This window comes from Amblyraja radiata, chromosome 15, assembly GCF_010909765.2.
Source record: "Amblyraja radiata isolate CabotCenter1 chromosome 15, sAmbRad1.1.pri, whole genome shotgun sequence".
In the NCBI taxonomy this organism is placed as follows: Eukaryota; Metazoa; Chordata; class Chondrichthyes; order Rajiformes; family Rajidae; genus Amblyraja; species Amblyraja radiata.
The window spans coordinates 59278579-59349911 of record NC_045970.1 but is presented as its reverse complement, the minus strand read 5'-3'; the positions used below and the strand labels follow the sequence as shown (position 1 = coordinate 59349911).

The following is a 71333-nucleotide window of genomic DNA, read 5'->3' as shown; positions in this document are numbered from 1 at the left end:
CCCTTGTCCTGGACTTCCCCAACATCGGGAGCAATCTTCCTGCATCTAGCCTGTCCAACCCCTTAAGAATTTTGTAAGTTTCTATAAGAGAAACCAATTTAGAACCAATAGACATTTTTTGCAAGATTTAGAACCAATAGACATTTTTTTGCAAGCTTTAGAAGCAATAGATATTTTTTGCAACCTTTGAACCAATAGATATTGTTTTGCAAGCATTAGAACCAATAGACACGTTTTTGCAAGCATTAGAACCAATAGACATTTTTTGCAAGCTTTAGAACCAATAGAGACACTTTGTGCAAGCTTTAGAACCAATAGAGACACTTTTATCTAGCTTTAGAACAAATAGACATTTTTTTTGCAAGCTTCAGAACCAATAGACATTTTTTTGCAACCTTTAGAACCAATAGACATTGTTTTGCAAGCATTAGAACCAATAGACACTTTTTTGCAAGCATTAGAACCAATATACATTTTTTGCAAGCTTTAGAACCAATAGAGACACTTTGTGCAAGCTTTAGAACCAATAGAGACTCTTTTATCTAGCTTTAGAACCAATAGACATTTTTTTGCAAGCTTCAGAACCAATAGACATTTTTTTGCAAGCTTCAGAACCAATAGACATTTTTTTGCAAGCTTTAGAACCAATAGAGACACTTTTTTGCAAGTTTTGAACCAATAGAGACACTTTTTGCAAGCAATAGAACCAATAGACATTTTTTTGCAAGCTTTAGAACCAATAGACATTTTTGTGCAAGCTTTAGAACCAATAGACTTTTTTTGCAAGCTTTGAAACCAATAGGCACATTCTGCAAGCATTTTAGAACCACTAAGGACACTTACATTTGAGTAGACATGTGTTCAGTGTTATTCACAGCTCAGACATACGTGACCCTCTGCCTTCCTCCATCTTGAAGAGACTGTGTGGCACACCACTTCCTGGTTTTTTAGTCCCTGCCGCCAGCGGGGGCAGCAGAGAGAATGGGGAATTTTGTAAAAACATTAATATATCAGTCATTTATAATCGACGGGAAAAATCCTCGGCACACGTGCGGCGGAGAGGGGCCCTGAGTGAGGTGGCCAAAAATGACGGCCGTAGGTGGCGGCGTTCTCTCGGAAATCGCAGCAATTATGGCCAAAACCGGTCAAGAACAGACTTTTAGTAATATAGATTGTGCTCTCTTTTATTCGTATGGGTGTTTGGTAACTCAAATCTCACTGTGCCTATTGGTGCATGTGACAATAAATGTAACTTGAACTTGAACTTGAACTTAATTTCTACTGTTTCTGCTTTCAAGGGCCCCACGTTTGCCTTTACTAATCTTATTCTCTTAACATACCTAAATAAGCTTTTACTGCCCTTTATATTCCTTCGAGCTTACCTTCGTACTTCGTCTTGTCACCCAGTATTGCCCTTTCTGTTATCTTCTGATGTCCTTTGAAAGTTTTCCCATCCTCTGGCTTCGCACCACTCTTTGCCAAGTTATACCTCTTTTCTTTTCGTTTTATACCGTCCCCAACTTCCTCTGTCAGCCACGGTTGCCTCTTACTCCCCTTAGAATATTTCTTCATCTTTCGAATGAAATCACCCTGCATCTTCTGCATTTTGCCCAGAAATTCCTGAAATTGCTGTTCCTCCGTCATTGCTGCTAGGATCATTTTCCAGTCGGCCTTGGCCAGCTCTTCTGGCATGCCGTCATAGACTTCTTTGTTCAACTGCAACATTGACACTTCTGATTTAACCTTCTCCCTCTCAAATTGCAGATTAAAACGTATCATATTATGGTCACTCACTCCTAGCGGTTCCTTTACCATATTACAATTACAGCACGGAAACAGGCCATCGCGACCCTTCTAGACCGTGCCGAACACGTATTCTCCCCTAGTCCCATATACCTGCGCTCAGACCATAACCCCCCATTCCTTTCCCGTCCATATAACTATCCAATTTATTTTTAAAGGATAAAAACGAACCTGCCTCCACCACCTTCACTGGATGCTCATTCCACACAGCCACCACTCTCTGAGTAAAGACGTTCCCCCTCATGTTACCCCTAAACTTCTGTCCCTTAATTCTCAAGTCATGTCCCCTTGTTTGAATCTTCCCTACTCTCAGTGGGAAAAGCTTATCCACGTCAACTCTGTCTATCCCTCTCATAATTTTAAAGACCTCTATCAAGTCCCCCCTTAACCTTCTGCGCTCCAAAGAATAAAGCCCTAACTTGTTCAACCTTTCTCTGTAACTTAGTTGCTGAAACCCAGGCAATATTCTAGTAAATCTCCTCTGTACTCTCTCTATTTTGTTGACATCCTTCCTATAATTAGGTGACCAAAATTGTACCCCATACTCCAGAGTTCCTTACCTTGAGTACCCTTACTAAATCTGGTTCATAGACACCACTTAATCCAGAATTGCCTTCTATCTGGTAGATTCCAATACAACCTGCATTAAGAATCCATCTCAGGGGCACTCTACAAACTCCCCTTCTTGGGTTCCAGAACCAACTTCATTTTCCCAGTCTACCTGCATTTTGAAATCTCCCTAAAAACAGTGGCATTACATGTGTTATGTGCCAATTTTAACTCCTGCTGCAACGTGCAACTTGCACCCTATATCCGGGCCACTGTTTGGTACTTATCATTGTCGTCTATCATTTACAATTGCAGAATTCAATCCACAGCGTCTTTACATCGTCAATCCCTCTGTCACCCCTTGCAAGGGATGCATTTCATCCCTCACTAACAGAGCTACCCCACCTCCTGTGCCCCATGCCTTGCTCATATTGATTGGCGGTGCTGGCTCGAAGGGAGAATGACTTAGACTTACATCTATTTTCCATGTTTCTGTGTTTCTGCATTCCTGCTGGTGACTGCATTAATTGCAATCTGCGTGTTCCCTTCCATTGACAGTCGGAATTATACCGGCACCCAGCCCGACTGTGGCCTCGCATTGATCTTTCGTCGATGTTGTAATCCGCGCTGCTGCAATTCCCACTACCTTTAGCCGTCCAGCCTCTCACGAAACAAACAAACAGGCCTTGCACTGGCCTTCCTGCAGTATTGGGGAGTTGCACAGGGGAGCGGCTGCCTCTGCTGACAAAACATCTCCGCCACCCGTTCAGTTTAGTTTACCAAGGTACAGAGAAAAACGTTTGGTGCATACTAACTAATCAGTGGAGAGAAAATACGTGGTGACAATCGAACCATTAACAGTGTACAGATACATGATAAGGGAATAATGTTAAGTGCAAGATAAAGCCACCAGAGTCCGATAAAGTTAATCAGAGGATAAAGTTAATCAGAGGGTCAGCGATGAGGTAGATAATAGTGCAGGATTGCTCTCTCGTTGTGGTAGGATGGTTCAGTTGCCTGATAACCGCTGGGAAGAAAATCTCCCTGAATCTGGAGATGTGAGTTTGCACACTTCTATATCTTCTGCCCGATTGAAGCGAGGACTGTGCGTTCACCCTATCTACTGCCCCCATATGTTCAGATGCCTGAATGATTCAAATGGTCGACTGAACGTCAGAGAAACGTCGGAGCCACATCAGAAGTTTCACATCAGATTCTAGTCCACCAAACAAATCAGGAAGTTTAACGATCCCCGTCTCAAACTCTCCCTCTCCTCGCACATCGATTTTCAAAAATTACCAGAACACCGCCCGCACCGGAACGAACAGACCAGCTGATGTTCCCGCTCAGTTCCCCGGGATAGGCTCCAGGATCTGTCGGGCGACCTGGTTTCCAGCCCCTCGTCACGTGAACCATTTATTCCCGGTGAAGGCGCGATGGGAATCCTCCTGTTTTTTGTGCTGTCACTCTGCTTACGCCGTGAGTACCGGTCCCCTACTCCCACACAGCGCGGGTTTAACATAAAACAAATCGAGTCCACTCTGACCTGAATTTCAAACACTGCCCGCGATGTATCCTTCTGCCGTGGTTCGCCTCGAATTCCCACTAACGTCTCCCTGTGTTTCATCTACAGACACCTTCAGTCAGTCAGTGACCCAGAGCCCGAATGCGGTGACTGGAAAAGAGTGTGAGTCCGTCACCATCACCTGCCTTTTCAAAGAAGGTTTCAGTGGCAGCTACGAATTTAATGTAGGACATTTCTTCAAGCAAGCACAGTCCGGTGCAGAGTGGCAACGGATCACAACAGGTGGACGGTTTGTTGTGTCGACCAGTAAAGCGGAAAATACATTTACGTTGAAAATTCTTGGTTTGAGAGTTGAGGACATGGCCACATATTACTGTCAAGCTGAGTACAAGTGGAGAATACACAGTGATGGGCCTGCGGTTCCAGCAATACAAAAACCCTGACGGCTGATTCTAGTAGCAACGTGAAGACGCGAAGTGAATCCACCGGTTAACCCACCGTCCCGCTTTGTCCCGCCTGCCCAGCATTCTGGGTTACACCGGATGAAATGCGTGCGATTCAAACAATGGGGTTTCTCTATTTGGCGAGTGCGGCTGGATAATGCCCCCTTTACCGAAAATGGTGGAAACGAACTGCCATCGAGAATGACTGACCACTCTTCTGATGCACAACTCCAGACGGGATCCAGTTACACAAACTGCAATCTGAAAAATGCATTCGGTGAACGTTAATCTCCTGCCCGCCCGTCTCACCGGGCGCCTGGGGATTTGAAAGTGACGTGAAACAACGTGTGGTTTTGGGATATCCACAGTGTAGGAGAGTCGAGTAAAAACTCACCCCAGTCAAGATATATATTCTTCGGTTCCGGAAGCAAAATCATACGATTATTGTTCGTGACGCTGTAGTCCAGATAAATTACACAGGGATTACCACATTCCGTTAACATTCCTTAATAATTGGTTCCGTGTTTGTCAAAGCACACCTGCCTGCGTGTGGGATCACTCTGCTCTTAGCTCTGTTTCTTAGCGGGAACCGGTCGACCCGCCGAGGTTTGGGGAACAAGGACAATTACTGGCTGGTCTGAAACTCCTGGAATAATTGGAGAGCGATTCGAATGGTTGCCGGGCAAATCGAGGTGAGCACTGTTCTTGTACTGCGAGCATCGACACACGGGGCACTGTGGATCCATGGGCCACTTACTATCAGGATGGGACGGGGACTACGGTGACTGTCACTGCCGGTAAGTACCCTAAACCTCTCGTATCCACTGCTGTTCTTGGAAATATTCTGTTCCCTTTAATATTGGATCATGAGGCATCAATTGCTTTCCAATTGAAACAGATTCTATTTATAAAGTGTTCCAGCAACTTGCTCCAGATATTACGGTACGCGTGAGTCCAATGAGAGGATATGCCGGGCTCCCCGGGAGCACAAAGTTAATCAGTTTGAAGAATAGCTACATCCCCAAAACCTTCAGGATCGGGAACACCACACCGTGCTAACCACAGCTATGAAATTCTATGCAAACACAAGTAAACGCGGTCGCTGAAATCGGATTCTGAAGTCTAGATTATAAATGTCGGCTATCAATGTTCTCCTGAAATGCTGCCTGATCCGCGCAGTTAATTTGGGAAGTGGTGAAATCATTGGACAAAGTCAGCATGGATTTACGAAAGGTAAATCATGTCTGACGATTCTTATAGAATTTTTCGAGGATGTAACTAGTAGCGTGGATAGGGGAGAACCAGTGGATGTGGTGTATCTGGACTTCCAGAAGGCTTTCGACAAGGTCCCACATAAGAGATTAGTATACAAACTTAAAGCACACGGCATTGGGGGTTCAGTATTGATGTGGATAGAGAACTGTCTGGCAAACAGGAAGCAAAGAGTAGGAGTAAACAGGTCATTTTCACGATGGCGGGCAGTGACTAGTGGGGTACCGCAAGGCTCAGTGCTGGGACCCCAGCTATTTACAATATATATTAATGATCTGGATGAGGGAATTGAAGACAAAATCTCCAAGTTTGCGGATGACACTAAGCTGGAGGGCAGTGTTAGCTGTGAGGAGGATGCTAGGAGACTGCAAGGTGACTTGGATAGGCTGGGTGAGTGGAAAATGTTTGGCAGATGCAGTATAATGTGGATAAATGTGAGGTTATCCATTTTGGAGGCAAAAACAGGAAAACAGACTGATATCTAAATTGCGGCCGATTAGCAAAAGGGGAGATGCAGCGAGACCTGGGTGTCATGGTACACCGGTCAATGAAAGTAGGCATGCAGGTGCAGCAGGCAGCGAAGAAAGCGAATGTTATGTTAGCTTTCATAGCAAAAGGATTTGAGTATAGGAGTAGGAGGTTCTACTGCAGTTGTACAGGGTCTTGGTGAGACCACACCTGGAGTATTGCGTACAGTTTTGGTCTCCAAATCTGAGGAAGGACATTATTGACATAGAGGGAGGGCAGAGAAGGTTCACCAGACTGATTCCTGGGATGTCAGGACTGTCTTATGAAGAAAGACTGGATAGACGTGGATTATACTCTCTAGAATTTAGGAGATTGAGAGGGGATCTTATAGAAACTTACAAAATTCTTAAGTGGTTGGACAGGCTAGATGCAGGAAGATTGTTCCCGATGTTGGGGAAGTCCAGGACAAGGGGTCACAGCTTAAGAATAAGGGGGAAATCCTTTAAAACCGAGATGAGAAAAACCTTTTTCACACAGAGAGTTGTGAATCTCTGGAACTCTCTGCCACAGAGGGTAGTTGAGGCCAGTTCATTTGCTATATTTAAGAGGGAGTTAGATGTGGTCCTTGTGGCTAAGGGGATCGGGGGGTATGGAGAGAAGGCAGGTACGGGATACTGAGTTGGATGATCAGCCATGATCATATTGAATAGCGGTGCAGGCTTGAACGGCAGAATGGCCTAATCCTGCACCTAATTTCTATGTTTCTATGTTTCTATGTTTCTATGTTAATGCTACCACCAAACCGCCGGCTTGCTCCAAAACACTATGCGAATTCGCCCTCTTGGTCTACAAGTTACTGCAGCACTTTGTGTTCATAAACGTTCTATAATTGTTTCTGGTTATACAAAGGATTTGTTTTTTTTTGTTGATCTGGGATTGTGGCCATTAATTGATTCAATTCGTTTTTGTATTATTATGAGAGGAATGGGGTGACCGTGCGGAATCATTGGAAGAATAGATCGGGTAGATACGCGGAGTCTCTTGTGCAGAGTAGCTGAGTCGAAGACCGGCGGACGCAGGTTTAAGCTGAAGGGGAAGATTTATTTGGATTTCAGGGGTAACGTTTGCACACGGAGGGTAGTGGGTGAACAGAACAAGTTGCCAGAGTACATAGTTGAAGCTGGCACTTTCCCACTGTTTAAAAATCAGTTAGACAAGTACATGGGAAGGACAGGTTTGTATGGATTTGGACCAAACGCGGGCACGTGACACTAATGTAGCTGTGACATGTTGGCCGGCTTGTGCAACGTGAGGCGAAGAGCCCGTTTCCGTGTTATATCGCTCCATGACTCTATGATTCTGTTATCTGATAAAGCATATTTTATTTCTAGGCCTGTGTACATCTACAAGTAAGAATGTCACTGTTCCGTTGTCGGAACAGAATACATTTGAACACCATGGAATCGTTACTTTTGATTCTAACGGGCAATGGCTGTTGGCCTTAACAGCTTTGCACACATCCAAAACAAAGACAAAGACCATAAGGTATAGAAGCAGCGTTACGCAATTGGCCGGTCGTAGCAATTGAAATCCGCCGTTGGAAGTGAAAACGAAAAGTGCGTGGGTGAAGACTGCGATATGTAGCAAGGCTCAATTCAGAGAAAATGGGGAAAGTATCCGAGTTTGGAGCGTGAGGACGAAATGCCGATGACAATGCTGCTCAGGGTGATCAGAATGATCAGAACTTCTCCTTCTAAAGTCCAGCGTGTGTTGGCTTGCAGTTAGCAAACGCTTCTTATGCGCGACCGAATGACCCCCCCCCCCCCAAATAATTATCGTAAACCTTCGCTTGGCAATCTCCAAAGGCACCATATCCTTCCTCAGATACGGGACCCAAATCCGCTCGCGATATTGCAAATGTGATTACGTTTGTGCACGTCAAGTTGATTGCTTTAATCGAAACAGGGCGGACCACGTGAAGGTTGCAACCTTCCACCCCAGCCTACCCTCTATCCACACTGATACCTCATCTCTAACACCAATACTCCAATCTTAATTAGCCGCTTCGCGTCCTGCACCGTTTAGTATGCATCAGAAAATTTAATTAAGGAGCATTTCTGACTTTCCTTTGTCCATCCAGCTTGTTACGTTCACACAGAATTTCAACAGATTTGTCAGGCAAGAGAGTTTATCATGTGCTTCAATGTAACTGGAACCTCATTTTTAATAGACTCTAAAATCGTACCAATTATTGAAGTCATGCTAACCGCCTTATCATTACAACGGGCTTATAAATGTATCCGATACAATTTATGGGATTGATCCACGCCCGCTGCTTGCGAAAGCCTGGGAAACAATCTTTCTTATTCCTAGGAAACAGAGGGAGATGGCAGGAGAGTAACCATATAATATAACCATATAACAATTACAGCACGGAAACAGGCCATCTCGACCCCTCTAGTCCGTGCCGAACACATAATCTCCCCTAGTCCCATATACCTGCGCTCAGACCATAACCCTCCATTCCTTTCCCATCCATATAACTATCCAATTTATTTTTAAATGATAAAAACGAACCTGCCTCCACCACCTTCACTGGAAGCTCATTCCACACAGCTACCACTCTCTGAGTAAATAAGTTCCCCCTCATGTTACCCCTAAACTTCAGTCCCTTAATTCTCAAGTCATGTCCCCTTGTTTGAATCTTCCCTACTCTCAGTGGGAAAAGCTTTTCCACGTCAACCCTGTCTATCCCTCTCATCATTTTAAAAACCTCTATCAAGTCCCCCCTTAACCTTCTGCGCTCCAAAGAATAAAGCCCTAACTTGTTCAACCTTTCTCTGTAACTTAGTTGCTGAAACCCAGGCAACATTCTAGTAAATCTCCTCTGTACTCTCTCTATTTTGTTGACATCCTTCCTATAATTAGGCGACCAAAATTGTACACCATACTCCGGAATTGGCCTCACCAATGCCTTGTACAATTTTAACATTACATCCCAACTTCTATACTCAATGCTCTGATTTATAAAGGCCAGCACACCAAAAGCTTTCTTTACCACCCTATCTACATGAGATTCCACTTTCATGGAACTGTGCACAGTTATTCCCAGATCCCTCTGTTCACCTACATTCTTCAATTCCCTACCATTTACCATGTACGTCCTATTTTGATTTGTCCTGCCAAGATGTAGCACCTCACACTTATCAGCATTAAACTCCATCTGCCATCTTTCAGCCCACTCTTCCAACTGGCATAAATCTCTCTGTAGACTTTGAAACTCTTCTTCATTACCCGCAACCCCACCTATCTTAGTATCATCTGCATACTTACTAATCCAATTTACCACACCATCGTCCAGATCATTGATGTACATGACAAACAACAGTGGACCCAACACAGATCCCTGTGGCACCCCACTCGTCACTGGCCTCCAACCTGACAAACAACCATCCACCATTACTCTCTGGCATCTCCCATTCAGCCACTGTTGAATCCATCTTGCTACTCCACCATTAATACCCAACCATTGAACCTTCTTAACCAACCTTCCATGAGGAACCTTGTCAAAGGCCTTACTGAAGTCCATATACACAACATCCACTGCTTTACCCTCATCAATTTCCCGAGTAACATCTTCTTGAATTTTTTGAAGATGTTACTCGGGAAATTGATGAGGGTAAAGCAGTAAAGTAGATGGGCTGTGAGTGAAACTGGGCCCTCTGCAAAACATTCCACAAACTGAAATCAAACGACAGCTGGCATAACTGTTGAAACGGTTGTCTGGAGGGGGGGGGATATGAACAGCAGCCAGCAAAAAGCGGGCAATCTGGATTAAAAAACAAAATTGTTCTTCAATGAAAGTGAAACGTAGAAGGACGTGGCCCGGTTAAGAAAAAAACAACTCTTAAGACATAAAGGGCAAAGAATTTATCCCGGGTTGTGTAAATTGCACATAAAATATGACCTTCCAGTTGTTGAACACAGAATGTTGTGGAGACCAAGTCAGGGGAAAAAATAAGGCAGCGATAGATAGATTTTTGATTAGTCGAGGCGTCAGACGTTATTGTTATTGCGGAGAAGGCAGGAGCATGGTGTTCGCAGGGTGAGATAGTTCAGCCATTATTGAATGGCGTAGTAGGCTTGATGGGCCGAATGGCCTAATTATACAACTATCACATGACCTTATGACCATATGCCTTAAATGCGAAAACATCACTGTTGAACCTTGACTATATCCATGAAGGGATACACTTCAGTCAAGCTGTGGGGAGAATGACCAGTTCTAATGTTTTATCGCCAAGAACCAATTACAAAATGTGAGAGAACCGACAAAGGTAATTTGGCTCAAACGCCGGATCGCGACTCTCTGCATCAGCTCCACTATTATCCTGTGCTCGCTTTGACTGTTCCCACAGCCTGGAATATTTCCAATTTCACTTTCATAATCAGAGTTTGACCTCGCGAATATTCGTCAGTGATTTTCACCACGGTGGCGCAACTGAACTATTTTAAACTAAACTAAATTAAAGTCAACGAACCTAAACGAAATTAAAACTCCACTCGTCGTAGGAACAATGACAAGATTCATAAATAACGTTTCCATACATTTTGGAAAAATGTGATGAACTACCGAACACGGTAACCAGTTTCTGTGTTTTCACAGTCTCCAACAGTCAATGTTAAAACAATAACTATTCCCCTGTTATTTTCTGCAGATTCCATTTCCCAGAGTCCGCCTCAACAATCCTCTCTTTCTGGTGACACTGCCACCCTTAACTGCGTATATTCCGGATTCTGCTCGTACACAGTACACTGGTACCGACTGTTCCCAGGGCAGGCTCTGGAATTCCTGCTCCGAAGACACACTTCAGGAAAGCAAGATAAGGAAGAGGCTGCGGAAGGTCGTATTTCTGGTTCTCTCGATCCAGGCCAGAAAATCAGTCTGTTAACGCTGTCTGAAGTACTGCCGAGCGACGAGGCTGTGTATTACTGTGGGATGAGTCCGCGCATCGCACAGTGGCACAGCGCAGTGAGATAGCTGTACCAAAACCTCAGCGTGGCGGAATACAGGCACACAGCACTGCAGAACATCTGGGGCGCTAACCGAGAACCTTAGTGTAGTATGGATTGATTACACGTTGCGAGGGAAGGAAAGAAAGAGAAAGATTTCAAAGATAAATTATATTGGAATTTACAGAATCACAATTAGTCTAGGAAGAGTGTGTGTGTGTGTGTGTGTGTGTGTGTGTGTGTGTGTGTGTGTGTGTGTGTGTGTGTGTGTGTGTGTGTGTGTGTGTGTGTGTGTGTGTGTGTGTGTGTGTGTGTGAGTGTGTGTGTGTGTGTGTGTGTGTGAGAGAGAGAGAGAGAGAGAGAGAGACAGATACGGAGACGGAGACGGTGACGGAGACGGAGACGGAGACGGAGACGGAGACGGAGACGGAGACGGAGACGGAGACGGAGGCAGAGGCAGAGGCGGAGAGGGAGTGGTAGAGCACAACACAAACACGCACAGACTAAAACTGTTTAAACATCTCATTCATCTACATTTGCCAATTTGTATCAATATACTTTACGAAGCAGCAGCAGACGTACCAGTATAAAGAGTGATGGACTGCCCACTATTTATGTGCTGGTGGGGGTGCATAATATGCAGAAGGTGGGAGTTGCTCAGTTCCGCACTCGGGAAAAAAATCTCCCCCTTCCCTGAACGGAAACTAGCATAATTATTGTGCCTTAATCTACGTAACCCATTCTGGCCATGGAGGAGGCTCAGAACATAGTGAGTCCCACCGCAAATTGGAGAAGCGGCATCTCATATTTCGCTTGGGTAGTTTACACCCCAGCGGTATGAACATTGACTTCTCCAATTTCAGGTAGTCGGTGCTTTCTCCCTCCATCCCTTCCCCTGCCCCGCTCTCCCATAGCTACTGTTTCCGCCTCTTCCATCCTTCTTCCCGCCCCCCCCCCCCCCACCCCCGCATCAGTCTGCAGAATGGTCTCGACCCGAAACGTTACCTATTCCTTCTCCCGATAGATCCACGGTCACCAGGCTCCCCCCACCCCCCCCCCCCCCCCACCCCCGCTCGACCCCGGGACATACCAGAAAACTCGAACATACTCTACCATCAGTCAATCCAGCGTGGGGATTTGCCACTCCAGAGTCAACTCCTTTAATGTAAAGGGCTCGTCAAGGAGTTCAAACACCTCTCTATCTACAGTCAGTAGACCGTCCCACAAGACCAGCTGAGTCTCCCCGCTGAAGCCATCTGCGGAGAACAGAGACCCATAAAAGGACCGAACTAGAGCTCTGATCTTATCTGGATCTTCAACAGTGGAGCCATCATCCGCGAGCAGCTCGAGGAGCTGTTTGCGGAATCCCCGCCCTTTCTCCAGAGAGAAAAAGAAAGGTGATGCCCGTTCCTGATTGTGCAGCATCTGGACCCGCGACCTCACGTGAGCATCTCGGGACCGCTCCAGCTGCAGGTCCATCCGTGCTTCCTTCCTCTCATGATACTCTCCCCACTCACAAGTTTCTTCACCAATCCGACCACAAGCGAGACTCTGCGTCGAGTAATTCTCTGCGCTCCGCCTTCTGGTCGAACCCGACGTGAACTCCTGACAAAAGGGACGGATGTAAGCCTTTCCCACATCCCAACACTGCCTAAGGGATGGGAACCCCCTTACTTATCGCTATTCACTTCACCCAAAACCGACTGAATGACTCCTGGAATCGGCTATCCTCCAGCAGCCGGTTATTAAAGTGCCAGAACGCGGACCCAGCTGTTGTGCGCGCTAGGATAAAGTCCACTCACACCAAACAGTGGTCCGAGCACGGCACCGGCCGCACAGAGGCCATGAGACACGAGAGAAAAGTAGACTGGTATCTGAATGGTGGCCGATTAGGAAAAGGGGAGATGCAACGAGACCTGGGTGTCACTTTACACCAGTCATTGAAAGTAGGTATGCAGGTGCAGCAGGCAGTGAAGAAAGCGAATGGTATGTGAAGCCCCTGTCTCACTTAAGAAACCTGGACGGAAACCATCCAAGGTTTCCTGGCGCCCCGCACAAGGTTTCCGCGAGGTTCCCGGAGGTTCCGGTCACCCTCCATGAGTCACCCGGGGTTTTGGTCACTTGCCTGGAAAGCCTCGACCGAAGCGTGAGCTGCATCTACTGATCAAAGATCCGACGGGAGCTTTGCTGCAGACCGCACACACAAACACACAAACACACAAACACATCGCGAAGGTGGGGGCCAGGGACAGCGGAGGTGCGCTCCCTGCCCGATGAAAAATAAGGTAAACGGCTGACACAGAGCACTGTAAGTCCTTTAGAGAGTGCGGGGGGGGGGGGGGGGGGGGGGGGGGGAGAAGGGGAGAGAGAAGGGGAGAGAGAAGCGGAGAGAATGGGGGGAGAAGGGGAGGGGGTGGGGTGGGGGGAGAAGTAGTGGAGACAGTTTTAAGTTTAATAATGTTATGCCCATGTCCCACTTAGAAAACCTGAACGGAAACCTCTGGTGACCTTGCGCCCCACCCAAGGTTTTCGTGAGGTTCCCGGAGGTTCCGCTTACTCTCCCTATTGGTGGAAAGTGGTTTCCGCGTAGTCGAGGCTTCTTCTATGATCCTGCGATTATCAAAAAAAAAAAAAAAAACCGGCTTCGACTCAGGCAACTTTGCTATCTCCTTCGCTGACCGGCAATTTTGATTGGCTGATTACAGTTTTCAGCAAAGATCCTGTCGGGCATTTGGTTTTCAGCACCTAGAAACACAGAAACATAGACACATAGAAAATAGGTGCAGGAGTAGGCCATTCAGCTCTTCGAGCCTGCACCACCATTCAATATGACCATGGCTGATCATCCAACTCAGTATCCTGTACCTGCCGTCTCTCCATACCGCCTGATCCCTTTAGCCACAAGAGCCACATCGAACTCTCTCTTAAATATAGCCTATGAACTGGACTCAACTGTGGCAGAGAATTCCAGAGATTCATCACTCTCTGTGTGAAAAATGTTTTTCTCATCTCAGTCCAAAAGGTTTCCCCCTTATCCTTAAACTGTGACCCCTTGTTCTGGACTTCCCCAACATCGGGAACAATCTTCCTGCATCTAGCCTGTCCAACCCCTTAAGAATTTTGTAAGTTTCTATAATATCCCCCCTCAATCTAATAAACTCTGGCGAGTAGAAGCCGAGTCTAATCAGTATTTCTTCATATGAAAGTCCTGACATCCCAGGAATCAGTCTGGTGAACCTTCTCCGTCCTCCCTCTATGGCAAGAATGTCCTTCCTCAAATTAGGGGACCAAAACTGTACGCAATACTCCAGGTATTATCTCACCAAGACCCTGTACAACTGCAGTGGAACCTCCCTGCTCCTATACTCAAATCCTTTTGCTGTGAATGCTAACATACCATTCGCTTTCTTCACTACCTGCTGCACCTGCATGCCTACTTTCAATGACTGGTGTACCATGACGCCCAGGTCTCGCTGCCTCTCCCCTTTTCCTAATCGGCCCACATTCAGATAACAGTCTACTTTCCTGTTATTGCCACCAAAGTGGACAACCTCACATTTATCCACATTATACTGCATCTGCCATGCATTTGCCCACTCATCCAACCTATCCAAGTCATCTTGCAACCTCCTAGCATACTCTTCACAGCTACCACTGCCCCCAAGTTTCGTGGCATCCGCACACTTGGAGATATTGATATTCAATTCCCTCGTCCAAATCATTAATATATATTGTAAATAGCTGGGGTCCCAGCTCTCAGCCTTGCGATGCTAGTCACTGCCTGCCATACTAAAAAGGACCCGTTTACTCCTACACTTTGCTTCCTGTGTGCCAGCCAGTTCTCTATCCACTTCAATACTGAACCCCCAATACCGTGTGATTTAAGTTTGTATAGTAATCTCTTATGTGGGACCTTGTCGAAAGCCATCTGAAAGTCCAGATATAACACATCCACTGTTTCTCCCTTATCCACTCTACTAGTTCCATCCTCGTAAAATTATATAAGATGCGTCAGACAGGATTTACCTTTCATAAATCCGTGCTGACTTTGTCCAATGATTTCACCATTTTACAAATTTGCTGCTATCCCATCTTTAATAACTGATTCAAGCAGTTTCCCCACTACCGATGTTAGACTACCTGGTCTGGAATTCACCGTTTTCTCTCAGGGTGTCAAGCGACATACGAGATGCTGTTCCTCCATTTTTCCTCCATTTTCTTTACGTGGCCTCGCTCGAACAGTTGAGGAGGACAACGACAGAAAGGTTTACATGGGAATGGGAAGAGGTGTTAAACTGTTTGCCCACCGGAAGAACGTAAAGGCAAAAGGCACATAGGATCATACAATCACAGGGTCATAGAGTGATACGGTGTGGTATCAGGACCTTAGGCACAACTCGCCCACACCGGCCAACAATATCCCAGATACTTGCCTGCGCTTGGTCCATATCCCTCCAAATCTCTCCTATCCATGTACCCGTCTATCTATTTCTTAAACAATGGGATAGTCCCAGCCTCGACTAGCTCCAGTGGCAGCTTGTCCCATAAACCCACAACCGTTTATATGAAAATATTTCCCCACGGATTTCTATTAAGTATGTTTCCCTTCTCCTTGAACATATGTCCTCTGGAAGTCGATTCTCTGGTCAAACGACTCTGTGCATCTACCCGATATATTCATCGCATGATTTTGTATTTCTGGCTCTCCTCACCTATAGCTTTACATTCGATAGAAGTTTTCCGCATACAGGATGTATTTCAATCACGGTATCTGTATGAAACTTTGCACAGTCCACATCATCCGCTGCTAAAACAGCAGATTCTCTTCAAACCGAAAACCTCGTCAATGAGCAATGGTACCGTTTTTCAATAATGAAAGGAAATCATCAAACAACACGTTGAACCTATTCAACTGACAATCTTCACTCGTTTTGAAAACAATATGTTCCAGGCATATGTATACATATTCGTGAAAACACAGAAGTTGGATGATTGAACGGGGCACATGGGAATACGTACAGGAGGCGAGACTGAGCCCATGAACCTACTAAGCAGCTGGGCGTGCCCGACAGGGCGAATGGACATAAAATGTCCACACATTAAATGCTGTCTTTTCACATAAACCCTACAGCAAAGCAACGCATGAAGCCCAGCTAGTCACTCGTTTTTGTTATATTATTTTAACTTACACTTTACCGAATTAAATATCTTTCCAGTGCAAATGATCGGATAAGTTAGCACACGGAACAGCTCCTCTCTGACCTTGATCTGGGTCACTGTGTAAATGGCCGTGTTGGTGCAGGAGCTCAGCAACTGAAGCATCAGTCCAACTCTTTCGAATTCTTCCAAAGGGTTTCTCCAAGCTTTGCGCATAAACACTTTTAAACTTCGATACGCAATGAAATGTGCAACACTTGTGGCCCAGAGCAAGATGAAGGAGCTCGAGATTGCCAGAAGTAGAACGACCGAGCGTCTGCGGTTCACCATCTCATTGTCTTTCTTTTTCTCCCCACCGCTGATGTATCGGAGGTTCCTGCGGGCCCGACTGGCCACGGAAATACGTCTGATGGTGAGAGCGTTAAACAAAAAAATCAGGCAGAATGGAATCACCGGGGTGAACAACTGTTCGATCCAAGAGAACACCATCCATTCGGGACGTATATAAAACTCTACAGTTTTGACGCAGCCTTGCTCACTACCCTTCCCGGGATGAGAAATGTATGCGAAGGGCAAGGGTAGATTTTTGAGGCAGACGAGCGGGCACACTGTCAGGATAACAATCGACGCGGTTCTCTCGGTGCAATATTTGGTTTTCATGTTCTGAGTAGAAATCGCAACAAAGCGATCAAAGGTGAAAGCGACTGTGATCCACACAGAGCAATCCACCGTGAAGGATGCCAGGTAGATTATTAGTTTGCATACTGGAGTGTAGGGCCATGAAGATTGCCACCAATAAATATCAGCAATCCGGTGAAATATCACCTCACTGAGAATCACGGAGAGGTCCGCGGTCGCCATGGCTACCATGTAACGAGTGATGCACTTGGAGAGGCCGCACTTGCCACGGGACAGGATCACAATCGCCATCAGATTCACTGGGAAAGAATGAAAACAGAAATATAGAACATTTCAACAGGTCAGAAAATGTATCTAAAACTGAAATTAAGAATCCAAATTACCGTCGATCAAATCATAATGAAGAGGGGATCCTCCCAATATCAAATATGTGATTTCATTTTTATAACGGTAAATTCAAATGCACAGTATCGTTTTTATTGCTGAGACGTGAGCAACCTTTGCGTCGCGACATTTAGCCGATCGGGGTCTGTATTAACGCGGTCTGTTTTTCCGAACATGAGATCAAGGAAAGGGATTCAGTGAAGCGCAGCAAATATAACTACGAACACCCTTCACGAACATGGCTAACAACATAACGGGCAAGTATTTTCTTCCGAACAGCGGGCGGGCCTGTGTACTGTACCTGACAAGAAAAAGTTCTGGCTAATCTCAGTGCGCAAGCAATAACTCTGCAGGACATAGATATGCGACTCATCACCTCGAGACCCTTCTTCAGACTCCGATCGGAAGAATGTTCCCAAACCGATACGTAGACTGCGTCGGTCCTCCAGAGACGCTGCAAGACTGGTTGAGTTAACCAGTTCCTTGTTGTCACTGCTCGATCGCAGCACTTGTAGTTTATTTTATCTGTGCTCCGTTTTTGTGGAGCACGTTGTACGTACGACCTTCAAACCTGTCTCTGCGAAATTATCCCTATGAGAATTTAGGAGTGATGCAGAAAATGCAGTGCCAAATTACTGGACGTATTTCCCGTTCTGCCGAGTGCAGTACGCACAGTGGAACAGAAACTGCCACTCACAGCGAGGACAAATTTCGCTTCACCTCCCGGCAATGATTTCAGTAAAAAGCCGCGAAGCTACATTCCTGCCAACGTCAATGAGCGGCGTCCATCACATACACCAACGCGCTTCCTCGCTCCTAAGATGTACATTACTTAGTTGTTTTTAGTTTAGGAATACAGGCGAAGACTGGAACACAGCCCACTTAATCCGCACCGATCGCGCACACTAACACGAGCCGACACACACCAGGGACAATTTATTTTAATTTATGGAGCGTGGGAGGTAACCGAAGATCTCGTTGAAAACCTAACAAGGTACAAACTCCGCACATACATCCGCTGTAAGACAGTTGGTCTAGCGCTGCGCCACCGTGCAGCCCTAACGCCTGCTAGTTATTCGGTATGTTTTCTTAACCTTTAATATTCTGCGCTTTTAAAACAGTCTTTGTTAGTTCCATGAGATGTACCGACAAATACCTACCAGGTATACCGATGTGAGGGATAAGATGATTAAACCACCACCATTGTGAGGGGCCGAAGGGTTGTAGTCATCGACCTTGTGATGGGCCGAGTAACTAGTAACACCAACCTTGTGATTCGAACAAACAGTCAGACCTTCAGAGCTGTTGATAACATTGTAGAATAACAACATGAGGTAAGGAATGTAGCTGACAACACAGAAGCTATTCTTTAGGTCAAAGGCAATTAATTAGGTTAGGGCACAGATACTGCGCATGCTTAATAAGTTAAATTAATATTAACTTTACGCCCCTCATGACAAAGAACCTAATTTAAATGTACATGCGATGTATGATGTGGGAGGAGAGGGAATGATTGATGACGCACGGAGGGGAGGGTTGGAAGATTGTGAACCTCGGTACCCTGATTGGAAGGGGTCAGAGGGGGAGGCGTCCGATCAATAAAGGCTGTATACTGAATTGTATAAAAATAGACGTTTTTCCTTTGCTCGGTGTGTCTCAACTTGGAGAGGCACCCGATTCTGCAGACTCGCAAATAAAGCATTTCTTGTTTCCACGATTTAGTCTCTGAGTAGTGATTGTGAGCACAAACAATATATCTCACATCCCAAACGTGTGCACTACTCCAAATGCATACTTCCTTCCCCTCCAACAATTCTAACGCCCGTATTAAGGCATACAATTCACATGACTGAGCAGACCAACTACCTAGCAACCTGCCCGCCTCCACTCCTTCAAATCCTTCTCCTTCTATTATGGCATACCCACTATAATTTTTTCCATTTATACAGCGGGAAGAACCGTCTATAAACCACATTTCTCCCTCTACCAGAGGCTGCTCCTCCAAATTCTCCCTGCTCTTGGTCTGTAGTTCTATAATTTCGCTACAGTAGTGTTCTGGTCTCTGCCCTTCCTGCTCGTCGTCCGCCGAGTATAAAAACTGGGAAGGGTTTAAATTCTTATCGGTCAGAATGGTCAAATCGTCTTTTTCCACAAGTACCACTTCGTACTTTAGGATCCTGGAGTCAGTCAACCACCAATCTGAGTTAGTATTGTCCGGACCGTGTGGGGAGTAGATACTACCAGGTCACCTCCAAATGTCAATTTTCTACTTTCTTCCACTAATATTGCTGTTGCTGCGACAGCTTGAACACATACAGGCCACCCTCGTGATACCGGATCCAAGAGTTTAGAAAGGAATGCGACTGGCTGTCGCTTCCCTCCTCTCTTTTGTGTCAGTACCCCCAACGCAATTCCATTCTCCGCATTAACAAAGAGATGGAACGGTGGATCGATGGACGGGAGGGTCAGTACCGGTGCGGTGATCAGGCTATTCTTTGTTTCTCCAAATCTCTGTTCGTCCTCAGAATCCCATTGTACTTTATCAGTCTCCTCACACAATTTATCATACAAGAACTTGACTTGTCGGGTGTAATTGTCTATCCATAATCTACCGTATCCAATTAACCCGATAAACTTCCTGATTTCCTTTTTGTTCCTTGGCATCGGCAGCCCGGTGATCCCAGCTATTCTTTCGGGGTTTATTCTCCTTTTCCCGTCACTAATCTGGTGTCCTAGATATTTAACCTCCTGTTCTACAAATTGTAGTTTATTTTTGGCCACTCTCAATCCCTTTTCCCCTAAAAAGTTTAAGAGGGTTATGGTTGCATCCCTTACTGGCTCTTCTTCTCCGCCTGAGAGTAACAAATCATCTACGTACTGCAATAATTGTGTCCCATTGGTCCTGGGAACATCCTCTAATACTTGTTCTAATATTTGCCCGAACAGTTTCGGGGATTCAGTAAATCCCTGAGGGAGCACAGTCCATCGATACTGTTGCTTCCTCAGTGTGTCTGGGTTTTCCCACTCGAATGCAAAGAGGTCTCTACTTTCCTCAGCCAGGGGGCAGCTCCAAAAGGCGTCTTTCAGATCTACCACACTGAACCACCTGTGGTTAGGGGGTATACGTCCCATTATGGTATAAGGATTTGGGACTACCGGGTGTCGAGCCCTAACTACCCTATTCAATTCTCTTAGGTCCTGGACCAGTCGGAACGTTCCGTCAGTCTTTCTTACAGGGAGTATTGGCGTGTTGTAGGGGGACATACAACTCTCCAATACTCCATCCTTCAGTAAGTTTTCTATAATTGGCTGCAGCCCTTTCCTTCCTTCCATTGAAATCGGATACTGTCTTACTTGTACTACTTCACTTCCTTCTCGCAAGGCTATCCTCAGAGGTGGTATTCTTAGCCATCCCCTATTTCCCTCTCTTGCCCACACATGTGAGACTTTTCTTTCTTCATCTCCGGTCGTCAATTTATATAGTTGTACTATAATCTGTCCACCTACGGGAGCTGTGCCCATTCCTAATTGAACTTGTAAGTCCCTTCCCATCAGATTTATTCCTGCCTGGGGCACCAGGATTAAGTCTTCCATGGCCTCTCGATTTTCATATCTTACCATTACTCCTTCTATCTCGGGAGCTGTCATTACCTTTCCCCCTACTCCAGAGATTTTGACTTGCTTTTCCCCTAATCCCATTCCCTCCGGTATCCCAGTTACACTTGATCTTTCCGCCCCTGAGTCCACCATAAATACCGTGTCTTCTCCTTGGGGACCTAATTTTAAGTTTACCAAGGGTTCCCGTGTACGTCCTACACACCCCAATGAGGGGAACCCCTGACCCCCCTATTCCTCCATCAGTGTGTACGATTGTACTTCATGCCTTATCTTTGGACATTCTCTTTTATAGTGTCCTTCTTTGTGACAATGATAACACCGGGATGGCCCGGTGCGCCATCCCCCTGATCCTTGTTCTTTATTTCCCGGGGGACCCCAACCTTGGTCCCTCCATTCACCCCTTCCTCTTTCTCTTCTTTGAAAGTTTGTGGTCCCTAGTTCTCGCCCCCCTCACGGGAGGAGCAGATGCCCTGACCACGGGGGTTCTTTGGGTTGGGTTCCAACGCCACTTATTTCTCAATCCGACAACTCTTCGGATGTCTCAATAAGCCAGACGCACACCTCACAACCCCCCCCCCCCACCCCATCCGTGCAACATCCGCCCCAATGGACTTTCAGGCGGAATGTGCGGCTCTTCACCAGTTTGAGCCTTTTTCCCCGGGCCCTTACTTTGCCCGTTCCGGTTACCCATCCCTGTCAGACCTTTTCCCGTCCAACAGAACCCAATCGCCCGAGTAATACTTAATAGTCAATATTCTTACCCGTGTCCTGTGCACAGAAATTGCTCGATTGATTGATCCCTTTCACCGGATTCCCTCTTGTTTCCAGAGTCTCTGATCTCCTTGCTTGCCGTCAGCGGTTTGAGCGAGTGATATTCGGACAAGAGAATATGGAAAGAAAGGGGGATAATTACAGCAAGAGGAAAGGAGTTGGCACATGAGCAATTAATTGAGAAGGTGCTTTGCATTACATTTACCAGAAAGGATAGCGGTGGTCCATGTGGCGGGACACCAAAAGGGGAACTCATTGGAAGCAAGGGGAAATGAAGCGGCAGACGGAGCCGCCAAAAAGGCAGCGACAGAAGGAACAGTGAGGATGTTGTCTTTAATACCATTAAGGGAAGGAGTAGGAAAGATACCTGTATTCTCACAGGAGGAGGAGGATAAAATGAATGAGTTAGGGGCTCGGCGTTCCACTGACGGGAGGTGGTGGACGCCGGATGGGAAACAAATGTTAACCAAAGGATTAACTCGGGATTTGATGACACAACTGCACTCCCAGTCACATTGGGGAGCGCAGGCCATGTGTGACACACTACTACGGACCTACACTTGCCGAGGTACCTATACTTTGGCTAAGCAGACAGTCACCGGTTGTGTGTTATGTCAGAGGGTTAACAAGAAGGTAATGAGCGCTGTCCCTGGTGGAGGACAACAATTGGCTATAAGACCCTTCCAGAGAATACAGGTAGATTTTACAGAACTTCCAACAATACCAAGGTGGTAGTACCTCCTAGTAGTTGTAGACCATTTCCCACGATAAATGCCACCGCTCAGGCAGTAACCCGGATATTATTAGAACAAATCATTCCCCGTTACGGGGTCATCGAATCCATGGATTCCGACCGAGGAACACATTTTGCCTCTAAGGTTCACCTGTTGGTTTGCAGTACCTTGTGAATAAATTGGAAATTGCATACACCCTGGCACCCCCAGAGTTCTGGGCGAGTGGAAAGGATGAATGCAACCCTTAAAACACAGATTACTAAGTTAATGGAGGAAACCAGACTACCCTGGACTAAATGTTTACCAATTGCATTATTAAGAATACGAACGGCACCCCGTAAAGATATTGCGGTGTCTCCCTACGAAATGTTGTTTGGGCTGCCCTATCTTGGAAAGGTAGAGGGCACGCCGACCTTCGAAGGCAGCGATGTGTTCCTGAGGAACTATTTACTGGCAGTGTCTCGTTCCCTTGCAGAATTAAAAATAAAAGGACTGTTGGCACAAAGTCCACCACTCGAGTTTCCAATACACGCTATAAAGGCCGGTGACTGGGTATTGATTAAAAGTTGGAAGGAGGAGAAACTGCAGCCCCGGTGGACTGGCCCATACCTGGCATTGCTGACAACGGAGACAGCAGTACGAACAAAAGAACAAGGGTGGACACATGCGACCCGGGTTAAAGGACCCGTTGACCCGCCGTCAGTTCCTGAGAAAGACGATCAGTGGACGGTAAAACCAGGGAATAAGCCCCTGGCATTAACTGTATGAAACTAACAGCATGAAAGGATCAGTTGAAGTATTACTAACTATGTATGTAACCATTATAAGAAGTGTTAATAACTGTGATAAGTGCTACCATCCTATCAGATATGGAGGGCGAACAACCAAATCATTTACCTATCATTCCCATGTAAGTGATGTTTGCTACGACCTAAGGACTAGAGCTGTTTGTCAGGACGAGGGTGGGGGTATTATGTAGTAGAAAATAAGGGACATGTAGGAAGTGTTGGGCACATTACCTGCCCAAAAGGGGAGAAATGGGTCTGCATGACCAAGAGAGGACAGTTAGGCATCCCTTCCCGAGCCAGGGAGGAAACATTAGACAACATTAAGGAGGTAGTGACAGGGAAGTTAGCAGAAGCAGTAATCAACAAACCTCCCCCACGTTCCCAGCCTCAACTGCACCTGACTATGTATGATGAAATAAAGCAGCAGATTGAGATCCCCGAAGTGGGGAGAAACCTGTTTGTGGACTTGGCCCTCCGGATAGCCAGAACCCTGAATATGACTAACTGTTGGGATTGTGCAGGACCGCTGATGAGCTCACGGTGGCCGTGGAGAGGATCTATCATTGAGGTATGGAACCTGATAAAGTGGAATTTGACGGTGGGAAGAGATCGAAGTCCCCAGGAATGGGTCCTGACACACACCCCAGTTGGAACTGAGTGTATCGCCAGGCCCTGGGCAAAGGATGCCATCCTAGTAGGCAGCAGCCCCTGCCAGCGCATCATCACCCAGTGGCCAAATCAATCCCGAGTGTGGTGGCCAGAGGAACCTCAATGGTATCCCACTGTAAAGGATGAAGGAAACTGTACTATCTGGATGAAGACTGATGGAAGCGAATCGACTGGGTTATGGAATTGCACCGGGAACAACCCTTACCAGGGAATCCCAGTGTTGCAGGACATATGGGACAATGTTACCTCTAGTGGACCGGCCCCTGAAGGACTGCTATGGATATGCGGACACAAGGCATGCTCGGTATTGCCAGACAAATGGAGTGGGACTTGTTTAATTGGACTGGTACAACCAGGGTTTTTTCTGTTGACCACTGAGGAGGGGCGGTCGCTAGGCACACCCATCTTTGACGATCTACACCGAACGAAGAGAGGAATGGACATCGGAAAATGGGAAAATGATGAGTGGCCACCTGCAAGAATCATCTCATATTATGGACCAGCCACTTGGGCACAGGACGGATCCTGGGGCTACCGGACCCCTGTGTATATGTTAAATCGGATCATAAGACTACAGGCAGTGCTGGAAGTAATTACTAACCAGACTGCATCTGCACTAGATATGTTGGCGAAGCAGCAGACACAGATGAGAACAGCGATATACCAAAACCGTTTGGCCTTAGACTACTTACTAGCCGAAGAGGGAGGAGTATGCGGAAAATTCAACCTCTCTAATTGCTGCCTAAACATAGATGACAACGGGCAAGCAGTAATGGATATATCAGAAGGAATCAGAAAAATAGCACATGTCCCGGTACAGAGATGGAACACAATCATGGGAGCAGGATGGTGGGATTACATCTTAGGAGGAGCCTGATGGAAAGCGGTGGGACTGGTGATTTTATGGGCATTAGCTGCATTGATCATTATCCCCTGTTGTATACCATGTCTCAGGGTTCTTATAACCAGAAGTATAAGCCAAATGCAGGCAGTTGTAATCCCCATGGGGGAGAAAGGGGGCGTCCAGAAGATAATGATAATGAGGCCGAAAGAGGACCCAGAGGAAAGAGAGATAAAAAGAATGTTATTAGCTTTGGAACAGCAGGAAGTCTAGGAATGGGGTTTAATACAGGATGCGTAGCAAAAGAAAAGGGAGGATTGTGAGGGATAAGATGATTAAACCACCACCATTGTGAGGGGCCAAAGGGTTGTAGTCAACGACCTTGTGATGGGCCGAGTAACTAGAAACACCAACCTTGTGATTCGAACAAACAGTCAGACCTTCAGAGCTGTTGATAACATTGTAGAATAACAAAATGAGGTAAGGAATGTAGCTGACAACACAGAAGCTATTCTTTAGGTCAAAGGCAATTAATTAGGTTAGGGCACAGATACTGCGCATGCTTAATAAGTTAAATGAATATTAACTTTACGCCCCTCATGACAAAGAACCTAATTTAAATGTACATGCGATGTATGATGTGGGAGGAGAGGGAATGATTGATGACGCACGGAGGGGAGGGTTGGAAGATTGTGAACCTCGGTACCCGGATTGGAAGGGTCAGAAGGGGAGGCGTCCGATCAATAAAGGCTGTATACTGAATTGTATAAAAATAGACGTTTTTCCTTTGCTCGGTGTGTCTCAACTTGGAGAGGCACCCGATTCTGCAGACTCGCAAATAAAGCATTTCTTGTTTCCACGATTTAGTCTCTGAGTAGTGATTGTGAGCACAAACAATATATCTCACACCGATTACTGCCAGAATCGGGTAATACACATGTTCTATATACGCGATCTCCTCATAATGCATTTTAATGCGACGGTCCAGGCGATCACTCCTTGTGCTGCCGCTCAGCGGTTCTCAGCGAAACAAACAAATACCTGGCATATTTATAATGTAGACAAAGGGAAAAACAGGCAACTAGATTACATCCCTGTGGACATTACTTACACACTTTTGAACAAAGATCTACTGTTTTCCATGTAATACTCAGATTCACCTTATTCTTAAAAAGTGGCCCCTGGTTCTGGACTCCCCCAACTTCGGGAACATGACTCATGCCTCTTGCGTGTCCAAAGCTTTAATAATCTTATATGTTTCAATAATATCCCCTCTCATTCTTCTGAATTACAGAATATGCAAACCCAGCCGCCCCATTCTCTCAGCATATGACAACCTAGAAATTAACCACGTGAACCTATGCTGCATTCCCACAAGATCAAAAATATTGGACCGGCTAGATGCAGGAAAAATGTTCAGGATATTGAGAGAGTCCAGAAACAGTGGTCCCAGTTTACGAATAAGTGGTAGGCCATTTAGAAACATAGGAATAAGTTAGAAGATTGAGCGGGGGTCTTATAGAAACTTACAAAATTCTTAAGGGATTGGACAGGCTAGATGCAGGATGATTGTTCCCGATGTTGGGGAGGTCCAGAACAAGCGGTCAAAGTTTAAGGTTAAGGGGGAAATATATTAGGACCGAGATGAGAAAAACATTTTTCACACAGAGAGTGGTGAATCTGTGGAATTCTCTACCACAGAAGGTAGTTGAGGACAGTTCATTGGCTATATTTAAGAGGGAGTTAGATGTGGACCTTGTGGCTAAAGGTATCAAGGAGTATGGAGAGAAGGCAGGTACAGGATACTGAGTTGGATGATCAGCCATGATCATATTGAATGGCGGTGTTGGATCGCAGGGCCGAATGGCCTACTACTGCACCTATTTTCTATGTTTCTATGTTTCTAGCAGAACATTTGATGCAGGATTAGGCCATTCTGTCCTGCGAGTCAGCGCCACCATTCAATGTCGTCATGGCTGATCATCTAAAATCAGTACCCAGTTCCTGTTTTTACCCCATATCCCTTGATTCCTTTAGTCCCAAGAGCTAAATCTAACTCTCTCTTGAAACATCCAGTGAATATTCTGTGCCAGAGAATTCCACAGATTTACAACTCTCTGGGTGAAAGATATGTGCCCTCATCTCAGTCCTAAATGGCCTATCCTTATTCTTAAACTGTGAATCCTTATTCTGGACTCCACCAACATCGGGAACATGTTTCCTGCATCTAGCCTATCCAACCCTTTAAGAATATTATATATTTCTATAAAATCCCCTCTCATCCTTCAAAATGCTAGTGAATACAAGCCCTCTCAACCTATTCATTCATCATATGACAATCCCGCCATCGCGGGAATTAACCTGGAGAACCGATGCTGCAATAGCAATCATGTCCTTCCACAAATTAGTAGACCAAAATCGCTCACAAAGGCGGTCTCGCAAGGGCCCAAGACAACTTAGGACTGAGATGAGGAAAATCTGTTTCATCCAGAGAGTTGTGAATCTGTGGAATGCTCTACCACAGAGGCAGTAGAGGAAAATTCACTGGAAGATTTCACGAGAGAGTTAGATTTAGCTCTTTGGGGCTAAAGGAAACAAGGGATATGGGGAGAAAGCAGGAACGGGGTACTGATTCTAAATAGAAACATCAAAACATAGAAGATAGGTGCACGAGGAGGCTATATGGTCCTTCGAGTCAGCACCGCCATGCATATTGATCATGGCTGCTCATCCACTTTCAGTAACACGTGCCTGCCTTCTGCTCATTCCTCTTGATTCACCCAGCCCCAAGAGCTCTATCTATTTTAATTTCATCCAGTGAATTGGCCTCCATTGCCTTCTGTGATAGATATTTCCACAAATTCACAACTCTCTGGGTGAAAAATATTTTTCTCATCTCAGTTTTAAATGATCTCCCCTTTACTCTTAGTCTGTGTATTCTGGCCCAGGACCCCGCCAGCATTTGGAACATCGTTCCTGCATCTAGCTTGACCAGTCCTTTTATAATTGTTTCTGTTTCTGCAAGATACCCTCTCATCCTTCTAAATTCCAGTGAATACATAGAAACATAGAAACATAGAAAATAGGACTGTGCGTCCACCCTATCTACTCCCCTCATTGTTCAGCTGCCTGAATGGTTCAGATGGCCAACTGAACGTCAGAGAAACGTCAGAGCCACAACAGCAGTTTCACATCAGCTTCTAGGCCACCAAACAAAGCAGCAGGTTTAAGGATCCCCTTATCAAACTCTCTGTCTGCTCGCACATCGATTGGGATTTTTTCAAACGTTACCAGAACACCTCCCGCACCGAAACGAACAGGCCATCCGAGGTTCCCGCTCAGTTCTCCGGGATAGGCTGCAAGATCTGTCTGGCGACCTGGTTTCCAGCCTCTCGTCACGTGAACCATTTACTCCCGGAGAAGGCGCGATGGGAATCCTCCTGTTTTTTGTGCTGTCACTCTGTTTATGCCGTGAGTACCGGTCCCCTACTCCCACATAGTGCGGCTTTAACATAAAACAACTCGAGTCCACTCCGACCTGAATTTCAAACACTGCCCGCGATGTATCCTTCTGCCGTGGTTCGCCTGGAATTCCCACTCACCTCTCCCTGTGTTTAATCTACAGACTCCGTCAGTCAGTCAGTGACACAGAGCCCGAATGCGGTGACTGGAAAAGAGTGTGAGTCCGTCACCATCACCTGCCTTTTCAAAGAAGGTTCCAGTGGCAGCTACGTATTTAATGTAGGACTTTTCTTCAAGCAAGCACAACCCGGTGCTAAACGGCAGCGGATCACAACAGGTGGACGGTTTGTTGTGTCGTCCAATAAAGCGGAAAAGACCTTTACGGTGAAAATTATTCGTTTGAGAGTTGAGGACATGGCCACATATTACTGTCAAGCTGAGTATAGGTGGAGAACACACAGTGATGGGCCTGCGGTTCCAGCAATACACAAACCCTGACGGCAGATTCTAGTAGCAACGTGAAGATGCGATGTGAATCCACCGGCTAACCCACGGGCCCGCTTTGTCCCGCCCGACCTGCATTCTGGGTTGCACCGGATGAAATGCGTGCGAGTCAAACAATGGGGGTTCTCTATTTGGCGAGTGCGGCTGGATAATGCCCCCTTTACCAAAAATGGTGTCAACGAACATGCATCGAGAATGACTGACCGCTCTTGTGATGCACAACTCCAGACGGGATCCAGTTACACAAACTGCAATCTGAAAGATGCATGCGCTGAACGTTAATCTCCTGCCCGCCCGTCTCGCCGGGCGCCTGGGGATTTGAAAGTGACGTGAAACAACGTGTGGCAGCGGGATATCCACAGTGTAGGAGAGTCGAGTAAAAACTCACCCCATTCAAGATATATATCCTTGGGTTCCGGAACCAAACTATAACGATTATTGTTCGTGACGCTGTAGTCCAGATAAATTACACAAGGATTACCACATTCCGTTAATATTCCTGAATAATTGGTTCCGTGTTTGTTAAAGCACACCAGCCTGCGTGTTGGAGATCACTCTGCTCTTAGCTCTGTTTCTTAGCGGGATCCGGTCGACCCACCGATGATTGGGAAGCAAGGATAGTTACTGGTTTGTCTGAAACTCCTGGAATAAGTGGACCGCGATTCTAATGGTTGCCGGGCAAATCGCGGTGAGCACGTTTCTTGTACCGCGAGCATCGACAGACGGGGCACTGTGGCTGGGCTTCATGGAGCACTTACTATCAGGATGGGAAATGGAACTACGGTGGCTGTCGCAGCCGGTAAGTACCCTAAACCTCTCTTATCCACTGCTGTTCTTGGAAATATTCAGTTCCCTTTTATATTGGATCATGAGGCATCAATTGCGTTCCAATTTAAACAGAGCATATTTATAAAGGGTTCCGGCAACTTGCTCCAGATGTTACGGTACGCGTGAGTCCAATGAGAGGATATGTCGGGTTCCCCGGGAGCACAACGTGAATCAGGTTGAAGATTAGCTACTTCCCCAAAACCATCATCATCGGGAACACCACACCGTGCTAACCACAGCTATGAATTTCAATGCAGACACAAGTAAATGCGGACGCTGACATCGGATTCTGAAGTCTAGATACCAAATGTCGGCTATCAATGTTCTCCTGAAATGCTGCCTGACCCGCGCAGTTAGTGCTACCATCAAACCGCCGGCTTGCTCCAAAGCACTATGCCAAATCACCCACTTGGTCTACAAGTTACTGCAGCCCATTGTGTTCATAAACTTTTCATAATTGTCTCTGGTTATACCAAGGATTTGTTTTTTGTTGTTGCTCGAGGATCGTGACCATTAAATTATTGAGTTAGATTTTGTATCATACATTAGGAGAGGAATGGACTGATCGTACGGAAGTGTATAAAATCAAGGGAAGAATAGATCGGGTAGAAACGCAGAGTCTCTTGTGCAGAGTAGGTGAGTCGAGGAACGGAGGACACAGGTTTGAGCTGAAGGGGAAGATTTAATAGGATTTGAGGGGCACCATAGAAACATAGAAATATAGAATATAGGTGCAGGAGTAGGCCATTCGGCCCTTTGAGCCTGCATCGCCATTCAATTTCATCATGACTGCTCATCCAACCCAGTATCCTGTACCTGCCTTCTCTCCATACCCCCTCCATAACGTTTTCACGCGGAGGGTAGTGGGTGTACAGAGCAAGTTGCCATAGCACATAGTTGAAGCTGGCACTTTCCCACTGTTTAAGACTCAGTTAGACAAGTACATGGACAGGCCAGGTTTGTATGGATTTGGACCAAACGCGGGCAGGTGGCACTAATGTAGCTGTGACATTCTTGGGCAACGTGAGCCGAAGAGCCTGTTTCCGCGTTATAGCGCTCCATGACTCTATGACTCTGTTATCTGATAAAGCATATTGCATTTCTAGGCCTGTGTGAATCTACAAGTAAGAATGTCACTGTTCTGTTGTCGGAACAGAATACATTTGAACACCCTGGAATCATTACTTTTGTTTCTAACGAGCAATGACTGTTGGCCTTAACAGCTATGCCCACATCCAAAACAAAGACAAATACCATAAGGCATAGAAGCAAAGTTAGGCCATTGGCCGGTCGTGGAAATTGAAATCCGCCGTTGGAAGTGAAAACGAGAAGTGCGTGGATGAAGACTGCGATATGTAGCAAGGCTCAATTCAGAGAAAAGTGGGAAAGTATCCGAGTTTGGAGCATGAGAACGAAATGCCGATGTCAATGTTGCTCAAATCTCAATCAGAGTGATCAGAGTGATCAGAACTTATCCTTCTCAAGTCCAGCGTGTGTAGGCTTGGAGTTAGCAAACGCTTCTGATGCGCGACCGAATGATCCCCCAAATAATTATCGTAAACCTCCGCTTGTCAATCTCCAAAGCCACCTTATCCTTCCTCAGATACGGGGCCCAAAACTGCTCGCGATATTCCAAATGTGATCAAATCAGTGCCTAAAAAACATGTACCATTTACATTAGATCCGTGTTTTTATATTCTAGTCATCTCGAAATTAATGCTGACATTTAATTTGTCTCCCTGAACGACGATTCACACTGCAAATCCACATTTTGGAATTCCCGCACCAACATTCCCAAGTCCCTTTGCACCTCCATTTCTGAATCCTCTCTTCATTTAGAAAATAGTCGACGCAGTTATTCCTTCCGCCAAAGTGCATTCAAAGGTAAAGGTAAAGGTAAAGGTTATTTATTGGTCACATACACCTAGGTGTAGTGAAATGCTTCTAGCCAATGCAGCACATAAAGAAAGAACACAGACATAACATTAATAAGAGATTTAAACGTAAAGAACATCCCCCCACAATGACTCCCACCATGAGGGAAGGCACAAAGTCCAGTCCCCAACCCCAGTTCACCCATAGTCGAGCCAATTGAGGCCTCCACAGTTGCCTCTACGGAGGCCCGATGTTCCTGGCCGTTCTCGCCGGGTGATGGTGCACCGGCGTCGGGAGAATCCTCACAGCGGCTTGGGACACCTGGAACGGCCGCTTCCGTACTGGAGGCCGCGGCTTCCAAAGCCGACAAGGCCGCGCCGGTTGGAGCTCCACTACTGGCGATCTCGTCGCGAGATCCCAGGCTCCCGTTGTAAAGTTCGGCGCCGCCGCCCGCAGCTTGCCGCATGCCCGTATAGTGTAGTGTGTAGTATTCCATCTGTCACTTATTTGCCTCTCCCCCCTTCCTACCTGTTCAAGTAACTCGGCAGACTCCATGCTTACTAAACACTACCTGCCCCTTCATCTATAGAAACATAGAAACATAGAAATTAGGTGCAGGAGTAGCCCATTCGGCCCTTCGAGCCTGCACCGCCATTCAATATGATCATGGCTGATCACCCAACTCAGTATCCCGTACCTGCCTTCTCTCCATACCATCTGATCCCCTTAGCCACAAGGGCCACATCTAACTCCCTCTTAAATATAGCCATTGAACTGGCCTCGACTACCCTCTGTGGCAGAGAGTTCCAGAGATTCACCACTCTCTGTGTGAAAAAAGTTCTTCTCATCTCGGTTTTAAAGGATTTCCCCCTTATCCTTAAGCTGTGACCGCTTGTCCTGGACTTCCCCAACATCGGGAGCAATCTTCCTGCATCTAGCCTGTCCAACCCCTTAATAATTTTGTAAGTTTCTATAAGATCCCCTGTCAATCTCCTAAATTCTAGAGAGTATAAACCAAGTCTATCCAGTCTTTCTTCATAAGACAGTCCTGACATCCCAGGAATCAGTCTGGTGAACCTTCTCTGCACTCCCTCTATGGCAATAATGTCCTTCCTCAGATTTGGAGACCAAAACTGCACGCAATACTCCAGGTGTGGTCTCAACAAGACCCTGTACAACTGCAGTAGAACCTCCCTGCACCTATACTCAAATCCTTTTGCTATGAAAGCTAACATACCATTCGCTTTCTTCACTGCCTGCTGCACCTGCATGCCTACTTTCAATGACTGGTGTACCATGACACCCAGGTCTCGCTGCATCTCCCCTTTTCCTAGTCGGCCACCATTTAGATAACAGTCTGCTTTCCTGTTTTTGCCACCAAAATGGATAACCTCACATTTATCCACATTATACTGCATCTGCCAAACATTTGCCCACTCACCCAGCCTATCCAAGCCACCTTGCAGTCTCCTAGCATCCTCCTCACAGCTAACACTGCCCCCCAGCTTAGTGTCATCCGCAAACTTGGAGATATTGCCTTCAATTCCCTCATCCAGATCATTAATATATATTGTAAGTAGCTGGGGTCCCAGCACTGAGCCTTGCGGTACCCCACTAGTCACTGCCTGCCATTGTGAAAAGGACCCGTTTACTCCTACTCTTTGCTTCCTGTTTGCCATCCAGTTCTCTATCCACATCAATACTGAACACCCAATGCCGTGTGCTTTAAGTTTGTATACTAATCTCTTATGTGGGACCTTGTCGAAAGCCTTCTGGAAGTCCAGATACACCACATCCACTGGTTCTCCCCTATCCACTCTACTAGTTACATCCTCGAAAAATTCTATAAGATTCATCAGACATGATTTACCTTTTGTAAATCCATGCTGACTTTGTCCAATGATTTCACCACTTTCCAAATGTGCTGCTATCCCATCTTTAATAACTGACTCTAGCAGTTTCCCCACTACCGATGTTAGACTAACTGGTCTGTAATTCCCCGTTTTCTCTCTCCCTCCCTTCTTAAAAAGTGGGGTTACGTTTGCTACCCGCCAGTCCTCAGGAACTACTCCAGAATCTAAAGAGTTTTGAAAGATTATTACTAATGCATCCAATATTTCTGGAGCTACTTCCCTAAGTACTCTGGGATGCAGCCTATCTGGCCCTGGGGATTTATCGGCCTTTAATCCATTCAATTTACCCAACACCACTTCCCGGCTAACCTGGATTTCACTCAATTCCTCCAACTCCTTTGACCCGCGGTGCCCTGCTATTTCCGGCAGATTATTTATGTCTTCCTTAGTGAAGACGGAACCAAAGTAGTTATACAATTGGTCCGCCATATCCTTGTTCCCCATGATCAACTCACCTGTTTCTGACTGCAAGGGACCTACATTTGTTTTAACTAATCTCTTTATTTTCACATATCTATAAAAACTTTTGCAGTCAGTTTTTATGTTCCCTGCCAGTTTTCTTTCATAATCTATTTTTCCTTTCCTAATTAAGCCATTTGTCCTCCTCTGCTGGTCTCTGAATTTCTCCCAGTCCTCCGGTATGCTGCTTTTTCTGGCTAATTTTGTACGCATCATCCTTCGCTTTGACACTTTCCCTGATTTCCCTTGTTATCCACGGATGCACTACCTTCCCTGATTTATTATTTTGCCAAACTGGGATGAACAATGTTTGTAGTTCATCCATGCAGTCTTTAAATGTCTTCCATTGCATATCCACCGTCAACCCTTTTAGAATTAATTGGCAGTCAATCTTGGCCAATTCACGTCTCATACCCTCAAAGTTACCTTTCTTTAAGTTCAGAACCATTGTTTCTGAATTAACAATGTCACTCTCCATCCTAATGAAGAACTCAACCATATTATGGTCACTCTTGCCCAAGGGGGCACGTACAACAAGACTGCTAACTAACCCTTCCTCATTACTCAATACCCAGTCTAAAATAGCCTGCTCTCTCGTTGGTTCCTCTACATGTTGATTTAGATAACTATCCCGCATACATTCCAAGAAATCCTCTTCCTCAGCACCCCTGCCAATTTGATTCACGCAATCTATCTGTAGATTGAAGTCACCCATTATCACTGTTTTGCCTTTGTCGCACGCATTTCTAATTTCCTGTTTGATACCATCTCCAACTTCACTACTACTGTTAGGTGGCCTGTACACAACACCCACCAGCGTTTTCTGCCCCTTAGTGTTTCGCAGCTCTACCCATACCGATTCCACATCCTCCAAACTAATGTCCTTCCTTTCCATTGCGTTAATCTCCTCTCTAATCAGCAACGCTACCCCACCTCCTTTTCCTTTATCTCCATCCCTCCTGAATATTGAATATCCCTGGATGTTCAGCTCCCAACCTTGGTCACCCTGGAGCCATGTCTCCGTGATCCCAACTATATCATAGCCATTAATAGCTATCTGCACATTCAACTCATCCACCTTATTACGAATGCTCCTTGCATTGAGACACAAAGCCTTCAGGCCTGTTTTTGCAACACTCTTACCCCTTATACAATTATGTTGAAAAGTGGCCCTTTTTGATTTTTTGCCCTGGTTTTGTCTGCCTGCCACCTTTGCTTTTCACCTTGCTACCTATTGCTTCTACCCTCATTTTACACCCCTCTGTCTCTACGCTCACACATTTAAGAAACCCTTTCCCTTTAACTCCATCCTCCACTATCCCATTCGACACCCCACCCCCCTTATTCAGTTTAAAACCACCCGTGTAGCAGTGGCAAACCTGCCTGCCAGAATGCTGGTCCCACTCCTGTTAAGATGCAATCCGTCCCTTTTGTACAGTTCCCCTTTACCCCAAAACAGATCCCAGTGATCTAAGAATCTAAATCCCTGCCCCGTGCACCAGTTCCTCAGCCACACGTTCAGGTCCCGTATCTCCCTGTTCCTGCTCTCGCCAGCACGAGGAATTGGAAGCAAACCGGAGATAACAACCCTGGAGGTCCTGCTTTTCAGCATTTTTCCGAGCTCTCTAAAGTCACGCTGCAGAATATTCATCCCCTTCTTTCCGACATCGTCTGTGCCGACATGCACTACCACTTCCGGATGTTCACCTTCGCCCTTGAGGATTTTCTGCACTCTGTCCGTGACATCCTGGATCCTGGCACCAGGAAGGCAGCACACCATCCTCGCATCCCGTCTGTTGCCGCAGAAACCCCTGTCCGTACCTCTCACAATGGAGTCTCCCACTACAATGGCGTTGCCTGCCTTAGGCATCGTCCGCGATATCAGCCGCAAAAGCCATCAATTCCATCATCCAGATCGTAAACATACAACGGGGAAAGTAGTGCACCCAACATTGACCCATTAGTCAAAGGCAGCAAGCGGAAAAGATCACTTTTATTCCAATATTTTGCCCTGCAACGTAAGCCTATCCTCTGTCCATGCTGATACCTCATATCTAACACCAATACTCCAATTTTAATTATCCGCTTCGCGTCCGGCACCAAGAAAGCTGCATTTCTGACTTTACTTTGTCCACCCTGCTTGTTACTTTCATAAAATAATTTCAACAGATTTGTGGGGCAAGAACTAGTCCTCGCTGACTTCGCAGATTTTATCATGTGCTTCCAGATGGCACTGAACCGCATTTTTAATAATCGTTTCAAAAATCTTATCAACTATTGAAGTCATGCTAACCGCCTTATCATTACAACTGGTTTATGAATTTATCCCATAAAATCTATGGGATTGATCCACGCCCGCTGTGAGCGAAAGCCTGGGAAACAATCTATTTCTTACTCCAGGATACAGAGGGAGGTTGGCGGGAGAGTAGATGGGCTGTGAGTGAAGCTGAACCCTCTGTAAACATTCCACTAACTGAAATCAAACGACAGCTGGCAGACCTATTGAAACGGTTGGCTGGAGGGGGAAATATGAACCGCAAGCAGCAAAAAGCGGGCGACCAAGATTGAAAACCAAAACTGTTCTTCAATTAAATGAAAGTAAAACGTAGAAGGACGTGGCCCAGTGAAGGAAAAAAACTCTTAATACATAAAGGGCAAAGCATTTATCACGGGTTGTGTAAATTGCACTTAAAAGATGACCTTCCAGTTGTTAATCACAGAAGGCTGTGGAGACCAAGTCAGGGGAAAAAAATAAGGCAGCGATAGGTAGATTTTTGATTAGTCGAGGCGTCAGAGGTTTTGATATTGCGGAGAAGGCAGGAGAATGCGGTTGAGGGTGAATGGCGGTTTGGGCCTGATGGGCCGAATTGCATAATTATACTACTATTACATGACCTTGAGACCTTATGCCTTAAATGCCAATACATCTCTGTTGAACCTTGACTATATCCAGGGAGGGATACACTTCAGTCAAGTTGTGGGGAGAATGACTAGTTCTATTGTTTTAACGCCAAGAACCAATTACAAATTGTTAGAGAAGCGACAAAGGTAATTAGGCTCAATCACCGGATCCCGACTCTCTGAATCAGCTCCACTATTATCCCGTGCTCGCTTTGTTTACGGAGCTTGTATGTTCTCCCCATAATCTGTGTGGGTTTTCTCCTAAACTGAAGTTATGTAAACTAAACAAACTAAACTAAAATAAACCAAAGTATACGAAATTAAAACTCCACTCGTCGTAGGAACATTTACAAGATTCATCAATAACGTTTCCATACATTTTGGAAAAATGTGATGAACTACCGTAGACGGTAACCAGTTTCTGTGTGTGTCACAGTCTCCAACAGTCAATGTTAAAACAATAACTATTCCCCTGTTATTTTCTGCAGATTCGATTTCCGCGGGTTCCCAGAGTCCGCCTCAACAATCCTCTCTTTCTGGTGACACTGTCTCTCTTAACTGCGTATATTCCGGATTCTGCTCGTACATAGTACACTGGTACCGACAGTTCCCAGCGCAGGCTCTGGAATTCCTGCTCCAAAGACACACTTCAGGAAAGCTAGATGAGGAAGAGGCTGCCGAAGGTCGTATTTCTGGTTCTCTCGATCCTGCCCAGATAATCAGTCAGTTAACGCTATCTGAAGTTCTGCCGAGCGACGAGGCTGTGTATTACTGTGGGATGTGTCCGCGCATGGCACAGTGACACAGCGCAGTGAGACAGCTGTACCAAAACCTCAGCGTGGCGCAATACAGGCACGGAGCACTGCACAATATCTGGGGCGCTATCCGAGAACCTCAGTGTAGTATGGATTGTTTACACGTTGCCAGGGAAGGAAAGAAATAGATTACAAAGATAAATTATGTTGAAACTTACAGAAACACAATTAGTCTGGGAAGAGAGAGAGAGAGAGAGAGAGAGAGAGAGAGAGAGAGAGAGAGAGAGAGAGAGAGAGAGAGAGAGAGAGAGAGAGAGAGAGAGAGAGAGAGAGAGCCGAGAGAGGAGAGGATAGATAATAGAGAGAGCAGAGAGCAAGGACTCAGAACAGCGAGAGACAGATGACGAACTGAGAACGATGGAGACTCCGCGACGAAAGAGGAGCTGAAGAAGATCATGAGAGAGTAGCTGAGGATGCGATCGAGAGAGAGAGAGGAGAGGAGATTGAGAGACACGAGAGGGAAGAGGAGAGAGAGGGGAGAGATGAGAGAGAAGAGAGAGAGAGAGAGAGAGATGAGAGAGAGAGAGAGAGAGAGAGAGAGAGAGAGAGAGAGAGAGAGAGAGAGAGAGAGAGAGAGAGAGAGAGAGAGAGAGAGAGAGTGGTGGTGTCTATCTCTGCTCCGACGCTGAGAAGTTTCGAAGCTACCTTTCAATATTTTTTGTCGGAGGAAGAGGGACAGATGCAGCGAGAGTTCGAAGTCTGACCTAACATCGGACAGCGGAAACTTTCTGCATTCAGTACGGGAATTCCAGCGCTTTTCTGGAGTGCCGCGAGAGCAGCAGTGGCTGGTGGATTATCATAGAAACATAGAAAATAGGAGCAGGCGTAGGCCATTCGGCCCTTCGAGCCTGCACCGCCATTCAATATGATCAAGGCTGATCATCCAACTCAGTATCCTGTACCTGCCTTCTCTCCATACCCCCTGATACCTTTAGCCACAAGGGCCACATCTAACTCCCTCTTAAATATAGCCAATGAACTGGCCTCAACTATGGCAGAGAATTCCAGAGATGAACTGTGGCAGAGAATTCCAGAGATTCACCATTCTCTGTGTGAAAAAGAGAGATTGCCACTCGTACCTGGAGACCGGGAGTCGGAAAGTGGCGGTGTTTATATCGCTTCCAGCACCATAACCCTGCTCCCATACCTATGTGCCCAGAGCAGGTCGCCTGGGCTTAAACGAAGAGAAGGTACATTTCCGGCAGATTTTGGAGGCTCGGAAGGCCTGATAAAAGCCTCCCAAGAAATGTTCTCGGCAGAGAAGATGGGCATGGGGGTATTCTCTTGCTCGGCTGGAGAGAAAAGCTTCTGCTGAGACTGACTCACAGATCGCTCTTGAGCTGATACTGCTGTTATCTGCGGTGCTGGTTTGTAGCCCTGTCAGGATAGCGGCGGCACGGTCTCGGGCTCGGAGGCACGCAGCTGCGTTTAGGCTGCGTCTAATTCGAGGAGGAGCTTTATGTTGACTTGGTACGTGATCACGGTCCAAGCCGGGTGGAATAGGGACACAATAGAAATGGGTCTGCATGATCGTTTCCAGAAGGATGAGATTGCCTCTTCCGAGGTTGCATGGGGGAAGTGTGAGAGTATATTAAATTCACGGCAGGATATGGTCCTAGCTCTGGAGAAGTGGCTCACAGTGGGTGGTCTTTGTACCCGGGGAACCGTGGGTGTCCACCGTGAGACCGGCTCTCCTGCGCTGCGTTCCCACTTTCACCCGGGAAGCACTCCTCTTTCCACACCTGGCAAAGATTGGGGAGGTGCGGTTTAGGCTTACTAGGCTTGCGCAGCCCTGGAGTGACGGCGTTCTATGTTTATGAAGGTGTGAACCGGGTCGGGCGCAGATGGGCGCTTCTTCGTGGAGCATGATGGGATCCCCTACCGCGTGCGTTGGAGTTGGGGGGGGGGGCGGTGTCATGCGTACAAGTATTTCCGACTCGTCCGCATCGATTGACCCAATCACCGGACTGCTGCTAAATATCCCAACGCAGCTGCCCAGGAAAGCACCGCTGGCCCATCCGGGGCTCCCAGTTCCACTTCGGTGACCCTGGGCGGCACTGCTGACCCATCTGGGTCTGCCAGCTCCACCTAGGCTGCCCAGGGCAGTACTGCTCCCCGCCCCCCGATGTCATGTACTTGCGGCGTCGGGTGACGGAGAGGGGGGGGGGGGGGAGATGGCAGATGCAGAGGGGGAATGATTCAAAGTGGAAGAATAAACACGTCCAAGCAAGTCACCCGCAAGCTGATGGGGCCACGCCCACACCCCGACCCACCTGAACGGTGCCTGTTGGTCACAGTGATGCCCAGGAGGCACCTGGCGGGGTTCGGCAAGGAATTGAGGAGGTTCAGAAAGGGGCAAGGGAGGTTCAGAAGGGAGCTGGGGAGGCTGAACATGGGGATGAAAAGGAGAAAACTGTTTGTGTGGAGGCAGAGGACTATTCTTTTGTGGAGGTCACCCTGCCGCCGCACTTCAGCAGGACACAGAGAAGGCGTGGGCCCTTTGAGGGAGTGCACGGCCCTGGGATCAATGTCAGGAGGCAACCTTCCTCGAGACCTTCCACCCCTGTCGAGAGCGGTGACGTTCCGATCGTGTTATCTCACCAGTTGCTGGGGTTAGCTCACCTGGAAACATGTCCCCTGGAGTGGAGGACAAGCGGCGGCAACCTGAAGGGGGAATCTGGAGTGTTGGGGTTCTTTCCCAACCTGTGCTCCTCATTGGAGCCACAAGTGTAGCTGAGGGGTGTGCTGCCCCACCGACTGATGTAGTAGTGGAGACTGCAGAAACACTGACTCCTTCTGTGGGCCATGGTGAGGTTACGCCCCTAGTGGCGGAGGCTGCAGTCTCTCTAGGTGGTACTGTTGGAGCGGGTATCCTGGTTGCGGATGGGGACGGGGCTATCTCGGGTCATGACCCTCAATCGGATTCCTGGGATGCCTGCGAACCGCGGGTCCGGGGGACGCCTCTTGTTTGTTCTTTCCCAGCTGCAGTTGTGGGAGGCGGTGTGAGAGTGTAGGAGCCTGGCCATTCACAGGCCAGCTCATCGCTGTCAGATGTATCGGGAACCTCCCTCGACAATGATCCCGGGGCTGGGATCATGCTGGAGGTGGGGAAGCCCAATGTATCACAGTTATCCTTACCCCTTATCACAGTTTAAGGATAAGGGGGAAATCTTTTAGGACCGAGATGAGGGAAACATTTTTCACACAGAGAGTGGTGAATCTCTGGAATTCTCCGCCACAGAAGGTAGTTGAGGCCAGTTCATTGGCTATATTTAAGAGGGAAGTAGATGTGGCCCTTGTGGCTAAAGGGATCAGGGGGCACGGAGAGAAGACAGGTGCGTGATACTGAGTTGGATGATTAGCATGATCATATTGAATGGCGGTGCATGCTCGAAGGGCCGAATGGCCAACTCCTGCACCTATATTCTATGTTTCTATGTTTCATCAACGAGGAACATGTGCGATGTCAAACCAAAGGGCTCTCCACCAAGTTTAGTTTTGTTTATTTTAGTTCGGCTTAGTTTCGTTCAGTTTAGTTCAATTTCGTTTAGTTTTGTTTAGTTTCGTATCGTTTCTGTTCGTGATTAGTTTAGCGCGGTGCATTAGTTCGATTAGTTTGATTCCTTTAGCGCGGAAACGGACCCTTCAGCCCATCGAGTCCGCAACCACCAACGATCCCCGCACACTAACATTATCTGCACACACTAAGCACAATTTACATTTATACCAAGCCAATTACCTTGCAAACCTGTACGTTTGTGGAGTGTGGAAGGAAAGCGAATATCTGCGAGAAACCCCATGTAGGTCACGGGGAGAATGTACAAACTCCGTACAGACATGCAGCCTGAGTTAGCGCAACCCGGGACCCGGGGCTCTAGCGCTGTAAGGCGGCAACTCCAACGCTGCTACACCGTGCCGCCCTGTCATGTTTGAGGAAGCATGAGCACATGGTCAAACACAACGAGGTCGCGGAGCAACATGACCAAGGATTCCTTTATGCGCTGAAAGGCCACACCGCGCTATATCACGCGGATAGTCCCATTACGTAGACGTTGTTTCACCATCGCTGATAGATTTGTCATTGCACTTTGCGTCAAACATCAACGCTATCTTCTAGTGACTATAGTTCAGGGCAAACGTAAATGAATTCCTGGATCTCTCTATCTTTCTGCTCATTTACTGCTCAAGCTAAGCACAGAACGAAAACAACGCCATGAATTCCTGCCATTGTAAATCATTCCCCTTCGACAAACACCATTTCCAATCAGCACAGACAGATTGTAGGTAGACAAAAATACTGGAGAAACTCAGCGGGTGAGGTAGCATCTATGGAGCGAAGGGGTCCGCCCCCCCCCACCCCCACATCAGTCTGAAGAAGGGTCTATACCCGAAACGTTACCTGTTCCTTCGCTTCATAGTTGATCCCTCACCCGCTGAGTTCCTCCAGCATTTTTGTCAACGTTCGATTTATCCAGCATCTGCAGTTCTTTCTTAATCAAATGGAACCTGTGCAGTTTGTAAACTACAGCGGGAAATTTAGGTACAAATTATTTGGCCAACTTGTTTTTCGTTCCCAGCTACAAGTCCCTAATCATTAAATGAATTTATTGAGTTTATGGAAGGAGCAGCCATAGGAGGCGGTGTAGAAAGGAACAGAAGATGCTGTTTACACCGAAGAGTGGCACAAACTGCTGCAGTGCGTCGGCGGATAATGTGGATTCTGTGGAGAAAAAGGATGGACGATGTTTCAGGTCGGGACCCTTCTTCCGCCTGAAAGCAGAGCGGAGGGCACTGGATGTCGGAAGCCCAGCTGCTCCATTCTCTCAGCATACGACAGTCCCGCCATCTATGGAGCGAAGGAATAGATTGACGGAGAAACTCAGCGGGTGAGGCAGCATCGATGGAGCAAAGGAACACCTATGTCTTCGCTCCATCGATGCTGCCTCACCCGCTGAGTTTCTCCAGCATTCTGTCTACCTTCCATTGTTCCAGCAGCTGCAGTACTTTCTTAAACTAATGTTTAAACTAAATGTTTGTATTTTCACATAAATCCGATAACCAAGCCACGCACGCGTTGTTGTGATATTATTCTAATGATCATTTTACCAATTGCCCTATCTTTTTAGCGCAACGGAATGGATATGTTAGCATACGGACCAACTCATCTCTGAACTTGCGCTGTGTCACGGTGTAAATGGCCGTGTTGGTGCAGGAGCTCAGGAGCTGAAGCATAAATCCAACCTTTTCAAATTCGAACAGGTGGTTTGTCCAGGACCTGCGTAAGGACAAATTAAAACATCGAAGCGCAATAAAATGTGCGACACTTGTGGCCCAGAGCAGGATGAAGGAGCTCGAGATTGCCAGAAGTAAAACGACCGAGCGTCTGCGGTTCACCATCTCCTGGTCTTTCTTGTTCTCGCCAACGCTGAGATCTCGGAGGCTCCTGCGGACCCGACTGGCCACGGAAATACGTCTGACGGTGAGAGCGTTAAACAACAAAATCAGGCAGAATGGAATCACCGGGGTGAACAACTGTTCGATCCAAGAGAACACCATCCATTCGCGACGCATATAAAAATATACATCTTTGGCGCAGCCCAGATTCAGTTCAATTGGGATATAGGGAACGTATGCGAAGGGCAAAGGTAGGTTCTGAAGGCAGACGGACGGGGTCACTGTCAGAATAACAATCGACGCGGTTCTCTCGATGCAATATTTGGCCTTCATATTCTTAGTAGAAATCGCAACAAAGCGATCAAATGTGAAAGCGACTGTGAACCATACAGAACAATCCACCGCCACGGGAGCCAGGTAGTGTATTATTTTACACACAGGAGTGTAGGTCAAGTAGGTAGGCCACGAATAAATATCAGCAATCCGACGAAATATCACGTCAATGAGAAGCACAGAGAGGTCCGCGGTCGCCATGGCTACCATATAACGAGTGATGCACTTGGAGAGGCCGCACTTGCCACGGGACAGGATCACAATCGCCATCAGATTCACTGGGAAGGAATGAAAACATAAACTGATGAATTGTATGGGGTTTGCGACGGTGGGTGAGGGTTATTTAAACGTGCGCATATTTGGGACGATCAAACATCAATCGTTTTCTATAAAGATGTTCAATCGTCAGCAAATGATGAAATACCTGATTACCAAAACTAGTGAGATTTCCGTTTCTATTGATCTTCACATATTTATGCCAACCGTTTAATATTGATGCTTTGTTATCCCGGCATGATCGCTGCAGCTACAGGCTATTAATCAGTACTTCAAAAACCTATCTTAAAATTGCCTTCCGACCTGAGGGGGAACATGTCTGGTTGTTCACAGTGACGTTTTTTTGTTGAGTAAATTGTTCATACGATCTTCAAATCTGTCTCTGCGAAATTATTCCTGTGGAATTTCAAGAGATCTACAGAAAAAGCAGTGCCAAGTTACGGGACGGGGTATTTTTTTCTTTCTAGCGAGTGCACTACGCACTGCGGAACAGGTAGTCCTACACACAGCGAGGACGCCGTGTCGCCTGCCCTACCAACAGCGCATGTGCGGGGCATCGGTTGTGGCCAAAATCCGTGGAGGTTAAATATGTACCAGAGTCTATCAGTGGCCACCCGTCATAGAAGTCAACGCGATTCCTCTCTCCTAAGATGTACCTTGACTTATTTGAGTTTTGTTTAGATGTACAGCCCCGAAGCGGGTCCTCCGGTTCATCGAGTCCTCGCCGACCAGCGATCCCCGCAAACTAATAATATTCGACACACACGAACGACTTAAAATAAACATATACCAAACCAATTAACCTAAGAACAACCTGTCTGTCTTGGGGAGCTGGAGGAAGCCGAACATGTCGGAGAAAACCCACGCTGGTCACGTGACGAACCTACAAATTCTGTAAAGACAAGCAACAGTAGTGGGGAGCGAGCCCTGCACCATCTACCGCTGCGCCTTCGTGCAGCCCTTAAGCCTGCCGGGTTATTCCGTCTGGTCTCTTCATCTTTACTCCCCTGCGCTTTTCAAACTGTCTTTGTAAGTTCAATGAGATGTGCCGACAATTACCTACCGGGTACACCAATTGCTGCAAGAATCGGATAATACACAGATTCTATATCCACGATCTCACTATAATACATTTTAATTCGACTGTCTCGGCGATCACTCCTGGTGCTGCCACTCAGCGTTTGTCAGCGAAACAAACCAATCTCTGGCACATTTATAAAGTAAATAAAGGAGAAAATAGGCAATTAGGTAACATCCTGTGGACATTACTAACAGACTTTGGAACAAATACGTACTGTTTTCAATGTAATATCCTGAAATCACAATCATGCGGGCGACCGCTCCATACATTTCCAACAGCAGGAAGTGAAGCATGAATTTAAAAAAATCCAAACTAACGCACGCGCAGTGAAGTTGCTCGCCAATGTTCTGAGCAGCGATTTATTTCCTTGAACCTTACATCCGATGACGGGACAAGGAATGCTGACATTTCAGGCTTGTACCTGTGCAACTTGAGTTTCCAGACGGCAACAGCAGACCCAGAGCGTAACGCAGTATCGGCACCTGAGCATATCCACTGGGCACCTAGCGGCAGTTTTCTCAGAAAAGTGGCTAATGGGGGTGAAAGAGCAACAAAAGAGAGAAGAACATTAGACTTTATCGAGCATTAATAAAACACGAACATTAAATTAATTATCGTGGCAGCGTGGTTTGTCGGCTCCGTCCCAGGGTTAGCAGCCAGAAACATAGATACATAGAAACATAGCAACATAGAAAATAGGTGCAGGAGGAGGCCATTCGGCCCTTCGAGCCGGCACCGCCATTCATTGTGATCAAGGCTGATCGCCCCCTATCAATAACCCGTGCCTGCCTTCTCCCCATATCCATTGACTCCACTAGCCTCTAGAGCTCTATCTAACTCTCCCTTAAATCCATCCAGTGACTTTGCCTCCACTGCCCTCTGTGGCAGGGAATTCCATAAATTCACAACTCTCTGGGTGAAAACGTTTTTTCTCACCTCAGTCTTAAATGACCTTCCCTTTATTCTAAGACAGTGGCCCCTGATTTTGGACTCGCCCTACATTGGGAAAACATTTCCTGCATCTAGCTTGACCAGTCCTTTATAATTTTATATGTTTCTATAAGATACCCCCTCATCCTTCTAAACTCCAGTGAATGCAAGCCTAGTTTTTTCAATCGCTCCTCATATGACAGTCCCGCCATCCCAGGGATCAATCTCGTGAACCTACGCTGCACTGCCTCAATCACAAGGATGTCCTTCCTCAAATTAGGAGACCAAAACTGTACACGATACTCCAAATGTGGTCTCACCAGAGGCCTACACAACTGCTGCAGAAGAACCTCTTTACTCCTATACTGAAATCCTCTTGTTATGAAGGCCAACATTCCATTAGCTTTCTTCACTGCCTGCTGTACCTGCACGCCAACTTTCAGTGACCGGTGTACAAGGACGCCCAGGTCTCGCTGCACCTCCCCCTTACCTAACCTAACTCCATTGAGATAATAATCTGCCCCCTTGTTTTTGCCGCCAAAGTGGATAACCTCACATTTATCTATATTATACTGCATTTGCCACGCATCTGCCCAGCCACTCAACCTGTCCAGGTCACCCTGCAAACTTCTAACATCCTCTTCACATTTCACACTGCCACCCAGCTTTGTGTCATCCGCAAACTTGCTAGTGTTGCTCCTAATTCCCTCTTCCAAATCATTAATATATATGGTTAACAGTTGCGGCCCCAACAGTCTTGCGGCACTCCGTTCGCCACTGCCTGCCATTCTGAAAAGGACCCGTTCACTTTGCTTCCCGTCTGCCAACCAATTTTCTATCCATGTCAACACCCAACCCCAGGTTCAGGAATAACTACTTCCCCACAGCCATCAGGCTATTAAACCTGGCTCGGACAAAACTCTGATTATTAATAACCACTTTCTGCTATTTGCACTTTATCAGTTTATTTATTCATGTGTGTATATATTTATATCATGGTATATGGACACATTTATCTGTTTTGTAGTAAATGCCTACTATTTTCTGTGTGCTTAAGCAAAGCAAGAATTTAATTGTTCTATACAGGGACACATGACAATAAACTTACTTGAACTTGAACTTGAACTTGAACTAGTCATGGCGCAACTCGTCCTTGATTGTGCTGCGAGCCCTGCCGAGGCCGCGTGAGCTTTAAGTAAAATCTTTGTGCCTGTATTCCGCCACGCTGAGGTTTTGGTACAGCCGTCTCACTACGCTCTGTCACTGTGCGATGCGCGGACTCATCCCACAGTAATACACAGCCTCGTCGCTCGGCAGTACTTCAGATAGCGTTAACTGACTGATTTTCTGGGCAGGATCGAGAGAACCAGAAATACGACCATCGGCAGCCTCTTCCTCATCTTGCTTTCCTGAAGTATGTCTTTGGAGCAGGAATTCCAGAGCCTGCCCTGAGAACTGCCGGTACCAGTGTACTGTGTACGAGCAGAATCCGGAATATACGCAGTTAAGGGTGGCAGTGTCACCAGAAAGAGAGGATTGTTGAGGCGGGCTCTGGGAACCCGCGGAAATGGAATCTGCGGAAAATAACAGGGGAATAGTTATTGTTTTAACATTGACTGTTGGAGACTGAACACACACAGAAACTAGTTACCGTCTTCGGTAGTTCATCACATTTTTGCAAAATGTATGGAAACGTTATTGATGAATATTGTAAATGTTCCCACAACTAGTTGAGATTTAATTTCGTTTCGGTTAGTTTACTTTAGTTTAGTTTGGTTTAGTTTACATTAGTTCAGTTTAGTTTACTTTAGTTCAGTTTAGTTCCGTGTAGTTCAGTTTAGTTTTGGGACACAGCGCGGAAACGGACCCTTCGGCCCTCCAAGTCCGCGCCGCCCTGCAATCCCCGCACATTAACACTATCCCACACACATGATGGATAATTTACATGTATAGACAGACAATTACCCTTCAAAACTGTCCGTATTTGGAGTGTGGGAAGAAACCCTAGATCTCGAAGAAAACCCACGCAGATTATGGGGAGAACATACAACTTTCGTACAACCAACACCCGGAGTCGGGATCGAACTGGGCTAAAAGCGCTGTTCGGCAGCACCTCTACCGTTACGCCACCGTGCTGCCGTTGTGAAATCACTGGCGAATATCAGCGAGGTCAAACTCTGATTATGAAAATGAAATTAAAAACATTCCAGGCTGTGGGAACAGTAAAAGCGAGCACGGGATAATAGTGGAGCTGATTCAGTGAGTCGGGATCCGGTGATTGAGCCAAATTACCTTTGTCGGTTCTCGAACATTTTGTAATTGGTTAATTCTCTAACAATTTGTAATTTTCATTAAAGCAATAGAACTAGTCATTCTCCCCACAACTTGACTGAAGTGTATCCCTTCCTGGATATGGTCAAGGTTCAACAGTGATGTTTTGGCATTTAAGACATAAGGTCATAAGGTCATGTGATAGGAGTATAATTAGGCCATTCGGCCCGTCAAGCCTGCTCCGCCATTCAATGATGGCTGAACTATCTCACCGTCGGAACCCCATTCTCATGCATTTCCCTCATAAACTGTGATGCATCGACAAACATAAGTCTATCTATCGGTGCGTTATTTTCCCCCCTGACTTGGCCTCTGCAGCCTTCTGTGTTTAAAAACACGGAGTGAGTAACTTTGGCACGAAGGTCATCGTTTAAGTGCAATTTACACAACCCGGGATAAATGCTTTGCCCTTTATGTATTAAGAGTTGTTTTTTCTTCACTGGGCCACGTCCTTCTGCGTTTTACTTTCATTTAATTGAAGAACAGTTTTGATTTTCAATCTTGGTCGTTCGCTTTTTGCTGCCTGCGGTTCATATTTTCCCCTCCCGATAACCGTTTCAACAGTTCTGGCAGCTGTCGTTTGATTTCAGTTTCAGGAATGTTTACAGAGGGCCCAGCTTCACTCACAGCCCATCTACTCGCCTGCCAACCTCGCTCCGTCCCCTGGAAATAAGAAAACGTTTGTTTCCCAGGCTCTCACACGCAGCGGGCGTGGATCAATCCCATGAATTGTATGGGATACATTTATAAGCCAGTTGTAATGATAAGGTGGTTAGCATGACTTCAATAGTTGGTAAGATTTTAGAGACCATTAGTAAAAATGAGGTTCCAGTTACTTTGAAGCACACGGCGAAGTCAGCAAAGGGGGGGGGGGGGAGCGGGCTCTTGCCTGACAAATCTTTTTACAATCCCTGTGAACGTAACAAACAGGATGGACAAAGGAAAGTCAGAAATGCTGCTTACTTAAATTTTCTGATGCATTTTAAACGGTGCAGGACGCGAAGCGGCTAATTAAGATTGGCGTATTGGTGTTAGAGATAAGGTATCAGTGTGGATAGAGGATAGGCTCTCCGTTGCAGGGCAAACTATTGGAATGAAAGTGATCTTTTCCGCTTGCTCCCTTTCACTAATGGGACAATGTTGGGTCCACTACTTTGCACGTTGTATGTTTACGATCTGGATGATGGAATTGATGGCTTTGCGGCTGATATCGCGGACGATGCCAAAAATAGGTGAAGGGGCAGGTAGTGTTGAGTAAGCATGGAGTCTGCAGAGTTACTTGAACAAGTTGGGAGAAGGGGCTAATAAGTGACAGATGGAATACTACACACCACACTATACGGGCATGCACTTTGTCGGATGGAATAACTGCGTCGACTATTTTCTAAATGGGGAGAGGATTCAGAAATAGAGATGCAAAGGGACTTGGGAATGTTGGTGCGGGAATTCCAAAATGTGGATTTGCAGAGTGAATCGTCGTTCAGGGAGACAAGTTAAATTTTAGCAATAATTTCGAGGTGACTAGAATATAAAAATAGGGATCTAATGTAAATGGTAGATGTTTTTTTAGGCACTGATTTGATCACATTTGGAATATCGCGAGCAGTTTAGGGTCCTGTATCTGAGGAAGGATATGGTGGCATTCGAGATTGCCAAGCGGAGGTTTACGCGAATTATTTGGGAGGTCATTCGGTCGCGCATAATAAGCGTTTGCTAACTCCAAGCCTACACACGTTGGACTTGAAAAGGAGAAGTTCTGTTCATTCTGATCACTCTGATTGAGATTTGAGCAGCATTGACATCGGCATTCCGTCCTCACGTTCCAAACTCGGATGCTTTCCCCCTTTTCTCTGAATTGAGCCTTGCTACATATCGCAGTCTTCATCCACGCACTTTTAGTTTTCACTTCCAACGGCGGATTTCAATTTCCACGACCGGCCAATGGCCTAACTCTGCTTCTATGCCTTATGTTATTTGTCTTTGTTTTGGATGTGGGCATAGTTGTTAAGGCCAACAGGCATTGCCCGTTAGAATCAAATGTAACGATTCCAGTGTGTTCAAATGTATTCTATTCCCACAACGGAACAGTGACATTCTTACTTGTAGATGCACACAGGCCTAGACATACAATATGCTTTATCAGATAATAGTCATAGAGTCATGGGGCGATATAACGCGGAAACTGGCTCTTCGGCTCACGTTGCCCACACCGGCCAACATGTCACAGCTACATTAGTGCCACATGCCCGCGTTTGGTCCAAATCCATACAAACCTGGCCTGTCCTTCTACTTGTCTAACTGACTCTTAAACAGTGGGACAGTGCCAGCTTCAACTATGTACTCTGGCAACTTGTTCTGTTCACCCACTACCCTCCGTGTGAAAACGTTATGGAGGGGGTATGGAGAAAAGGCAGGTACAGGATACTGAGTTGGATGAACAGCCATGGTGATATTGAATGGCGGTGCACGCTCGAAGGGCCGAATGGCCTTCTCCAGCACCTATTTTCTATATTTCGATGTGTCTATGTTACCGCTCAAATCCTATTAAATCTTCCCCTTCAGCCCAAACACCGGTCCTCGACTCACCTATTCTGCACAAGAGACTCTGCGTTTCTACCCGATCTATTCTCCCCATGATTTTATACACTTCCGTACGATCAGTCCATTCCTCTCCTAATGAATGATGCAAAAACGAACTATAATTTAACGGCCACAATCCTAGAGCAACAACAAAAAAAACAAATCCTTTGTATAACCAGAGACAATTATGAAACGTTTATGAACACAATGGGCTGCAGTACCTTGTAGACCAAGAGGGTGAATTCGTATAGTGTTTTGGAGCAAGCCGGCGGTTTGGTGGTAGCATTAACTGCGCGGGTCAGGCAGCATTTCAAGAGAACATTGATAGCCCACATTTGGTATCTAGACTTCAGAATCTGATTTCAGCGTCCGTATTTACTTGTGTCTGCCTAAAAATCCATAGCTGTGGTTAGCACGGTGTGGTGTTCCCGATCCTGATGGTTTTGGGGAAGAGGCTGGTTAATTTTGTGCTCCCGGGGAACCCGACATATCCTCTCATTGGACTCACGCGTACCGTAACATCTGGAGCAAGTTGCCGGAACCCTTTATAAATATAATCTGTTTCAATTGGAAAGCAATTGATGCCTCGTGATCTAATATTAAAGGGAACTGAATATTTCCAAGAACAGCCGTGGATAAGAGAGGTTTAGGGTACTTACCGGCTGTGACAGTCACCGTAGTCCCCTTCCCATCCTGATAGTAAGTGGCCCATGAAGCCCAGCCACAATGCCCCGTCTCTCGATGCTCGTGGTACAAGAACTGTTCTCACCTCGATTTGCCCGGCAACCATTAGCATCGCTGTCCAATTATTCCAGGAGTTTCAGACCAACCAGTAACTGTCCTTGCTCCCCAATCCTCGGTAGGTCGACCGGTTCCCGCTAAGAAACAGAGCTAAGAGCAGAGTGATCTCCTACGCAGGCTGGTGTGCTTTGACAAACGGAACCAATTATCAAGGAATTTTAACGGAATGTGGTAATCCCTGTGTAATTTATCTGGACTACAGCGTCACGAACAATAATCGTGTGATTTTGGTTCCGGAACCCAAGAATATATATCTTGAATGGGGTGAGTTTATACTCGACTCTCCTACACTGTGGATATCCCGCTGCCACAAGTTGTTTCACGTCACTTTCAAATCCCCAGGCGCCATGCGAGATGGGCGGGCAGGAGATTAACGTTCAGCGAATGCATTTCTCAGATTGCAGTTTGTGTAACTGGATCCCGTCTGGAGTTGTGCATCAGAAGAGTGGTCAGTCATTCTCGATGGCAGTTCGTTTACACCATTTTCGGTAAAGGGGGCATTATCCAGCCGCACTCGCCAAATAGAGAAAACCCATTGTTTGACTCGCACGCATTTCATCCGGTACAACCCAGAATGCAGGGCAGGCGGGACAAAGCGGGACCGTGGGTTACCTGGTGGATTCACCTCGCGTCTTCACGTTGCTACTAGAATCTGCCTTCAGGGTTTTTGTATTGCTGGAACCGCAGGCCCATCACTGTGTGTTCTCCACTTGTACTCAGCTTGACAGTAATATGTGGCCATGTCCTCAACTCTCAAACGAATAATTTTCACCGTAAAGGTCTTTTCCGCTTTATTGGTCGACACAACAAACCGTCCACCTGTCGTGATCCGCTGCCGTTTAGCACCGGGTTGTGCTTGCTTGAAGAAACGTCCTACATTAAATACGTAGCTGCCACTGGAACCAACATGGAAAAGGAAGGTGATGGTGACGGACTCACACTCTTTTCCAGTCACCGCATTCGGACTCTGGGTCACTGACTGACTGAAGGTGTCTGTAGATTAAACACAGGGAGAGGTGAGTGGGAATTCCTGGCGAACCACGGCAGAAGGATACATCGCGGGCAGTGTTTGAAATTCAGGTCGGAGTGGACTCGAGTTGTTTTATGTTAAAGCCGCACTGTGTGGGAGTAGGGGACCGGTACTCACGGCGTAAGCAGAGTGACAGCACAAAAACAGGAGGATTCCGCCTTCTCCGGGAATGAGATAATATATATAAGCATCTGGATAAACAGGGTCTGATTAGGAACAGTCAGCATGGATTTGTGCCTGGAAGGTCATGTTTGACTAATCTTGAATTTTTTGAAGAGGTTACTAGGGAAATTGACGAGGGTAAAGCAGTGGATGTTGTCTATATGGACTTTAGTAAGGCCTTTGACAAGGTTCCTCAAGGAAGGTTGGTTAAGAAGGTTCAACTGTTGGGTATAAATGCAGGAGTAGCAAGATGGATTCAACAGTGGCTGAATGGGAGAAGCCAGAGGGTAATGGTGGATGGTTGTTTGTCGGGTTGGAGGCAGGTGACTAATGGGGTGCCTCAGGGATCGGTGTTGGGTCCTTTGTTGTTTGTCATGTACATCAATGATCTGGATGAAGGTGCGGTAAATTGGATTAGTAAGTAGGCAGATGATACCAAGATAGGGGGTGTTGTGGATAATGAAGAGGATTTCCAAAGTCTACAGAGTGATTTAGGCCATTTGGAAGAATGGGCTGAAAGATGGCAGATGTAGTTTAATGCAAATAAATGTGAGGTGCTACACCTTGGCAGGACAAATCAAAATATGACGTACATGGTAAATGGTAGGGAATTGAAGAATACAGTTGAACAGAGGGATCTGGGAATAACCGTGCATAGTTCCTTGAAGGTGGAATCTCATATAGATAGGGTGGTAAAGAAAGCCTTTGATATGTTAGGCCTTTATAAATCAGAGCATTGTGTATAGAAGCTGGGATGTAATGTTAAAATTGTACAAGGCATTGGTGAGACCAAATCAGGAGTATGCTGTACAATTTTGGTCGCCCAATTATAGGAAGGATGTCAACAAAATAGAGAGAGTACAGAGGAGATTTACTAGAATGTTGCCAGGGTTTCAACAACTAAGTTACAGAGAAAGGTTGAATAAGTTAGGTCTTTATTCTCTGGAGCGCAGAAGGTTAAGGGGGGATCTGATAGAGGTCTTTAAAATGATGAGAGGGATAGACAGAATTGATGTGGATCAGCTTTTCCCTTTGAGAAAAGGGAAGTTTCAAACAAGAGGACATGACTTCAGAATTAAGAGACAGAAGTTTAGGGGTAACATGAGGGGGAACTTATTTACTCAGAGAGTGGTAGCGATGTGGAATGAGCTTCCAGTGGAAGTGGTGGAGGCAGGTTCGTTGGTATAATTTAAAAATAAATTGGATAGGCATATGGATGAGAAGGGAATGGAGGGTTATGGTATGAGTGCAGGCAGGTGGGACTAAGGGAAAACAGTTGTTCGGCACGGTCTTGTAGGGCCGAGATGGCCTGTTCCCGTGCTGTAATTGTTATATGGTTATATGGTATATGGTTAATGAATGGTTCACGTGACGAGAGGCTGGAAACCAGGTCGCCAGACAGATCCTGCAGCCTATCCCGGAGAACTGAGCGGGAACCTCAGATGGCCTGTTCGTTTCGGTGCGGGAGGTGTTCTGGTAACGTTTGAAAAAATCCCAATCGATGTGCGAGGAGACTGAGAAGGGGATGTGCGAGAGAGTTTGAGAAGGGGATCCTTAAACCTGCTGCTTTGTTTGGTGGCTTAGAATCTGATGTGAAACTTCTGATGTGGCTCTGACGTTTCTCTGACGTTCAGTTGACCATCTGAACCATTCAGGCAGCTGAACAATGAGGGGAGTTTCTATTTTTCTATGTTTCTATGTATTCACTGGAATTTAGAAGGATGATAGGGTATCTTGCAGAAACGGAAACAATTATAAAAGGACTGGTCAAGCTAGATGCAGGAACGATGTTCCAAATGCTGGCAGGGTCCAGAACCAGAATGCACAGACTAAGAGTAAAGGGGAGATCAATTAAAACTCAGATGAGACAAATCTTATTCACCCAGAGAGTTGTGAATTTGTGGAAATCTCTATCACAGAAGGCAATGGAGGCCAATTCACTGGATGAAATTAAAAGAGAGCTAGATAGAGTTCTTGGGGCTGGGTGAATCAAGATGAATGAGGAGAAGGCAGGCACGTGTTACTGATAGTGGATGAGCAGCCATGTTTAATAGGCATGGCGGTGCTGACTTGAAGGGCCATACAGCCTCCTCGTGCACCTATCTTTTATGTTTTGATGTTTCTATTTAAAATCAGTACCCCGTTCCTGCTTTCTCCCCATATCCCTTGTTTCCTTTAGCCCCAAAGAGCTAAATCTAACTCTCTCGTGAAATCTTCCAGTGAATTTTTCTCTACTGCCTCTGTGGCAGAGCATTCCACAGATTCACAACTCTCTGGGTGAAACAGATTTTCCTCATCTCTGTCCTAAGTTGTCTTGGGCCCTTGTGAGACCGCCTTTGTGAGCGATTTTGGTCTCCTAATTTGTGGAAGGACAAGATTGCTATTGAGGAAGTGCAGCATCGGTTCTCCAGGTTAATTCCCGCGATGGCGGGACTGACATATGATGAATGAATAGGTTGAGAGGGCTTGTATTTACTGGCATTTTGAAGGACGAGAGGGGATTTTATAGAAACATATAAAATTCTTAAAGGGTTGGATAGGCTAGATGCAGGAAACATGTTCCCGATGTTGGTGGAGTCCAGAATAAGGATTCACAGTTTAAGAATAAGGATAGGCCATTTAGGACTGAGATGAGGGCACATTTCTTTCACCCAGAGAGTTGTGAATCTGTGGAATTCTCTGGCACAGAATATTCACTGGATGTTTCAAGAGAGAGTTAGATTTAGCTCTTGGGACTAAAGGAATCAAGGGATATGGGGTAAAAACAGGAACGAGGTTCTGATTTTAGATGATCAGCCATGACGACATTGAATGGTCGCGCTGGCTCGAAGCACAGAGTGGCCTAATCCTGCATCACATTTTCTGCTAGAAACAGAGAAACATAGAAAATAGGTGCAGTAGTAGGCCATTCGGCCCTGCGAGCCAACACCGCCATTCAATATGATCATGGCTGATTATCCAACTCAGTATCCTGTACCTGCCTTCTCTCCATACCTTTAGCCACAAGGTCCACATCTAACTCCCTCTTAAATATAGCCAATGAACTGTCCTCAACTAACTTCTGTGGTAGAGATTTCCACAGATTCACCACTGTGTGAAAAATGTTTTTCTCATCTCCGTCCTAATAGATTTCCCACTTATCCTTAAACTGTGACCCCTTGTTCTGGACCTCCCCAACATCGGGAACAATCATCCTGCATCTAGCCTGTCCAACCCCTTAAGAATGTTGTACGTTTATATAAGATCCCCCCTCAATCTTCTAAATTGTTCCTATGTTTCTAAATGGCCTACCACTTATTCGTAAACTGGGACCTCTGTTTCTGGACTCTCTCAATATCCCGAACATTTTTCCTGCATCTAGCCGGTCCAATATTCTTGCTCTTGTGGGAATGCAGCGTAGGTTCCCGTGGTTAATTTCTAGAAATACGAGGTTGTCATATGCTGAGAGAATGGGGCGGCTGGGTTTGTATATTCTGTAATTCAGAAGAATGAGAGGATATCTTATTGAAACATATAAGATTATTAAAGCTTTGGACACGCAAGAGGCATGAGTCATGTTCACGAAGTTGGGAGAGTCCAGAACCAGGGGCCACTGTTTAAGAATAAGGTGAATCTGAGTATTACATGGAAAACAGAAGATGTTTGTTCAAAAGTGTGTAAGTAATGTCCACAGGGATGTAATCTCGCTGCCTGTTTTTCCCTTTGTCTACATTATAAATATGCTAGATATTTGTTTGTTTCGCTGACAACCGCTGAGCGGCAGCACAAGGAGTGATCGCCTGGACCCCCGCATTAAAATGCATTATGAGGAGATCGCGGATATAGAAAATGTGTATTACCCGATTCTGGCAACAATCGGTATACCTGGTAGGTAATTGTCGGTACATCTCATGGAACTAACAAAGACTATTTTAAAAACGCAGAATATTAAAGGTTAAGAGAACATACCGAATAATTAGCAGGCGTTAGGGCTGCACGGTGGCGCAGCGCTAGACAAACGATCTTACAGCGGATGTCTGTGCTGAGTTTGTACCTCGTCCCCGTAACCTTTTAGGTTTTCCACGAGATCTTCGGTTACCTCCCACGCTCCATAAAATTAAAATAAATTGTCCCTGGTGTGTGTCGGCTCGTGTTAGTGTGCACGATCGGCGCGGATTATGTGGGCTGTTTTCCTGTTTTCGCGCTGTATTCCTAAACTAAAATAAACTAAGCAATGTACATCTTAGGAGCGAGGAAGCGCGGTGGTGTGTGTGATGGATGCCGCTCATTGACGTTGGCAGGAAGGTAGCCTTCAGAGCTTTTTACTGAAATCAATGCCGGTAGGTGAAGCGAAACTTCGTCCTCGCTGCGAGTGGCAGTTTCTGTTCCACTGTGCGTACTGCGCTCGGCAGAACGAGAAATACACTGCGGCCACTCATTTGGCACTGCATTTTCTGTATCGCTCTTAAATTATCATAGGGATAACTTCGCAGAGACAGGTTTGAAGGTCGTACGTACAACCTGTTCCACAAAATCGGAGTACAGATAAAATAAACTACAAGTGCAGAGATCTTACAGTGGAACCAAATAACTGGTTAACTCAGCCAGTCTTGCAGCGGCTCTGGAGGACCGACGCGGTCGACGTATCGGGTTGGGATCATTATTCCGATCAAAGTCTGAAGAAGGGGCTCGAGTTGATACGTCGCCTATCTATGTCCTCCAGAGATATTGCTTCCGCCACTGAGATACTCCAGCACCTTTTCTTGTCAGGTACAGAAAACAGGTCCGCCCGCTGTTCGGCAGAAAATACTTGCCCGTTATGTTGTTAGCCCTTCGAGCCTGCACCGCCATTCAATATGATCATGGCTGATCATCCAACTCAGTATCCTGTACCTGCCTTCTCTCCATACCCTCTGATCCCCTTAGCCACAAGGGCCACATCTAACTCCATCTTAAATATAGCCAATGAACTGGCCTCGACTACCCTCTGTGGCAGAGAGTTCCAGAGATTCACCACTCTCTGTGTGAAAAACACTAACTGACCGGTTGAAAATATTGTATATTTTCCATCAACGATGGATGTTACATCAACATCAAGCGATTGGCATAATGATGTGAAGATTAGTACATAAGGCAACCCCGCTAATTTTGGTAAACGGGATTTTATTCATTTGCAGACTAAATTCCTGATTTCTAAAATCGGATGTCGTTTGTACCAATATTTTCATCTCTATGTAATTATTTTCTACATAAGGCAATGCCACTAATCAGGAATTTAATAAATCTTTCTGGCAAACATTTGACGGATGACTGTCCCAAATATTGATTAATTAAATAAATAGTCTCTACCACTGGCGACACAGGTTTAAATTACTCCGTCTGCTCCCATCCACCAACGCGTACACCACACAATTAATCAGTTTCTGTTTTCATTCTTTCCCAGTGAATCTGATGGCGATTGTGATCCTGTCCCGTGGCAAGTGCGGCCTCTCCAAGTGCATCACTCGTTACATGGTAGCAATGGCGACCGCGGACCTCTCCGTGATTCTCTGTGAGGTGATATTTCACCGGATTGCTGATGTGTATTGGTGGCATGCTTCCTTGCCCTACACTCCTGTGTGTAAAATGACAATCTACCTTGCATCAGTCACTGTGAATTGTTCTGTGTGGTTCACAGTCGCTTTCACCTTTGATCGCTTTGTTGCGATTTCTACTGAAAAAATGAAAACAAAATATTGTACGGAGAGAACCGCGACGATTGTTATCCTGACAGTGAGCCCGTTCGTCTGCCTCAAAAATCTACCCTTGCCCTTTGCATACACTTCTTTTTACGGAACGGCTAGAGACCTGGGCTGCCTGAAACTCGTATATTTCTACGTTGATCCCGAATGGATAGTGTTCTCTTGGGCCGAACAGTTGTTCACCCCGGTGATTCCATTCTGTCTGATTTTGTTGTTTAACGCGCTCACCGTCAGACGTATTTTCGTGGCCAGCCGGGTCCGCAGGAACCTCCGGGACCTCAGCGGTGGCGAGAAAAAGAAAGACCAGGAGATGTTGAACCGCAGACGGTCGGTCGTTTTACTTCTGGCAATCTCGAGCTGCTTCATCCTACTCTGGGCCACAAGTGTTGCACAGTTTATTGCGGTTCGATGTTTGAATGTGTTTATGCACAAGGCCTGGGGAAACCCCTTGGGTGGATTGGAAAGGGTTGGATTGATGCTTCAGCTGCTGAGCTCCTGCACCAACACGGCCATTTACACCGTGACCCAGAGAAAGTTCAGAGAGGAGCTGTTTCGTGTACTAACATATCCGATCATTTGCACTGGAAAGATATTTAAATGGGTAAAGTGTGGGTTAAAATAACTTAACACAAACGAGTGACCAGCTGGTGCAACCATGCGTTGCTTTGCTGTAGGGTTTATATGGAAATACAGCATTTTATGTCCATTCGCCCTGTCGGACACGCCCAGCTGCTTAGTAGGTTCATGGGCTCAATTGAGTCTCTCCTCTTGTACGTATTCCCATGTGCCCCGTTCAATCATCCAACTTCCGTGTTTTCACGAATATGTATACATATGCCTGGAACATATTGTTTTCAAAACGAGTGAAGATTTTCAGTTGAATAGGTGCAACGTGTTGTTTGATGATTTCCTTTTATCATTGAAAAAACGTTAAAAATTGCTAATTGACGAGGTTTTCAGATTAAAGAGAATCTGCTGTTTTAGCAGCGGACGATGTGGATTGTGTAAAGTTTCAGACAGATACCGTGATTAAAACACCTTCTGTATGCGGAAAACTTTTATCGAATGTAAAGCTATAGGTGAGGAGTGCCAGAAATACAAAATCATGAGATGAATATATCGGTTAGATGCACAGAGTCGTTTGCCCAGTGAATCGACGACCAAAGGACTTAGGATCAAGGAGAAGGGAAACATATTTAATAGGAACCAGCGGGGAAACATGTTGGTGGGTGTATGGTGGGCTATGGAACAAGCTGCCACAGGAGGTAGTCGAGGCTGGGACTATCCCATCGTTTAAGAAACAGTTAGACAGGTACATGGATAGGAGAGATTGGGGGGGAAATGGACCAAGTGCAGGCAAGTGGGACGAGTGTATCTGCGATATAGTTGGCCAGTGTGGGCGAGTTGAGACACAAGGTCTGTTTCCGCACTGTATCACTCTATGACCCTGTGATTGTATTATCCTATGTATGGTAATAAATCAATTTCCGCATTTGCCTTTACGTTCTTCCCGTGGCAAACATGTTAACACCTCTCCCCATTCCCGTGTAAACCTTCCTGGCGTTGTCCTCCTCAACTGTTAGAGCGAGGTCACGCAAAAAATGGAGGAACAGAATCTTGCATGTCGCTTGACTCCCTTTCTCTCCCCCTCTCCCCCAACCTAGTCATCACACTAGTTGTACTGCTCGCATCTTTGTAAGTGTTGTTACCACTTATTCCACAGCCATCAATGGGCCATTATGGGCTCCTTCATTTCTTAGTCATGTGTTGCATCCCTGCCTTGTTCTGGCCTACTCTTGCTTCCAGTGGCCTCGTCCTACTTTCAGGCGGAAGAAGGATCCTGACCAGAAACGTCATCTATCCTTTTCCTGTAGAGATACTGCCTGTTGTTACTTTGCACTCAAACGGCAGCAAGCCGCATAATGTTTCCCTGGTACTACAGAATTGGGGATGGTGGAGGGTTAACTTTGTATCTACGTATTTCTCCTCTTCCCTCGAAAAATGTGAAGAAAATGAAATATTCTCTCAATTATGAATTAAAATGAAAATCATTGCTCGTGCACTCTGTCGTTCACAAACCAATGCCTAATAAATTAAGTGATAATACACTCCTCCAGGTGTCCATATGTCAACTCTGCCAACAATCTCATGCAGCATCCCCATCGCCAGGTCATATTGATACGCGCATTCCGTGAAATGTAAATCTGAGCGGAATTATTCTGTGATGGGGAAAATTGTCAACCATATTTCTCTCCATTTAATAGGGATATTCGCAACGAAGACCATTGTCCCTCTTCATAATCGTGTGTTTCTTTGAATGCAGCAGGCTCCTTAGTCCAAATTGCTTGAATTCAGTTGCTAAAATCTTACCTTCACCGCTGTTGTCTCCATTGAAAGTATATTGCATGTCCCATAAAAATATTGATGATTCTTCCGATCAATTCTACAAAGCCTTACTATGTGGGATTTTTAAAACTTGCTGATATCTCGTGCAACAAATTTGGACGTTTCTTTCCAGCTAAATAAAGGTGAAAAAGGTGGATTGGTGACATCATTGGACAAAGTCAGCATGGACTTATGAAAGGTCAACCATGTCTGACGAATCTTATGGCATTTTTCGAGGATAGAAACATAGAAACATAGAAACATAGAAAATAGGTGCGGGAGTAGGCCATTCGGCCATTCGACCCTGCACCGCCATTCGATATGATCATGGCTGATCATCCAACTGAGTACCCCATCCCCGCCTTCTCTCTATACCCCCTGATCCCTTTAGCCACAAGGGCCACATCTAACGCCCTCTTAAATATAGCCAATGAACTGGCCTCAACTACCTTCTGTGGCAGAGAATTCCACAGATTCACCACTCTCTGTGTAAAAAATGATTTTCTCATCTCGGTCCTAAAAGACTTCCCTCTTATCCTTAAACTGTGACCCCTAGTTCTGGACTTCCCCAACATCGGGAATAATCTTCCTGCATCTAGCCTGTCCAACCCCTTAAGAATTTTGTAAGTTTCTATAAGATTCCCCCTCAATCTTCTAAATGGGTATAGAGAGAAGGTAGGTACAGGATACTGAGTGGAATGGCGTTGCTGGCTCTTTTATATTTTTCTTTCAGCTCCACCCTGATTCCAACGCTTTTTCGCGCAGGTCTGAGGGGGGTGGTTCCCGTATCGATCGCATATATATTTCCCGAGCTTATGTCTCTCGTGTATCGTGGCCTCTGTGTGGCCGGTGCCGTGCTCGGACCATTGTCTGGTGTGAGTGGCCTTTATCCGAGCGCGCACACCAGCTGGGTCCGCATTCTGGCACTTTAAAAGCCGGCTGCTGGAGGATAGCCGTTTCCAGGAGTCATTCAGTCGGTTTTGGGTGAAGTGAAGAGAGAGGCGGAGGGGTTTCCCTTCCCTTAGGCAGTGGTGGGATGTGGGAAAGGCTTATATCCGTCCGATTTGCCAGGAGTTCACGTCGGGTTCGACCAGAAGGCGGGGCGCAGAGAATTACTCGACGCAGATTCTCGCTTGTGGTCGGATTGGTGAGGACTCCTGTGGGTGGGGAGACTTTCATGAGAGGAAGGAAGCACGGAGGGACCTGCAGCTTGAGCGGTCCCGAGATGCTCACGTGAGGTCACGGGAGCCTGTCGACCGTGGATCAATGGAGGGAAGGAATAGGTGACTTTCCTGGCCGAGACTCTTCTGCACACTGATGTGAGGGGGCAGAAGAATGGAAGAGGCTGAGACAGTTGGCTGTGGGAGAGCTGGGAAGGGAAGGGATGGAGGGGGAAAGCAAGGACTACATGAAATTGGAGAAGTCAATGTTCATACCGCTGGGGTGAATACTACCTAAGGGAAATATAAGGTGCTGCTCCTTCTCTGATAATTAATGCCAGGGCCGATTTTCAACCAGCTCAATTTTCCAGATAAATCTGCGCTCGCTCGCTCTCTCTCTCTCTCTAGAGAGAGAGAGAGAGAGAGAGAGAGAGAGAGAGAGAGAGAGAGAGAGAGAGAGAGAGAGAGAGAGAGAGAGAGAGAGAGAGAGAGAGAGAGAGAGAGAGAGAGAGAGAGAGAGAGAGAGAGCGAGAAGAAAGAGAGAGAGAGAGAGAAGAAAAGAGAGAGAGAGAGAGAAGAAAAAAGAGAGAGAGAGAGGAGAGAGAGAGAGAGAGAGAGAGAGAGAGAGATAAGAGAGCGAGCGAGTAGAGAGAGAGAGAGAGATACGAGAGCGCGAGCTAGACGATAATATCAGCTCTCTCTCTCTCTCTCTCTCTCTCTCTCTCTCTCTCTCTCTCTCTCTCTCTCTCTCTCTCTCTCTCTCTCTCTCTCTCTTTCTCTCTCTCTCTCTCTCGTAGAAGCATAGGCACAGAAACATAGAAACATAGAAACGGGGCGGAGGAGTAGGCCATTCGGCCCTTCCGGCCAGGACCGCCATTCATTGTGATCATGGCTGATCGTCCATCGTCAATCACCCGTGCCTTCCTTCTCCACATATCCCTTGACTCCACTAGCTCCTAGAGATCTATCTAACTCTCTCTTAAATCCATCCAGTGACTTCACCTCCACTGCCATCTGTAGCAGGAAATTCCATAAATTCACAACTCCCTGGGTGAAAACGTTTTTTCTCACCTCAGTCTTAAATGACATCCCCTTTATTCTAGGACTGTGGCCCCTGGTTCTGGACTAGCCCAACATTGGGAACATTTTTTCCTGCATCTAGCTTGTCCAGTCCTTTTATAATTTTATATGTTTCTATAAGATTTTCCCTCATCCTTCTAAACTCCAGTGAATACAAGCATAGCATTTTCAATCTTTCCTCGTATGACAGTCCCGCCATTCCAGGGATCAATCTCGTGAACCTACGCTGCACTGCCTCAATCACAAGACCAATTGTGTTTCTGTAAGTGTCAACATAGTTTATCGTTATAATATTTCTCATTCTTTCCTTCCCTCGCAACGTGTAATCAGTCCATACTACACTGAGGTTCTCGGATAGCACCCCAGATGTTGTGCAGTGCTGTGTGCCAGTATTCCGCCACGCTGAGGTTTTGGTACAGATGTCTCACTGCACTGTGTCACTGTGCGATGCGTGGACTCATCCCACAGTAATACACAGCCTCGTCGCTCGGCAGAACTTCAGACAGCGTTAACTGACTGATTTTCTGGTCAGGATCGAGAGAACCAGAAATACGACCTCCGGCAGCCTCTTCCTCATCTTTCTTTCCTGAAGTGTGTCTTTGGAGCAGGAATTCCAGAGCCTGCCCTGGGAACTGTCGGTACCAGTGTACTGTGTACGAGCAGAGTCCTGAATATACGCAGTTAAGAGAGACAGTGTCACTAGAAAGAGAGGATTGTAGAGGCGGACTCATGGAACCTGCGGAAATGGAATCTGCGGAAAATAACAGGGGAATAGTTATTGTTTTAACATTGACTGTTGGGGACTGTGACACACACAGATAAACTGGGTACCGTCTTCGGTAGTTCATCACATTTTTGCAAAATGTATGGAAACGTTATTTATGAATCTTGTAATTGTTCCTACGACGAGTGGAGATTTAATTTCGTTTCGGGTAGTTTACTTTAGTTTAGTTTGGTTTAGTTTAGGGACACAGCGCGAAAACGGGCTGTTCGGCCCACCAAGTCCGCGCCGCCCTGCAATCCCCGCACATTAACACTATCCCACACACACGATGGGTAATTTACATTTATAGAGCGGAAATAACCCTTCAAAACTGTCCGTATTTGGAGTGTGGGAAGAAACCCTAGACGCTAGGAGAAAACCCACGCAGATTATGGGGAGAACATACAAACTCCGTACAGACAACACCCTGAGTCGGGATCGAACTGGGCTAAAAGCGCTGTTCGGCAGCACCTCTACCGTTACGCCACCGTGCTGCCGTTGTGAAATCACTGGCGAATATCAGCGAGGTCAAACTCTGATTATGAAAGTGAAATTAGGAATATTCCAGGCTGTGGGAACAGTAAAAGCGAGCACGGAATAATAGTGGAGCTGATTCAGAGAGTCGGGATCCGGTGAATGAGCCTAATTACCTTTGTCGCTTCTCTGACATTTTGTAATTGGTTTTTGGCGTTAAAACAATAGAACTAGTCATTCTCCCCACAACTTGACTGAAGTGTATCCCTTCCTGGATATAGTGAAGGTTCAACAGTGATGTTTTGGCATTTAAGGCATAAGGTCATAAGGTAATGTGACAGTAGTATAATTAGGTCATTCGGCCCATCAGGCCCACTCAGCCATCCAATAATGGCTGAACTGTGTCACCCTCCGAACCGCATTCTTCTGCCTTCTCCGCAATGCCAAAACCTCTGACGCCTCGACTAATCAAACATCTATCTATCGCTGCCTTATTTTCCCCCTGACTTGGCCTCCACAGACTTCTGTGTTTAACAACTGGAAGGTCATCTTTTAAGTGGAATTTACACAAGCCGGGATAAATGCTTTGCCCTCTATGTATCAAGAGTTGGGGGTTTCTCTTCACTGGGCCACGTCCTTCTACATTTCATTTAATTGAAGAACAGTTTTGGTTTTTAAACTAGAATGCCCGTTTTTTGCTGCTTGCGGTTCATATTTCCCCCTCCAGCCAACCGTTTCAACAGGTCTGCCAGCTGTCGTTTGATTTCAGTTAGTCGAATGATTTCAGAGGGTTCAGCTTCACTCACAGCCCATCTATTCTCCCGCCAACCTCCCTCTGTTTCCTGGAGTAAGAAATAGATTGTTTCCCAGGCTTTCGCTCACAGCGGGCGTGGATCAATCCCATAGATTTTATGGGATAAATTCATAAGCCAGTTGTAATGATAAGGCGGTTAGCATGACTTCAATAGTTCATAAGATTTTTGAAACGATTATTAAATATGCGGTTCAGTGCTATCTGGAAGCACATGATAAAATCTGCAAGTCAGCGAGAATTAGTCAAGGGGGGGGGGGGGGGGTTTCTTGCCCCACAAATCTGTTGAAATTCTTTATGAATGGAACAAGCAGGGTGGACTAAGGAAAGTCAGTAATGCAGCTTTCTTGGTGCCGGACGCGAAGCGGCTAATTAAAATTGGAGTATTGGTGTTAGAGATAAGGTATCAGCATGGACAGAGGATAGGCTTCCGTTGCAGGGCAAACTATTGGAATAGAAGTGATCTTTTCCGCTTGCCGCCTTTGACTAATGGGTCAAGGTTGGGTTCACTACTTTCCCCGTTGCATGTTTACGATCTGGATGATGCAATTGATGGCTTTTGCGGCTGATATCGCGGACGATGCCAAAAATAGGTGAAGGGGCAGGTAGTGTCGAGGACGCATGGAGTCTGCAGAATTACTTGAACAGGTTGGAAGGGGGGGGGTGCTAATAAGTGACAGATGGAATACTACACAGCACACTATATGGGCATGCACTTTGGCGGAAGGAATAACGGCGTCGACTAGTTTCTAAATGGGGAGAGGATTCAGAAACGGAGGTGCATCGGGACTTGGGAATGTTGGTGCGGAAATTCCAAAATGTGGATTTGCAGTGTGAATCGTCGTTCAGGGAGACACATTAAATGTTAACATTAATTTCGAGATGACTAGAATATAAAAACACGGATCTAATGTAAATGGTAGATGTTTTTTAGGCACTGATTTGATCACATTTGGAATATCGCGAGCAGTTTTGGGTCCCGTATCTGAGGAAGGATATGGTGGCTTTGGAGATTACCAAGCGGAGGTTTACGCGAATTATTTGGGGTTCATTCGGTCACGCATAAGAAGCGTTTGCTAACTCCAAGACTACACTCGTTGGACTTGAGATGGAAAAGTTCTGATCACTCTGATCACTCTGATTGAGATTTGAGCAACATTGACATCCGCATTTCGTCCTCACGGTCCAAACTCGGATACTTTCCCCCTTTTCTCTGATTTGACCCTTGCTACATATCGCAGTCTTCACCCACGCACTTTTCGTTTCCGCTTCCAACGGCGGATTTCAATTTCCACGACGGGCCAATGGCCTAACTCTGCTTCTATGCCTTATGTTATTTGTCTTTGTTTTGGTTGTGGGCATAGCTGTTAAGTCCAACAGTCATTGCCCGTTAAAAACAAAAGTAACGATTCCAGGGTGATTAAATGTATTCTGTACCGACAACGGAACAGTGACATTCTTACTTGTAGATGCACACGGGCCTAGAAATAAAATATGCTTTATCGGATAACAGAGTCATAGAGTCATGGAGCGCTATAACGCGGAAACAGGCTCTTCGGCTCACGTTGCCCAAGCATGTCACAGCTACATTAGTGCCACCTGCCCGCGTTTGGTCCAAATCCATACAAACCTGGCCTGTCCATGTACTTGTCTAACTGATTCTTAAACAGTGGGACAGTGCCAGCTTCAACTATGTACTCTGGCAACTTGTTCTGTACACCCACTACCTCCGTGTGAAAACGTTATGGAGGGGGTATGGAGAGAAGGCAGGTACAGGATACTGAGTTGGATGAAAAGCCATGATCATATTGAATGGCGGTGCAGGCTCGAAGGGCCGAATGGCCTACTCCTGCACCTATATTATATATTTCTGTGTTTCTATGGTGCCCCTCAAATCCTATTAAATATTCCCCTTCAGTTCAAACCTGTGTCCTCCGTTCCTCGACTCACCTACTCTGCACAATAAACTCTGCGTATCTACCTGATCTATTCTTCCCTTGATTTTATACACTTCCGTACGATCAGTCCATTCCGCTCCTAATGAATGATGCAAAAACTAACGCAATAATTTAATGGTCACGATCCTCGAGCAACAACAAAAAAACAAGTCCTTTGTATAACCAGAGACAATTATGAAAAGTTTATGAACACAATGGGCTGCAGTAACTTGTAGACCAAGAGGGTGAATTCGCATAGTGTTTTGGAGCAAGCCGGCGCTTTGGTGGTCGCATTAACTGCGCGTGTCAGGCAGCATTTCAGGAGAACATTGATAGCCGACATTTACTTGTGTCTGCCTAGAAATCCATAGCTGTGGTTTGCGCGGTGTGGTGTTCCCGATCCTGATGGTTTTGTGGAAGTAGCTATTCTTCAACCTGATTAACTTTGTGCTCCCGGGGAACCCGACGTATCCTCTCCTTGGACTCACGCGTACCGTAACATCTGGAGCAAGTTTCCGGAACCCTTTATAAATATAATCTGTTTCAATTGGAAAGCAATTGATGCCTCATGATCCAATATTAAAGGGAACTGATTATTTCCAAGAACAGCCGTGGATAAGAGAGGTTTAGGGTACTTACCGGCTGCGACAGTCACCGTAGTCCCCTTCCCATCCTGATGGTAAGTGATCCATGAAGCCCGATAGTCCCGCTGCCACACGTTGTTTCACGTCATTTTCAAATCCCCAGGCGCCCGGTGAGACGGGCGGGCAGGAGATTAACGTTCAGCGAATGCATTTTTCAGATTGCAGTTTCTGTAACTGGATCCCGTCTGGAGTTGTGCATTAGAAGAGGGGTCAGATATTCTCGATGGCAGTTCGTTTACACCATTTTTGGTAAGGGGGCATTATCCAGACGCACTCGCCAAATAGAGAAACCCCATTGTTTGAATCACACGCATTTCATCCGGTGCAACCCAGATTGCAGGGCAGGCGGGACAAAGCGGGCCCGTGGGTTACCCGGTGGATTCACCTCGCATCTTCACGTTGCTACTAGAACCTGCCGTCAGGGTTTTTGTATTGCTGGAACCGCAGGCCCATCACTGTGCTTACTCCATTTGTACTCAGCTTGACAGTAATATGTGGCCATGTCCTCAACTCTCAAACGAATAATTTTCAACGAAAAGGTCTTTTTCGCTTTTTTGATCCACACAACAAACCGTCCACCTGGAGTGACCCGCTGCCACTGTGCATCGGACTGTGCATGCTTGAAGAAATGTCCAGACTGTAATCTGTAACTGCCCCATAAATGAACTTGGAAAAGGCAGGTGATGGTGACGGACTCACACTCTTTTCCGGTCACCGTATTCGGGCTCTGGGTCACGGACTGACTGACGGAGTCTGTAGATTAAACACAGGGAGAGGTGAGTGGGAATTGCAGGCGAACCGCGGCAGAAGGATACATCGCGGACAGTGTTTGAAATTCAGGTCGGAGTGGACTCGAGTTGTTTTATGTTAAACCCGCTCTGTGTGGAAGTAGGGGACCGGTACTCACGGCGTAAGCAGAGTGACAGCACAAAAAACAGGAGGATTCCCATAGCGCCTTCTCCGGGAATAAATGGTTCACGTGACGAGAGGCTGAAAACCAGGTCGCCATACAGATCCTGCAGCCAATCCCGGAGAACTGAGCAGGAACCTCAGCTGGGCTGTTCGTTTAGGTGCGAGCGATGTTCTGGGAATTTTTGAAAAACTCCCAATCGATTTGTGAGGAGAGGGAGAGTTTTAGACGTGGATCCTTAAACCTGTTGATTTGGTTGGTGGGCTGGAATCTGATGTGAAACATCTGATGTGGCTCTGGCGTTCTCTGACGTTCAGTAGACCATCTGAACCATTCGGGCAGCTGAACATATGGGGGCAGTAGATAGGGTGAACGCACAGTCCCCTATCCAATCGGTATACGTGACAAATAAACTAAACTGACGGGTGGCGGGGGTATTCTGGCAGCAGAGGCTGCCGCACCCCTGTTCAACTCCGCAATAATGTTTGTTTGTTTGTTTGATGAGAGGCTGTACGGCCAAAGGTGGTGGGAATTGCCGCACCGCGGATTATAACATCGACGAAATATCAATGCGAGCCCACAGTCGGTCTGGGTGCCGGTATAATTCCGACTGTCAATGAGCCAGTGAAAGGGAACACACAAATTGCAATTAATGCAGTCACCAGCAGTGATGGAGGAACACAGAAACATAGAAAATAGCTGTAGGCTTTGGTCATTCTCCTTTCGAGACAGCACTGACATTCAATATGATCAAGGCATTTGGGCACTTGAGATGGTGTAGCTCTGTTGGTGAGGGGTGAAATGGACGGCCTTGCGAGGGTTGACAGAGGGACTGACTGAAATCAGGTTGGTTCTGGAACACAAGAAAGGGAGTTTGTAGATTGCCTCTGAGATGGATTCTTAAAGCAACTTGCATTGGAGCCTACAAGAGAGAAGGCAATTCTGGATTTAGTGTTGTCTAATCCACCAAATTTAGTAAGGAAAATCTAGGTAAGGAACCGCTAGGAGTTAGTGACCATCATATGATAAGTTTTAATCTGCAATTTGAGAGGGAGAAAATTAAATCAGAATTGTCAGTGTTGCGGTTGAACAAGGGTGACTATGACGGCATGAGAGAAAAGCTGGCCAAGGTCGCCTGGAAAATGATTCAAACAGGAATGACGGAGAAACTGCACTAGCAGGAATTTCTGGGCATTAAGCAGAATTTGCAGGATCATTTCAGTCCAAAGATGAAGAAATATTCTAAGGGGAATAAGAGGCAACCGTGGCAGACAAGGGAAGTAGCGGACGGTATAAAACTAAACGAAAATATGTATAACATAGCAAAGAGTGGCGGGAAGCTAGATGATTGGGAAACTTTCAAAATACATCGGAAGTAACAGAAAGGGAAATACGGCGTGAAAAGATGAAGTACGACGGTAAACTCGCCAGGAATATAAAGAAGGGCTGTAAAAACTTATTTAGGTATGTTAAGAGAAAAAAAGATTAGGAAAGGCAGATGTGGGTCCCTTAACAGCAGAGGCAATTGAAATTATTATGGGGAACATGGAAATGGCAGAAGAGTTGAAAATGTACTTTAGTTCCGTCCTCCCTAAATAAGACACAAACATCTCCCAGATGTACTAGAAGACTAGTGAGACGTATTACAGAGTCCTAGCGGGACCACATCTGGAATATTGTGTGCAGTTTTGGTCCCCTAATTTGAGGAAGGACATTCTTGCTATTGAGGAACTGCAGCGTAGGTTTCCAAGATTAATTCTCAGGATGGCTGGACTGTCATATGCTGAAAGAATAGAGCAGCTGGTCTTGTACCCTCTGGGGTTTAGAAGGATGAGAGGATATCTCATTGAAACATATAAGATTGTTAATGGCCTGGACACGCTAGAGGCAGGAAACATGTTCCCGATGTTGGGGGAGTCCAGAACCAGGGGCCACAGTTTAAGAATAAGGAGTTAGCCATTTAGAACGGAAACGAGGAAACACTTTTTCTCCCAGAGAGTGGTGAGTCTGTGGAATTCTCTACTTCAGAGAGCAATGGAGGTGGGCTCTCTGGATGCTTTCAAGAGAGAGCTAGTTAGGGCTCTTAAAATTGCGGAGTCAGGGTATATGGAGAGAAGGCAGGAACGGGTTACTGATTGGGGATGATCAGTCATGATCACATTGAATGGGGGTGCTGACTCGAAGGGCCGAACGGCCTACTCCTGCACCTATTGTCTATTGTCTATAAGACAGACGATTTCCGGTGACGGAGGAACGGAAAGGAATTTACATGGGGCGAGAAATAGTATTGGGTAAACCGATGGGACTGAAGGCTGATAAATCCCTAGAATCTGACGGTCTATATCACAGGGTACTCTAGGAGGTGGCTCTAGAAATAGTGGACGTATTGGTGATTATTCCCAATGTTCAATAGATTCAGGATCAGTTCCTGTGGATTGGAGAGTAGCTGATGTTATCCCACTTTTCAAGAAAGGAGCGAGAGACAAAACGGGAAATGAGAGAACAGTTGGCCTGATATCGGAGCTGGGGAAGATGCCGGTCAATTATCAAAGACGTAATAACGGCGCATTTGTACACATTTAAAAGATTGCTACAAGTCAGCATGGATTTATGAAGAGGAAAGGCTGCTTGACAAATCGGCTGGAATGTTTTGATAATGTGACAAGTAAAATGGATGAATGAGTTACTTGTCATAATGGCAGGCAGTGGCGAGTAGAGTTCCGCAAGGCTCGGTGCAGGGGCCGCAACTATTGACAATATACATGAATGATACATATGATGGAATTAAAAGTAACACGAACAAATTTGCAGATGACACAAAGTTGGGTGGTAGTGTGAACTGCGAAGAGGATGCGAGGTGGATGTAAGGTGAGCTGGACAGGTTGAGTGAGTGGGCAGACTCGTGGCAGATGCTGCATAATGTAGGCAAATGTGAGGTTATCCACTTTGAAGGCAAGAACATGGAAGCAGATTATTATCTCAATGGTGTGAGATTTGGGAAAAAGGGATGTGCAACGAGACTTGGTTGTCCTTGTTCACTAGTCACTTAAAGCGAACATTCAGGTACACCAGGTAGTGAAGAAAGCTAATGGCAAGTTGG

At 46.2% G+C, this 71333-nt stretch overlaps 4 protein-coding genes across 4 annotated transcripts; 1 reads left to right on the top strand and 3 right to left on the bottom strand.

The window, feature by feature from the left end:
• The first annotated feature begins 3921 nt into the window (after positions 1-3921).
• LOC116981507 (immunoglobulin gamma-1 heavy chain-like) lies at positions 3922-11101 on the top strand. Its single transcript, XM_033034557.1, has 3 exons — positions 3922-4296; positions 5084-5117; positions 10779-11101. The coding sequence occupies exons 1-3, from the start codon at positions 3922-3924 to the stop codon at positions 11099-11101; spliced, it is 732 nt and encodes a 243-aa protein (XP_032890448.1).
• A 29176-nt stretch (positions 11102-40277) lies between these two features.
• LOC116981506 (probable G-protein coupled receptor 139) lies at positions 40278-44567 on the bottom strand. The gene is made up of 3 exons (XM_033034556.1): positions 44498-44567; positions 42593-43436; positions 40278-40413 (listed from the first exon to the last, which is right to left on the bottom strand). The coding sequence occupies exons 1-3, from the start codon at positions 44565-44567 to the stop codon at positions 40278-40280; spliced, it is 1050 nt and encodes a 349-aa protein (XP_032890447.1).
• A 2138-nt stretch (positions 44568-46705) lies between these two features.
• LOC116981505 lies at positions 46706-58435 on the bottom strand. Its single transcript, XM_033034554.1, has 4 exons — positions 58243-58435; positions 51840-52150; positions 51016-51049; positions 46706-47019 (listed from the first exon to the last, which is right to left on the bottom strand). Exons 1-4 carry the CDS (start codon positions 58433-58435, stop codon positions 46706-46708), a joined length of 852 nt encoding a protein of 283 aa, XP_032890445.1.
• Positions 58436-63131: 4696 nt separating this feature from the next.
• LOC116981504 (immunoglobulin kappa light chain-like) lies at positions 63132-68273 on the bottom strand. Its single transcript, XM_033034553.1, has 4 exons — positions 68231-68273; positions 67769-68076; positions 67319-67343; positions 63132-63445 (listed from the first exon to the last, which is right to left on the bottom strand). Exons 1-4 carry the CDS (start codon positions 68271-68273, stop codon positions 63132-63134), a joined length of 690 nt encoding a protein of 229 aa, XP_032890444.1.
• Between the last annotated feature and the right edge of the window lie 3060 nt (positions 68274-71333).

What these genes read in the sequence shown, in the direction of transcription:
- LOC116981505 (XM_033034554.1), bottom strand. Translation starts at nt 58,435, where the DNA reads ATGAAGCAGCTCGAGATTGCCAGAAGTAAAACGACCGACCGTCTGCGG. An exon ending in AATCACCGGGGTGAACAACT is followed by an intron (nt 52,151 to 58,242) that starts GTTCGGCCCAAG and finishes TTTAATCTACAG; the next exon opens with ACACCTTCAGTCAGTCAGTG. An exon ending in CACACAGTGATGGGCCTGCG is followed by an intron (nt 51,050 to 51,839) that starts GTTCCAGCAATA and finishes ACTTACTATCAG; the next exon opens with GATGGGAAGGGGACTACGGT.
- LOC116981504 (XM_033034553.1), bottom strand. Translation starts at nt 68,273, where the DNA reads ATGGGAATCCTCCTGTTTTTTGTGCTGTCACTCTGCTTACGCC. An exon ending in GCTGTCACTCTGCTTACGCC is followed by an intron (nt 68,077 to 68,230) that starts GTGAGTACCGGT and finishes TTTAATCTACAG; the next exon opens with ACTCCGTCAGTCAGTCCGTG. An exon ending in GTAAGCACAGTGATGGGCCT is followed by an intron (nt 67,344 to 67,768) that starts GCGGTTCCAGCA and finishes CAGGATGGGAAG; the next exon opens with GGGACTACGGTGACTGTCGC.
- LOC116981507 (XM_033034557.1), top strand. Translation starts at nt 3,922, where the DNA reads ATGTATCCTTCTGCCGTGGTTCGCCTCGAATTCCCACTAACGTCTCCC. An exon ending in TACACAGTGATGGGCCTGCG is followed by an intron (nt 4,297 to 5,083) that starts GTTCCAGCAATA and finishes ACTTACTATCAG; the next exon opens with GATGGGACGGGGACTACGGT. An exon ending in TACGGTGACTGTCACTGCCG is followed by an intron (nt 5,118 to 10,778) that starts GTAAGTACCCTA and finishes TATTTTCTGCAG; the next exon opens with ATTCCATTTCCCAGAGTCCG.
- LOC116981506 (XM_033034556.1), bottom strand. Translation starts at nt 44,567, where the DNA reads ATGTATTATAGTGAGATCGTGGATATAGAATCTGTGTATTATCCGATT. An exon ending in TGCAGCAATTGGTGTACCCG is followed by an intron (nt 43,437 to 44,497) that starts GTAGGTAATTGT and finishes ATTCCTTCCCAG; the next exon opens with TGAATCTGATGGCGATTGTG. An exon ending in CAGCGCAAGTTCAGAGATGA is followed by an intron (nt 40,414 to 42,592) that starts GTTGGTCCGTAT and finishes CCACAACTGCAG; the next exon opens with CTGGGAAAGAACAAACAAGA.